The sequence below is a fragment of the Ornithodoros turicata genome, chromosome 1 (genome assembly GCF_037126465.1).
Source record: "Ornithodoros turicata isolate Travis chromosome 1, ASM3712646v1, whole genome shotgun sequence".
In the NCBI taxonomy this organism is placed as follows: Eukaryota; Metazoa; Arthropoda; class Arachnida; order Ixodida; family Argasidae; genus Ornithodoros; species Ornithodoros turicata.
The window spans coordinates 123,254,294-123,326,382 of record NC_088201.1 but is presented as its reverse complement, the minus strand read 5'-3'; the positions used below and the strand labels follow the sequence as shown (position 1 = coordinate 123,326,382).

The window sequence follows — 72,089 nt, the reverse complement described above, 5'->3', positions numbered from 1 at the left end:
GCGTGTAGTTGGGTTGATGGAACCATATCACCAAGTAGTCAGTCAGCTCAGGACGCTTTGCTCTGTTCCCAGCTCGACGTAGACGAAATTGCTAAAAACGCGCACACCAGCCTTTTAAAGTGCACACTGCGTGTAGTTGGGTTGATGGAACCATATCACCAAGTAATCAGTCAGCTCAGGACGCTTTGCTCTGTTCCCAGCTCGACATAGACGAAATTGCTAAAAACGGGCCATTTAAATTTCACACCGCGTGTAGCTGGTTCGCTGGAACCATATCACCAAGTAATCAGTCAGCTGAGGACGCTTTGCGCTGTTCCCAGCGCGACATAGACGAAATTGCTAAAAACGGGCACACCAGCCCTTTAAAGTGCACGCTGCGTGTAGGTGGGTTCACGGAACCATATCACCAAGTAATCAGTCAGCTCAGGACGCTTTGCTCTGTTCCCAGCGCGACGTCGACGAAATTACTAAAAACGGGCCCTTTAAAGTTCACACTGCGTGTAGTTGGGTTGATGCAACCATATCACCAAGTAATCAGTCAGCTCAGGACGCTTTCCTCTGTTCCCAGCTCGACGTAGACGAAATTGCTAAAAACGGGCCCTTTAAAGTGCACCCTGCGTGTAGTTGGGTTGATGGAACTAGAGTCACTAAATAGGGAGCAGACTAGCGACACTGAGCCACGCCTGCGAGAGAGCCCGCCATCTTGGGTCCGCGCTGCTGCGTTGCCTAGCAATGGGACGGCAACCGCCCCCTTCTCCGCCGGTGAACAGCGCGCAGGCGAGCCAGCTCGCAAGAGAGGAAACCGGTTTTGGATGGAGGGGACTCAACATGACGAGGCGTTCTTGGAAGGAGAAACCACGTGACACGATCAGCCCAATCGCGGACACCGAACGGCGGCTTCCGCGCGGAAAAGGAATGCCATACTCTGTCCCCTATTTAGTCACTCTAGATGGAACCATATCACCAAGTAATCAGTCAGCTGTGGACGCTTTGCTCTGTTCCCAGCGCGACGTAGACGAAATTAGTAAAAACGGGCACACCAGCCCTTTAAAGTGCACACTGCGTGTAGGTGGGTTGATGGAACGATAGCACCAATTAATCAGTCAGCTGTGGACGCTTTGCTTTGTTCCCAGCTCGACGTAAACGAAATTGCTAAAAACGGGCACACCAGCCCTTTAAAGTGCACAGTGCGTGTAGTTGGGTTGATGGAACCATATCACCAAGTCATCAGTCAGCTCAGGGCGCTTTGCTCTGTTCCCACCTCGACGTAGACGAAACGGGCCCTTTAAAGTGCACACTGCATGTAGTTCGGTCGCTGGAACCATATCACCAAGTAATCAGTACTGAGGACGCTTTGCTCTGTTCCCAGCGCGACATAGACGAAATTCCTAAAAGCGGGCACACCAGCCCTTTAAAGTGCACACTGCGTGTAGGTGGGTTCATGGAACCATATCACCAAGTAATCAGTCAGCTCAGGACGCTTTGCTCTGTTCCCAGCGCGACGTCGACGAAATTCCTAAAAACGGGACCTTTAAAGTTCACACTGCCTGTAGTTGGGTCGCTGGAACCATATCACCAAGTAATCAGTCAAGTGAGGACGCTTTGGTCTGTTCCCAGCGCGACATAGACGAAATTGCTAAAACGGGCGCACTAGCCCTTTTAAGTGCACACTGCGTGTAGTTGGGCTGATGGAACCATATCACCAAGTAATCAGTCAGCTCAGGGCGCTTTGCTCTGTTTCCAGCTCGACATAGATGAAACTACTAAAAACGGGCACACCAGCCCTTTAAAGTGCACAATGCGTGTAGCTTAGTCGCTGGAACCATACCACCAAATAATCAGTCAGCTGAGGACGCTTTGCTCTGTTTCCAGCGCGACATACACGAAATTGCTAAAAACGGGCACATCAGCCCTTTAAAGTGCACACTGCGTGTAGATGGGTTGAATGAACCATATCACCAAGTAATCAGTCAGCTCAGGACGCTTTGCTCTGTTCCCAGCTCGACATAGACGAAATTGCTAAAAACGGGCCCTTTAAGTGCACACTGCATGTAGTTGGGTTGATGGAACTAGAGTCACTAAATAGGGAGCAGACTAGCGACACTGAGCCACGCCTGCGAGAGAGCCCGCCATCTTGGGTCCGCGCTGCTGCGTTGCCTAGCAATGGGACGGCAACCGCCCCCTTCTCCGCCGGTGAACAGCGCGCAGGCGAGCCAGCTCGCAAGAGAGGAAACCGGTTTTGGATGGAGGGGACTCAACATGACGAGGCGTTCTTGGAAGGAGAAACCACGTGGCACGATCAGCCCAATCGCGGACACCGAACGGCGGCTTCCGCGCGGGAAAGGAATGCCATACTCTGTCCCCTATTTAGTCACTCTAGATGGAACCATATCACCAAGTCATCAGTCAGCTGTGGACGCTTTGCCCTGTTCCCAGCGCGACGCAGACGAAATTACTAAAAACGGGCACACCAGCCCTTTAAAGTGCACACTGCGTGTAGGTGGGTTGATGGAACCATAGCACCAATTAATCAGTCAGCTGTGGACGCTTTGCTCTGTTCCCAGCGCGACAGAGACGAAATTGCTAAAAACGGGCGCACCAGCCCTTTAAAGTGCACACTGCCTGTAGTTGGGTCGATGGAACCATATCACCAAGTAATCAGTCAGCTCAGGACGCTTTGCTCTGTTCCCTGCTGGACACAGACGAAATTGCTAAAAACGGTCCTTTAAAGTGCACACTGCGTGTAGTTGGGTTGATGGTACCATATCACCAAGTAATCAGTCAGCTCAGAACGCTTTGCTCTGTTCCCAGCGCGACGTAGACGAAATTGCTAAAAACGGGCACACCAGCCCTTTAAAGTGCACATTGCGTGTAGTTGGGTTGATGGAACCATATCACCAAGTAATCAGTCAGCTCAGAACGCTTTGCTCTGTTCCCAGCGCGACGTAGACGAAATTGCTAAAAACGGGCACACCAGCCCTTTAAAGTGCACAGTGCGTGTAGTTGGGTTGATGGAACCATATCACCAAGTCATCAGTCAGCTCAGGGCACTTTGCTCTGTTCCCACCTCGACGTAGACGAAACGGGCCCTTTAAAGTGCACACTGCATGTAGTTCGGTCGATGGAACCATATCACCAAGTAGTCAGTACTGAGGACGCTTTGCTCTGTTCCCAGCGCGACATAGACGAAATTGCTAAAAACGGGCACACCAGCCCTTTAAAGTGCACGCTGCGTGTAGGTGGGTTCACGGAACCATATCACCAAGTAATCAGTCAGCTCAGGACGCTTTGCTCTGTTCCCAGCACGACATAGACGACATTGCTAAAAACGGGCGCACTAGCCCTTTTAAGTGCACACTGCGTGTAGTTGGGCTGATGGAACAATATCACCAAGTAATCAGTCAGCTCAGGGCGCTTTGCTCTGTTTCCAGCTCGACATAGATGAAACTGCTAAAAACGGGCACACCAGCCCTTTAAAGTGCACAATGCGCGTAGTTTGGTCGCTGGAACCATACCACCAAATAATCAGTCAGCTGAGGACGCTTTGCTCTGTTCCCAGCTCGACATAGATGAAACTGCTAAAAACGGGCACACCAGCCCTTTGAAGTGCGCACTGCGTGTAGTGTGGTCGCTGGAACCATATCACCAAGTAATCTGCCAGCTCAGGACGCTTTGCTCTGTTCCCAGCGCCACATAGAAGGAATTGCTCAAAACGGGCCCACCAGCCCTTTAAAGTGCACACTGCGTGTAGTTGGGTTGATGGATCCATATCACCAAGTAATCAGTCAGCTCAGGACGCTTTGCTCTGTTCCCAGCTCGACATAGACGAAATTGCTAAAAACGGGCGATTTAAATTTCACACCGCGTGTAGCTGGTTCGCTGGAACCATATCACCAAGTAATCAGTCAGCTGAGGACGCTTTGCGCTGTTCCCAGCGCGACATAGACGAAATTGCTAAAAACGGGCACACCAGCCCTTTAAAGTGCACGCTGCGTGTAGGTGGGTTCACGGAACCATATCACCAAGTAATCAGTCAGCTCAGGACGCTTTGCTCTGTTCCCAGCGCGACGTCGACGAAATTACTAAAAACGGGCCCTTTAAAGTTCACACTGCGTGTAGTTGGGTTGATGCAACCATATCACCAAGTAATCAGTCAGCTCAGGACGCTTTCCTCTGTTCCCAGCTCGACGTAGACGAAATTGCTAAAAACGGGCCCTTTAAAGTGCACCCTGCGTGTAGTTGGGTTGATGGAACTAGAGTCACTAAATAGGGAGCAGACTAGCGACACTGAGCCACGCCTGCGAGAGAGCCCGCCATCTTGGGTCCGCGCTGCTGCGTTGCCTAGCAATCGGACGGCAACCGCCCCCTTCTCCGCCGGTGAACAGCGCGCAGGCGAGCCAGCTCGCAAGAGAGGAAACCGGTTTTGGATGGAGGGGACTCAACATGACGAGGCGTTCTTGGAAGGAGAAACCACGTGACACGATCAGCCCAATCGCGGACACCGAACGGCGGCTTCCGCGCGGAAAAGGAATGCCATACTCTGTCCCCTATTTAGTCACTCTAGATGGAACCATATCACCAAGTAATCAGTCAGCTGTGGACGCTTTGCTCTGTTCCCAGCGCGACGTAGACGAAATTAGTAAAAACGGGCACACCAGCCCTTTAAAGTGCACACTGCGTGTAGGTGGGTTGATGGAACGATAGCACCAATTAATCAGTCAGCTGTGGACGCTTTGCTTTGTTCCCAGCTCGACGTAAACGAAATTGCTAAAAACGGGCACACCAGCCCTTTAAAGTGCACAGTGCGTGTAGTTGGGTTGATGGAACCATATCACCAAGTCATCAGTCAGCTCAGGGCGCTTTGCTCTGTTCCCACCTCGACGTAGACGAAACGGGCCCTTTAAAGTGCACACTGCATGTAGTTCGGTCGCTGGAACCATATCACCAAGTAATCAGTACTGAGGACGCTTTGCTCTGTTCCCAGCGCGACATAGACGAAATTCCTAAAAGCGGGCACACCAGCCCTTTAAAGTGCACGCTGCGTGTAGGTGGGTTCATGGAACCATATCACCAAGTAATCAGTCAGCTCAGGACGCTTTGCTCTGTTCCCAGCGCGACGTCGACGAAATTCCTAAAAACGGGACCTTTAAAGTTCACACTGCCTGTAGTTGGGTCGCTGGAACCATATCACCAAGTAATCAGTCAAGTGAGGACGCTTTGGTCTGTTCCCAGCGCGACATAGACGAAATTGCTAAAACGGGCGCACTAGCCCTTTTAAGTGCACACTGCGTGTAGTTGGGCTGATGGAACCATATCACCAAGTAATCAGTCAGCTCAGGGCGCTTTGCTCTGTTTCCAGCTCGACATAGATGAAACTACTAAAAACGGGCACACCAGCCCTTTAAAGTGCACAATGCGTGTAGCTTAGTCGCTGGAACCATACCACCAAATAATCAGTCAGCTGAGGACGCTTTGCTCTGTTTCCAGCGCGACATACACGAAATTGCTAAAAACGGGCACATCAGCCCTTTAAAGTGCACACTGCGTGTAGATGGGTTGAATGAACCATATCACCAAGTAATCAGTCAGCTCAGGACGCTTTGCTCTGTTCCCAGCTCGACATAGTCGAAATTGCTAAAAACGGGCCCTTTAAGTGCACACTGCGTGTAGTTGGGTTGATGGAACTAGAGTCACTAAATAGGGAGCAGACTAGCGACACTGAGCCACGCCTGCGAGAGAGCCCGCCATCTTGGGTCCGCGCTGCTGCGTTGCCTAGCAATGGGACGGCAACCGCCCCCTTCTCCGCCGGTGAACAGCGCGCAGGCGAGCCAGCTCGCAAGAGAGGAAACCGGTTTTGGATGGAGGGGACTCAACATGACGAGGCGTTCTTGGAAGGAGAAACCACGTGGCACGATCAGCCCAATCGCGGACACCGAACGGCGGCTTCCGCGCGGAAAAGGAATGCCATACTCTGTCCCCTATTTAGTCACTCTAGATGGAACCATATCACCAAGTCATCAGTCAGCTGTGGACGCTTTGCCCTGTTCCCAGCGCGACGCAGACGAAATTACTAAAAACGGGCACACCAGCCCTTTAAAGTGCACACTGCGTGTAGGTGGGTTGATGGAACCATAGCACCAATTAATCAGTCAGCTGTGGACGCTTTGCTCTGTTCCCAGCGCGACAGAGACGAAATTGCTAAAAACGGGCGCACCAGCCCTTTAAAGTGCACACTGCCTGTAGTTGGGTCGATGGAACCATATCACCAAGTAATCAGTCAGCTCAGGACGCTTTGCTCTGTTCCCTGCTGGACACAGACGAAATTGCTAAAAACGGTCCTTTAAAGTGCACACTGCGTGTAGTTGGGTTGATGGTACCATATCACCAAGTAATCAGTCAGCTCAGAACGCTTTGCTCTGTTCCCAGCGCGACGTAGACGAAATTGCTAAAAACGGGCACACCAGCCCTTTAAAGTGCACATTGCGTGTAGTTGGGTTGATGGAACCATATCACCAAGTAATCAGTCAGCTCAGAACGCTTTGCTCTGTTCCCAGCGCGACGTAGACGAAATTGCTAAAAACGGGCACACCAGCCCTTTAAAGTGCACAGTGCGTGTAGTTGGGTTGATGGAACCATATCACCAAGTCATCAGTCAGCTCAGGGCGCTTTGCTCTGTTCCCACCTCGACGTAGACGAAACGGGCCCTTTAAAGTGCACACTGCATGTAGTTCGGTCGATGGAACCATATCACCAAGTAGTCAGTACTGAGGACGCTTTGCTCTGTTCCCAGCGCGACATAGACGAAATTGCTAAAAACGGGCACACCAGCCCTTTAAAGTGCACGCTGCGTGTAGGTGGGTTCACGGAACCATATCACCAAGTAATCAGTCAGCTCAGGACGCTTTGCTCTGTTCCCAGCACGACATAGACGAAATTGCTAAAAACGGGCGCACTAGCCCTTTTAAGTGCACACTGCGTGTAGTTGGGCTGATGGAACAATATCACCAAGTAATCAGTCAGCTCAGGGCGCTTTGCTCTGTTTCCAGCTCGACATAGATGAAACTGCTAAAAACGGGCACACCAGCCCTTTAAAGTGCACAATGCGCGTAGTTTGGTCGCTGGAACCATACCACCAAATAATCAGTCAGCTGAGGACGCTTTGCTCTGTTTCCAGCGCGACATACACGAAATTGCTAAAAACGGGCACATCAGCCCTTTAAAGTGCACACTGCATGTAGATGGGTTGAATGAACCATATCACCAAGTAATCAGTCAGCTCAGGACGCTTTGCTCTGTTCCCAGCTCGACATAGACGAAATTGCTAAAAATGGGCCCTTTAAAGTGTACACTGCGTGTAGTTGGGTTGATGGAACCATATCACCAAGTAGTCAGTCTGCTCAGGACGCTTCTTTCTGTTCCCAGCGCGACAGAGACGAAATTGCTAAAAACGGGCGCACCAGCCCTTTAAAGTTCACACTGCCTGTAGTTGGGTCGCGGGAACCATATCACCAAGTAATCTGTCAGCTCAGGACGCTTTTCTCTGTTCCCAGCGCGACATAGACGGAATTGCTAAAAAAGGGCACACCAGCCTTTTAAAGTGCACACTGCGTGTAGTTGGGTCGCTGGAACCATATCACTAACTAATCCGTCAGCTCAGGATGCTTGGCTGTGTCCCCAGCGCGACGCAGATGAAATTGCTAAAAAAGGGCACACCAGCCCTTTAAAGTGCACACTGCGTGTAGTTGGGTCGCTGGAACCACATCAGCAACTAATACGTCAGCTCAGGATGCTTTGCTGTTTTTCCAGCACGACGTAGACGAAATTGCTAAAAGCGGGCACACCAGCCCTTTAAAGTGCACACTGCGTGTAGTTGGGTCGCTGGAACCACATCACCAACTAATACGTCAACTCAGGATGCTTTGCTGTGTCCCAAGAGCGACGTAGACGAAATTGCTAAAAACGGGCACAGCAGCCCTTTAAAGTGCACACTGGATGCAGTTGGGTCGCTGGACCATATCACGAACTAATACGTCAGGTGAGGACGCTTGGCTGTGTCCCAGCGCGACATAGACGAAATTGCTAAAAGCGGGCACAGCAGCCCTTTAAAGTGCACACCACATGTAGTTGGGTCGCTGGAACGATATCACCAACTAATAGGTCATCTCAGGATGCTTGGCTCTGTTCCCAGCTCGACGTAGATGAAACTGCTAAAAACGGGCCCTTTAAAGTGCACACTGCGTGTAGTTTGGTTGATGGAACCATATCACTAAGTAATCTGTCAGATCAGGACGCTTTGCTCTGTTCCCAGCGTGACATAGACGGAATTTCTAAAAACGGGCACACCAGCCCTTTAAAGTGCACACTGCGTGTAGTTGAGGTGATGGAACCATATCACCAAGTAATCAGTCAGCTGAGGACGCTTTGATCTGTCCCCAGCTCGACATAGACGAAATTGCTGAAAACGGGCCCTTTAAAGTGCACACTGGGTGTAGTTGGTTCGCTGGCACCATATCACCAAGTAATCAGTCAGCTGAGGACGCTTTGCTCTGTTCCCAGCGCCACATAGACGAAATTGCTAAAAACGGGCACACCAGCCCTTTAAAGTGCACACTGCGTGTGGATGGGAGTAGTAAGTACTGGAATCTCACAGTGCACAACGCTCAACTGTCCTTAACACGCAATTAGAGCTAATTGGGACCCCCCACATTAATCAGCACCCTCCAGGGAGCCACCACACTGACCAGACCAGACCAGCTGAGCGTTGTGCACTACGAGAGTCCATAAAAAATAAAAAAATAGATAGAGATAGAGTGGAGAGAAGGAGTTTAATTGAAGATCAACGACGCCATCTTGAAGATAGCGGTCCGAAACGGCCGCTGACCGTCGCTGGGCGACGGAGCACAGAGGCAGGTTGCAAAGCATCACAGCTACGACCACCAGTTCCGGACATCCTGTGACGTCAGCTGTGACGTCATCATGGCACGTCTGGGCAAGTTAGGACAGCTCTGGACATGCAAGGAGAAAAACACTCGTAACACAGAGGCTGGGAAAGCAAGAGTATGCAATGCATTTTTTTCTCCTGTATAAAGCCCCACAGCCGCACCCCCTAGCGGTTACTTTCTCAACTAATCTCACAACAAAATTACTAAGAATCACGCCAGCGCTACTCCCGTTCCCAAGGCAGAAGAAGATAGAAAATGGCGGGGATGCCCGGAGAACAGCAACCAGCACCCGACGTGCACTGCCACGAAAATCGCAAACAAAGCGGGAAGAAAGTTGGCGAAAGCATTAGTTAGACAACAAATCAGCTCACCACAGCAGGAGCGCAGACCGATGCGACTGGAACGCCGCTCCGCGGCCGCTACGTATGCGCGCTCCTATGGCCCTCTGGGGCGACCACCTCCGAGAGGCTAAGAGAGAAGAGCATTCCTGCGCTCCCTGCTGGCCGTTCTCATTGGTCGTGAGGCTAAGAAAGAAGAGCATTCCTGCGCCCCCTGCTAGCCGTTCTCATTGGTCGTGAGGCTAAGAGAGAAGAGCATTCCTGCGCCCCCTGCTGGCTGTTCTCATTGGTCGTGGCATCATCCTATTGTCTCAGGGCTACCCTGTTTTTTTTCACTAATGCTCCTCTAGACAAGGTCAATCTGCAGTGAAGCCACGGTATGACGTCATCATGCACCTGCGTGGCTCAAGGACGCGTGTGCTCTAGACAGGGGACATATTATTTATTGAATCACTATCCCAAGATTATTTCCTTTATTCTTCTATAACGATTGAATAGGAAACCATTGCAGAAGAGCACCATGCATGAAAGTTGATCGTAGGAATTCCAGTCTTACTAAATGAGACTTGCAAAAGAACAAAATATCCTAACACGTAACTCTATCAACGGCAAATAGCAGGACTAGGCACTCAACAAATCAACACAGAGTATGGGTAACCAGGAACGCAGAACTCAGGGCAGCACTATCGTAAAGACGACAATGTTCCGTGTCAAAAAAGAACAAATACAAAGCGTCAACAAAGGAAAGCATGCGTATCGTGGCATGTCAGAACACGTCAGGACAAATTGCACGACTGCTGGGCAACAGAGGAAAACAAACACTTGAACAGAGTGAAAAGACACTCACCATCATTTTTCACGTTCACAGCATTCCCTCATTGTAAATCCGCTCTTTACAAAATCCACCTGCATCGTCGAACACCATTCACCAGTGACGAACCACACATCCGCACCCCATCAGGGCCAGACAGAACCCCAGCGAAGCTACGCTCTTCCACTGACGGCCAACGCAATTACCAGGAGCAGAATTTGCGCGTCCAGACCCGTCAGTGTCCAAGAGAGAAGTGAATCCTTGCGCCCCCTGCAGGCCGTTCTCATTGGTGTTGACGTCATCCTATTGTCTCAGGGCTACACTGTTTTTTTTCACTAATGCTCCTCTAGACAAGGTCAACCTGAAACAATAGTCTCGCGGTATGACGTCATCATGCACCTGCGTGGCTCAAGGACGCTTACGCTGTAGACAGGGGACCTGTTATTTATTGAATCACTATCCCTAGATTATTTCCTTTATTCTACTATAATGATTGAATAGGAAACCATTGCAGAAGAGCACCATGGATGAAAGTTGATCGTAGGAATTCCAAAGTCTTACTAAATGAGACTTGCAAAAGAACAAAATATCCTAACACGTAACTCCATCAACGGCAAATAAGAGGACTACGCACTCAACAAATCAACACAGAGTACGGGTAACCAGGAACGCAGAACTCAGGGCAGCACTATCGTCAAGACGACAATGTTCCGTGTAAAAAAAGAAAAAATACAAAGCGTCAACAAAGGAAAGCATGCGTATCGGGGCATGTCAGAACACGTCAGGACAAATTGCACGACTGCTGGGCAACAGAGGAAAACAAACACTTGAACAGAGTGAAAAGACACTCACCATCATTTTTCACGTTCACAGCATTCCCTCATCGTAAATCCGCTCGTCACAAAATCCACCTGCATCGTCGAACACCATTCACCAGTGATGAACCACACATCCGCACCCCATCAGGGGCAGACAGAACCTCAGCGAAGCTACGCTCTTCCACTGACGGCCAACGCAATTACCAGGAGCAGAATTTGCGTGTCCAGACCCGTCAGTGCCCAAGAGAGAAGTGAATCCTTGCGCCCCCTGCAGGCCGTTCTCATTGGTCGTGACGTCATCCTATTGTCTCAGGGCTACACTGTTTTTTCCACTAATGCTCCTCTAGACAAGGTAAACCTGAAACAATAGTCTCACGGTATGACGTCATCATGCAGGTGCGTGGCTCAAGGACGCTTACGCTGTAGACAGGGGACCTGTTATTTGCCATGCAGCACAAACCCTCGGGAAAAGAATGGGACCGCAATGGGGGCTTCGGCTCCTGAACGGGCGATAGTGCCCGACTGGTTCCCAGTAGTGTGGGAACTGAGGAGGTAGAACATAAGAGAAGATAAGGTAGTCCCCCGACGGTGCCCTGATGATTTCCCGCTCTGGTCTCCTTTTGGTCATGTAAACAATAATATAGGATCGCTCCCCGATGCTGCTCTGACCATTTCCCGGTCTGAACTGACCTTATTCATGTGACCAAAATATAGGATCGCTCCCCGATGCTGATCTGATCACTTCACGATAATCAGTCACATGACCGGGGTGCAGCAACGGATTTCTCTTCCCAGACTGTCAGGCGCCGAGTGATGCAATCACGTAACCGACAGTTTCGAATCTGGCCAATGATGTTCCCTGATCATCCAGCCGTGTTTGCACTCTCGGAGTCCCCGTCGCTCTCGCTGCGAGAAACGAATGTATCCGGCTGTGCTCCCGAAACTTTCGAGGAATTCCAACATTTTTAAGCGATTCATCGAGTGGTAAGTGCTATTTCATTTTGTGGTATTCCTCGCATTGATAAACGTTACTCATAGATGCTTTTCAACGTGAGTGACACCGTTCTAGAAGGCTTCTCTCGAAACTTAGCAGCGCAGCATCGCATAGTTTCGATTTCAGCGATCCATTGTGGTTGATGCGTTGCTTTTAGTATAATGAACTCCTGTTTGGTGAAAATATGGTTCAGTAAAGTGTGGAATCGTATGTATTGTGTATTTGACATTAAACGAAATATAATCATTTCTCAGGACGACTGCGTGCTGCAGCTGTGCTTTCCATTTCCTGCGTGCGTACAAAACTGGAATGCTGGGGGACTTCAGCTTAAGGTTCGTTTTTGTAGTTATTCTAAATAAAAAGAAAAGAAAAAAAAGAACCTCCGAAGCGAATAAATTATTCCGCTTTAATCCGTTTTATTATTTTTATTTATTTTAACATACTGCGAGCATAGAAGCCCTAGCAGGAGGGGCTCTTTCAACAATATGTGTGATCTACAAGAGCGCACAACTACTATAGAGAACACGGAAACAAAACCGTAACAACACATAACATCAAGAAATAATTCTTTCCAGCTCTTTGACAAAGTTTGGAGACTGGAAAGCATCGGGTGGGAGAGAATTCCAGTCCTCAACTGTTCTGGGGAAGAAACTCCGTTTAAAGCAATTCGTTTTAGCAAATATTGGGGACAGTAAACGATCGCTCTGTCTATGTCGGGTCCGCCTTGCCGTCAGCGGTTTTATACAGTCTGGTAATTTCAATTTGAATTTTCCAGACAAACAATTATGTAGGAACGTTAATCGTGCTATTTTTCTTCGTGCTTGTAGGGAGGGGATGTTATTCTGTTTCATTAAGAGAGTTGGTGAGTCAGTTCTTCGATATTTGCCAAAAATATACCTCACTGCCTTCCTTTGAACTTGCTCGAGACGGTTAATATCTTTCTTGGTTCCGGGGTCCCAAACAATTGCCGCGTACTCTAACTTAGACCTGACACAAGTATTGTAAACTAAAATTTTGGTACTCGCTGGTGCGTTTTTAAGCTTCCTTCTCATAGTCCATAATTTCCTTAACGCTGAAGAACAAATATCTGCTATGTGAGATGACCAACTAAGATCACTAGTAAATGTAACCCCCAAATATTTATATTTTTCAACGCATGATACTGTACAGTTATTTAAAAAATATGAAAATATACTGGGTGACCTCTTCCTTGTTACCCGTAAGACAACCGTCTTGTTGTTATTAATTACCATTCCCCAATCTCGGCACCAGAGAGAAATTGCTTCAATAGTGTTCTGTAATAAAATATGATCGGCCGTGGTCGTAATTTCTTTGTATATTATGCAATCATCTGCAAATAATTTTACAGAAACACCTTCCGGAATTATACTAACTAGATCGTTTATGTAAATTAAAAATAATATGGGCCCCAGTACACTACCCTGCGGGACACCAGATGTCACATCACAAACATCTGAACGACCGTTTTTGACTTCCACAAACTGCCGTCGGTCATTCAAGTAGGCGGCAATCCAGCGAACAATACAGTATGGGATCCCTATACTTTCCAGCTTACGCAATAATTTTATATGAGGGACTTTGTCAAAGGCTTTACAAAGGTCAAAAAATAAAACATCAGTTTGTCCGGTACTGTCCAGAACATTAAATAAGTCATGTGCAACAGACACCAATTGGGTTACAGTAGACAGAGATCCCCTGAAACCGTGTTGGTGAACAGTAATGAACCCCTTATCATTTAAAATATTTCGCACATGGCTTGATATTGCATGCTCTAACATTTTACAACAAGTATTAGTAATGGACACCGGGCGATAATTGCTGACTAACAATGCATCCCCTTTCTTATAAATTGGGACAACACGACCTACACGCCAATCCTCTGGGATCTCACCCGTCTTAATTGACGTATTAAAAAGTTCCGTCAGAAAATCAACAATTTGCACAGAATACCTTTTTAAAAATTCATTCGGGATACCATCTGGTCCCATGGATTTTTTTGTATTGATATTAAGCAGCATGTTCAATACACCTTCCCTAGACACTGAGAATTCCATTCGAGGATCTGCTACCGATATTTGGAAGTAACCCTCACGATCGGCGAAAACACTATGAAAATAATCGTTAAAATTTTCAGCAATGGAACGTGGGTCAGTAACAATCTCGTTATCAACTTTTATTTTTTGAACATCTTGTTTCGTTCGATTCAAATAACGCCAAAACTTTTGCGGGTCTTTCTTTACAAACTCCTGCAATCTATGACCAAAGAAGTTCTCTCTCGCTTTTTTTATCTTTGTATTTAAACTATATTTGAGCATACCGAACTCCGGCAATGACGTTTTACGTTGTTTTCTTAATTTTTTAATTTTTCGCTTAATGTGGATAATTTCTCGACTCATCCAAGGGTACGGTTTATTCTTGTGCACCTTTCTAGCCGGCACAAAATCATCAATACAACACTTTACAGTGTCACAAAAGTGCCTCCAAGAGGCCTCTACACTGGTGTGTACTAAATCAAGTCGCTCGTTTAGAAAGTCTATTATAGCAACATCATTCGCTTTCGCAAAGTCCTTCACCACAGTTACTCCTTGGGAACATAAATCCACACGTTCTCTAAGAATAGGGGTATAAACTATCAACTGATGGTCAGAAATACCACGCTCCACAGCCACGGGTCCAGAAGTGAATTTTTCGCTCACCAACAAAAGATCCAGAATGGAATTCCCACGAGTATTACAATTAACTAACTGTGTCAGGTTTAGGGACAGCATCATATCCAAGAGGACATCGCTAGACGAGGATATTCCATAACTTAAATTACTCCAGTCAATAGAAGGTAAATTAAAATCTCCCGTAATTATTATATTTTTACCGGACAACGGCAACATGTAATCGTACAATCTACACATAAAAGCATCGTTCACATCAGGAGCACGATAAATGGCACCAAGGTAAAACGAAACTCCCCAGACAGATACTTTCAGGAACAAACTTTCATGGGAGGTAATCTGATCCACAATAACAGAATCAACTGTATGTTTTGTTATAACGGCTACTCCTCCACCACGGGACCTCCTATCACGTCTATACATCCGATAACCCGGGGGTACAATTTCGTCATCACCAACACCCTCATGCAGCCACGTTTCCGTGATAACACAAATATGTGGGTCATACGACAACAAAAGATACTCAAGTTCATTTATTTTATTAACAATGCTTCTTGCGTTCAGTGATAATAACCGGAGCTGGTGAGTCTTTAATCGCTAGGACTGCATAAGCGACGAATCACCTCTAGTGATCAGTCGCCTACAACCCGCCGCATCGTCCCACATGTACATATCATTATCAATACGCAGTAATATCATACGTTTGCGTAATGTGATCGACGCATGATATGTTAATTTGTTTGAAACTGTGAGTGAATGAAAGCTATCCTGATCTTTCATTCAGAATGTCAGAATGAATGCCTTGATGAAGGTATCACCGAAGTGCCCACCACCAGATCTCTGCCTCAGAGCCAGTGATGATGATCAAGATTTTTCTAGCGGATCTTGTCATGTCATGCTGAAAACTGTAAGTTTAGCTATTTGGTCTGTATTCAATAACGTGTGCATCTTGTGGTGCACACTTGTGTGTGTGGTGTGGTGTACTTTTCTCAGTGTAACCCTGACCTCAAGCGATCTTCCACTTTCAGAATCCACCCCGCACTTCGGTTACAACACTATGAACCTATCGCGCTGTGATGCTTGCTTGAAAGGAATACAATGTGGTATGATGTGTTGTTTTTCTTTTAAAAGGACTTCAGGTATCCGTAATAAGAGGCCTTCGTAGCAAGAAAGACATAAGAAAAGGCATCTTCTTGATACATTAATATTTCTCCTAAGGACAAGGGTACGAGTCACACTACGTGTGCCATACTGCACTCTCAGAAAAAAGGGTGGAGCAATTAGACCTTTTAGGAGGTAATAGTTGTCGCATATGTTGTGCCTAAAAGGTTGCAAAGTTCTACCTGCTACCTCACTCTCTGACACGAATAATAGGGTTACCGCTCCTGATTCGGTGAGCGAGGGGGGCGTACACCTTTTTGTTGTAATTTGGCTGGATGATAATTTCTTTTACCACCTTTTTAAACCCCTTATCAGACGCTATGTTGGCTTAGGAGGTAACTAAGGAAGTTACTACCATCTCGCACCTTTTTCTTAGATTGTGGTTCCCAAATTGTGTGTATGTTGCCCTCGTATTAGCCCTCGTATTAGCTCTATTTTCTTAAAGAAGGTATAGAACGGTCACAACACATGTAGTACGGATTCTCAAGTTGTTCCTGTGTTCTATGTTGTTGGGCGTAACTCGTTACGAGTAACTCGATATTGTAACTAGGCTACTCGGCTTAGCTATTTTCAGTAACTTTTTGCATAGCTCTTTGCTTTTGAGCTCCAGTAACAGCTTAGGGAGCTTGTTCCTTTCCCTTTTTCTTTTGCTTCGGGGGTAGGGGGTTAAGTTTGTCAAAGTAACTTGAAGAAAGTTTAAAGTTCCTTTTGTTCGAGTCTGGTCTACAAACATCGCAGGCTGAGTCCTCCCCCCATGACTTGAGATGAAAGAGGGCACGTGCACGGCGCGAGTAACTCCCGTTGTTACACGGTGAATGTTACAAATTATGTTTGAGCCGAGCATTAGGAAGCTCAGGTATCGCGCATCTTAACGATAAGCAGTGTATTGATAATGATAGAGGGCATTGAGTAGCAGGATTAAAACTTGGCACGGTTCTAGAATATGAATGTAGGGGACAACTCGTAGAGCATATAAACTTGCTTTGTGCTCCTTTTTCATGTGCCTTATGACGAGATCAAAATCATCAAATCCCTCCATAAAGAAGGCTATAAATGTTGGCTTGTTTTGTCGTAGCAGATATTGATATCATTTTTGTATATCAAAACTGTTTTGAAACGTCTTGAATCGCCCATTGTGACAGCAAGGTCTGAATTAACCACATAGACAGGTCAGGAGCTGAAAAGGATATATATTAAGTAGAAAATAACTTGAAGGGAACCTATTACATTTCTAAAGCAGCTTAGGAACATCACGTCAGTTTTCATTACGTTTTATTACGTGTAACTGCGTTGGAAATTTAGTTACGGGCTGGTTTCACGTCAGTTCAGGCAGGGAGGTCCCTTCGACCTCCTGGGTCTTGAGTATTTTTTATATTTATAAGCTCATCGTATATTATGATCAACATTTTTGCCGAATAGCTTTCGTGCAAAAAATTCGATAAAATCCGGCCCTGAATTCGGATGTTTCAGTTTTGCCGTATTTGCACGCGTATACCTCCCGAGTGTTGAGAGATATTGTTGGGAAATTTTTTGATGCTGCTTTATTATGCCTACAGGCCAGCTGTCAGAGAGCCAATTTTAGCGCGCAGGTGCAATGCTGTGTGCTATAAAAAATGGCGAACATGCCCTCTCGCGCACTTTTGTCCTAATTTCGACGCCTGATATATCTGGCTATCGATGTCCCTTTTCGCAATGCTTGGTATCAGCTCACTCAGCTTTTAATGCTCTTTCATCTGATATATCTATCCTGCATATACTCCATAGCGGCATTTGCTGAAATAGGCAAATGTTTAGGCATACAAATAAACATGGATTTTGCGCGTGTATTTCTCAAAAAGGTCCCACTTGATTTCGTATATATTTTGCAAGGATATGGCCCGATGTTAGGGCTTTCATCTAACGCAAAACCTTCTTCTCCAAAGGCGTATACTGCTGATTAGCGCGTTAAAACGCGGCCCCACTGCGTACGAACGTGTCGGAGATATCTACAGCCAGAGCAAAAAGTGTCGACGTTTGAACAAAACTGCGCGACAGAGCATGTTCGCCGCTTTTTATACGATACAGTGTTGCACCTGTGCGCCTAAATTTGCACTCGGGGTGCTGACAGGTAGGTATACTAAAGCACAAAAAAATTGCACTACGATATCTTTTAAAACTCAGGATGTATACACGTGCAAACACGGCAAGATTGCAACAATCGAATTCAGGGCTGGATTTCTCGATTTTTTGCACGGAAAGTATTCGAATGATTAATTTTACCAATGTTGATCATCATCTGCGATGAGCGCCTAAATATATATAAAAAATTATAAAAATTCAGGAGGTCCATGGGACCTCCCTGTCTGAGCTAGAACCGGCCAACAATTATGTTCTGGCTAACCTTTTCAGTGACTTCCATCTTTCAACAGTCTAACTTAACCGGCAACGAGTTTCAACTTCTATCTCTGTTCCATATAACCTGTGTTAAGTGAATATTTGTGAAGTAAATAGTACATATGCGGGACTGGTGGTTAGATACTTGCAATGTAACACTTTTTTTTTCATTGCTGGTGAAGTGATGCATTAAAGAACCCATGTATCTTGTGACTATGATGCAATAAAGAGTTTTCTACAATGACATATTGATTTTGTTCTTAAAAATCACGCAAATTAACTCTTGTTTGGGGGGTAGGAGGTACCCGTAAGTGTGGATTGGCTGCACCTCGGGAAATCGTTGGGGTACGATACAGGTTGCCGATAACGGACCATTAACATCCCCGTGTTGCAAACCGTATGCCGGACCATGGTCGGGAGCCAACCTGGTCGCGTATTTCGAAACCCTGACCGATACAGAAGAGCGGCGGCGGCGGCAGCAGAAAACCCCGAAAACCCGATGCGTTTGCTGTACGGACGCCGACGGTGGCTATTGTACTGGAGAACAAGGTTAGGTTGGAACACGCACGTAATTTTGAAGTTCTTTACTATGTGTTTGGATTACAAGCAAGGGTGGGTCAAATTTGACTACCCCTTGGACTGTAGATGAGACGGAACGTTACGAAGTTGTAGTTGAAACCGACAGATATTCGGAGAATGTGTTACGCCATATGAAGCAAGAGGGCAACAACTGTTAATTTGAACGTTCGGAAACTGTCACACAAGGAACAGTATGTCCTGTCGCACTGTTAATGTCAATGTCATTCTTTCCCTGTCTGATTTAGTATGTGCCTCGACCCACATTCGAAGCACATCAAAACAGTCTCTTGCGTCAAAACAGTTGTCATTTAGGAGCCTCCACTGATAATTCATATGCTGTGAGTAAACAGGGTGCGTAGAATTGATCCACTGTACTGAACTGTCAATACGATGTGTCATGCTATGTGTTGCTTTAGAGTGCGTAATGCTAAGGCTGAGACATACACTGAAGGCAGGAACACAAACAGGCTATCTGTATTTCAATGCAAAAGTGAAGACCTTGTTGTACTTATTATATCTCCATACAGATAATAAGTACTTACAAATGTCAGCACACACTAGTAGACAGGTCCCAATAGTTATTATACTCTAGGGAATTTTTGTAAATTTTGTTATATTTTGCAACATCAACAACCGCAACAAACTTGCAGGCGAGTCAATCGAATGACAGATGTGGCGTGACTTGTATTGAAGGAAAATGATATTGTGTCAAATAAAGAATAATGTAATGATTGGATATTTGTAAAGAGACAGAAATTGTAATCGAGCAGCATCGCTTTGGGTGAGACTGACTTTGAGGGCTGGCTGTCGCTGCATCGAGCTCTCCTTCGGAGTGGGCATATAGGACCTACAGTCAGGAAACAAGTGTGTGTTGTTCACACTTGACATATGTATTTCAATCGAAACTACTTGAAATCTCGTGAGGCGGCCTCACAGCTCATGACACCCCATATATAAACTCATTATTAAACGTTCAAATATTCTGTATTTTCATCTCTCATCTCGCTGTGTGCGCAAGCATGAGTTTGTGGGCGTACCCAGGATCAGCGGAGGAGGGGGGATTTTTTTTTTTAATGTATCGAGCCCCCTCTACCTTGGAGGTCTGGCTACGCCACTGGAGAAGACGAATGAAAAGCGAAGTGTATCTTCCATGGGACCCTTAATTTCCGCCCCCTATGTGTGAACCACGCGGATGAACACACAACTGACAGCAGCCAAAGAGCACATTTGTACAATGCTTCACGCAAGAAATATGTAAACAGAATCCAACTAATAACTTGAAAAAGTCACTTAGTGTCAATGCAGTTCGTTCTCAGAATATTTTTTGCTGGAGGTACTGGCCCACTTGCACGAAACTTCTGCTAGGATGCTAACCTTGAGGCATTTCCTTTGACACAGCTCTGGCAGTGCATTTCGCTTATAGGAAAGTTTATGTCAGTAGCATGTGACACAAGCACTAGCAAGCCTGTGCCAAAGGGAATTCCTCAAGGTTAGGACCCTAGCAGAAGTCTAGTGCAAGCAGGCCCAGGTACTTACCCAAAAGTGTTCAAAGTAAAATTCAAAAGTTATGATATTTATTTAATTAGTGAGCATATGCAAATAAGCTACTCACTGCACAACTCATCTTTAGCGATAAGAAAGCTCTCCAATAGCACCAACTGTTTATGAATTCAGTTGTTGTTTATGAACTCAGGCTGCGGCCTCATACTCCCACATTTCATCAGTGTACGAGCAATGTGTCAGTAAATAAAAAAAAATACTCAGACTGGGGACCTTCACGAAAGAAGTCCAAAAGAAATGGGACGTGGACAACAAAAAGAGTAACAATTAAATGGGGTGTTTACACTTTGGCAGTTTATTCCATGTAGCAGCTGCAGTTTTTGAAATCTAATCTGCAATATTGTAAATTGTGGTAAGCAGACTTCTGGTAGGACTCACAGGATGTGAGGCCATATTTAGGTATGTTTGGTATCAGAGGGGTAGTGATTCTATTAGTAAATATATTGATGACACATAACAGAACCTTCTCGTTTAATAGATGCTACCTGTATTAATCAAAATGCATGTAAATCCTGTAAAAATATGCCTTATGAAAGAATATAAGGGGCCCTGTCTAATGCTTATGTACGAAAAGGGGGGCCATTCCCCCAAAGCCCTGAGATCAAGAGGAAAGTCTTCTCCTGCACCCACCTTCCAACACCTGCATACATACAGACATACATTATATCAATGTAAACAAAGGGGTTGTGTTGATAGGCCTGGTGGTTATGATGTTTTCGTTGTCATCATGCATGCTTGTGATTGAACAAAAGTTGACTGCATTGAAAAGACAGAGCTTTTGTTAAAAACCTTACACCACTTGTTTTTCTTTGGTTTGTCTTTCCCTTTTCTTTCTTTCCTGGGAATAGGAAGCCGCCATAGCAGAGGCTAACCTTTCCCTACTATTTTTTAATATAATAAACATACCCCCCCCACACACACACACACCACTATCCCTTGCTTTTACAAAAAGTGTGCTTTGTAGCCTGTATGATGGATGAGACCTGCGCTGGGTAATTGCAACCACGTATAAGACTATGCAGTATAATAATAAAACATAATAGTATATAATTAGTTATATTATTAATATTAGTTTAACAATAATAGTATAATAATAAACAACAAATACAACAGAGCATGTGTGGGCTTGATCATTTCACTCAACAAAATGGTTGCTGTGGCTGCAAGACATGAGCTTTATTAAACACAATTGTGTTACAACATTGTGTTTCTTCATCTGTCTTTCAGATAGTATAGCAAAGACAAGTGCTATCTGGTCTTAGAAGCAGGAAGCATGACCATAACAAACAAACAATAATGTATTTTTATGTATTTGTCCTTTCTATGTGTTCCAGCCTCAGAACATTAATTCTCTCATGTTCAACAGTTGCCACTTGTGTCGATACCGTCGTATGAATGTGTGTATGAGTGAGCAAAAATGTAAGAGTGAAAGAAGGATGAGTGAGAGAGAGAAGTTAATGTGTCCCTTCAGATGACGCACCCTTGGAAGTCGCTGGGGAGGTGTGTTAGCTTAGCTCAATTGGTAGAGCCCTGGACCGGTAATCCAGAAGATGTGGGTTCGAGTCCTACAGCTCACTAGCCTTTTCAGTGACTTCCATCAATAATGTGGTTGCATGACAATAACTTGACCTACAATCACTGATAGAACAGCATAAATGCAGGCAAGCTGGTGGACAAACTGCATGGCAAACAACCCTGCGCAATGGGCAAATGTTGAAGACAACACGAAAAGACTGCATCCTGTCATGTTGTTTTCAGAGTACGTTTTTTGCGGGTTTCAAAAAATGATGCAGTACAAAAGCAATTGCCAAAGTTCATCAAGCATCACATTGCTCTGCCCTGAAGGCATAAATAAACAAATCAGAAGGAAGCAGCATAACGAAGCAAAACGAATGGACTGGCCCTGCATGCAACTTTTTCATATGGGCATAATTGCAAGACGTTGTGTGGAACACCAAATTACAGTAGACTCATTAATTCAAACCCCAGGTCATTACATATTTTTGTTCAAATTGTCATAAATTACTCCAAATATATGATGCAGCTCACATTTTTTAGCCTTTCCTCTAAAGAAGCACTATTACGAGTGGGGACACAAGAAAGGAGGCATAAGTTAATAACTGCAGAGATATTCAAAAGAAGCATGTCGATGGTTACTAGCTTAACACGTCAGTCCTCAAAACTAAATGTCTGATGTCAGCTAAAGCCCAAGCAGTAAGGGTGCCTTCTTTAGGAGACAGGCATCTGGAGGTGAGCATTATGTTCAAAGGAGGGTGTCTCAAGAGGTGGCGTCAGCAACATGCGGAAGCCATCTTCTGCCAGTAGGAGGGTTTCACAAGGGAATGAAAAATGTTGATTAGGCAAAAATGCCGTTCAGTTAATAAGCTTTTCAATACACTGAAAACTGTGAGCTAAACATGGAGATGACATGAAGTATGCAAAAGTATGAATTATCGTAGCTCGAGGTAATGAGAGAACACCTACATTAAAATGTAGCAGGTACCAGACAAGTTTTTGTCGGTTGTTTGAGGTCTATCTTATTAACTGCCGTGAACTTGCCTGGGCTATGCTTGTATGGCATTAGCACCATACATCATAAAACGCAATATATTTACCCTTTCTTGTGCAACGACGGCCCGCTTAAAGACACGTCCTGAAGCTCACTAACACAACTGAAAGAGACAACTTTATGTTACGTTGGTCAGACCTAAGTTGGAATATGCGTCGTCTATTTGGGACCCCCACCAGGCTAACCTCGACTACAAGCTAGAAGCTCTACAAAACCGGGCTGCTCGTTTCATCTTCTCTGATTACTCTCGTTTCACCAGCGTCACCTCACTTAAACTAAACGGATCTCTCCCGCCTTTATCTCTACGTCGTAAATTCTCTCGTCTCTCATTATTTCATAAGCTCTATTATAATAACGTCCTCCCTAGGTACTCACTGCTATCCCCTCCTCATCATATGTCCAATTACTTGGATCATTCTGAAAAAGTTCTCGTACCGTTCAGCCGCACAAACCATTTTTACAACTCATTCCTTCCTAAGACAGCACTCGAATGGAACAGCCTTCCTGCCTCGCTGGTCGTCGTCCAGGATGCTACACGTTTCCGAAAGCTCCTTGAAGACATGTTCACTGCCCCCACTCCCCTCTGTAATTCCTCTGAGACCTGAGGGTAAATAAAGAAAGAAAGAAAGAAACTGTTACCTGATAGCCATACACATGCCAGTACTGTACATGTTCATCGCATTGCCCTTCGTGGTTTGTTTTTCTTTTTGTTTGCCTTTCTTTGCTGGGAATAGCAACCCGCCATGGTGCAAGCTAACCTTTCCCTCCTATTTTTTTACATAATAAAGATACCTCCCCCCCCCCCCCCGGTGACCTTTTACGACTAACCAATAGATGTTTTTGTGTTGTTGAGGCTGTGTGTTCTTCGAGTTTCCCCCAACAACCTGAACGTTATAGCAGTGAGTGGGACCAGAATTCATCAAAACCATGCTCTTAAGCACAGAAAAATCAACACTTTTCAAAAGAAAATCTCATCGATTTAAAGCTTTCTGGCAGGTGTTTACACAGCCTATAGGAAAACCAAAAAGTTGTAACTCTAGCGATATGATGCTACCATAATTGATATGTTGTTTGTGCACAGCAAACTGAAATATTAAAAGGCCAATATTCGCGGCAAAACATGGGGAATACAGTTGTAATGTTTTTGTATTACACGGAATTACGGACTTCACTGATGCCGTCCAACTGCAACGACATGCATGAAGCCCAAGCAAGTAATTTATCCTGCAACATGTGGGGGTTTCGTGGAAACGACATTGCTGTGTGACATTGCAAGTACAGTCGACCCCCGTTTATCCGGACGGTGCCGTTGCCGGCGAAATTGTCCGGATACCGGGGCATCCGGATAAATGAAACGACAGAATAGAAACGTCCTACAGAGCAAGGTTTAATTAAAACACAGAAATCGTGTCAATGACAGCTGTTACATAGTAGTGTAGGCACTCGATTCCTGCAAACTTTTGCTAATTGCGTAGAGTTGAGCCACGCTGTTGCGCTGCTCGAAGAATGTCAGTGCGGACGCAAAGTGTCAATGTCGGAGCCTTGTTTCTCACTGGCGTTATCGGCACCGTCTTGCAGCACATCATCGGAGGCAACAGCAGCAATCACACCGTCATCAGTCATAGCTGCACACGCGTCATCATCCTTATCAACGTCAACGTAGTCAGAAACCGCAGCATCATCTACGGCAGTCGCACTGAGCCTCTGCATCAGGGATCGCAGCTCAGCTAGGGGAATGTCTTCATCGGCCAACGGGCCGTAAGCAGCAGGCCCTCGGGTTGGAGTTTTCCCCTCTAAAACCCGACAGTTGCTCGAGATATTTCCAAATGACTCGACTGGTCAACGTGACCCAACGCACACAAATAGAAAAGGGGGTCATCGTGCACGGTTGTCTCCCCTATGGAGGAATGTAGGTCCCTGACGTGTGACGGGAATAACCCCAACACAGCGAAAAGGGTGACGAAGCGGGGTCAGCGTCTCCTCTTACTCACGGTAGTCCGGATATCTGAAGCTGGATTACAAGAATTTTCGACTTTCGTTCCCTGGAATTCTTGTCCGAGTCCAGAAGCTGAAGTCCGGATAAACGAGAACAAAATACATGGAGGAAAATCCGTTCCCGTGCCTTTTGTCCGGATACCGCGGGATCCGGATAAATGAAGTCCGGATAAACGGGATACGTCCGGATATTCATAGTGACATGAATAAATAATCCCTTTTGTTTGCTTGTAATGAAAAAAAGAGGAGAAAGTGAACTTGTCTCCAGACTTGTTCTGCTGCTCCTAACATAAATTCTCATCCCCCCCACTCCCTAAAAATACTGCTCATGTGCTCTGCTCGCACGTTTGCTATTCACTATGCACATGGTCGCTGTTCAGAAGTCCACTAGGCATACGTTCACTAGCAGTCCACTATTCACAATTATCCCAGGATCATGCACAGAGAATCCTAAAAGGTTGTATCCATCCCACAGCTCTGAACACAAGTGCCTCCAAGGCAGCATCCCTAGTGTTCGGTGCCCAAAGTCCCAACACCTTCACTATATTGAAGACACTGCTGTCTAGTCGAGCCCTTCTTGTTTCATAACCTGGGAGTGCGTGTTACTGTTTTACAGAGCTGCAGTGCCTTTGCATTTGTGAGCAACATGTTGTACTTAAAGCTTAATTTATGTGCATACATACGTACAGCATGTGATGGTGTGGGTATGATCAAGATTGGGTCAAGTGCGTGCAAACACTGGCACTGTATTTTTTTTAGTTAACCCACTCCCTTACCTTGATCAGTAAACATATGAACCTAGACACCTTCCCATTCCCATCCCGGTTTGATAAGTTAACGAATTTCTAAGTTTGCTAGATACCCCCTTGTAGAAACCATTGTATGACAGCTTTCCTAAATAATAAAAACAAGAGCAATATGTTATGTGTTAGTTGCCAAAACAGAGGGCTCCCAGTAATACCCAGCCAGCAGTGGCCCCAGCCAAACATGAAAAGCAAGTTGTAAGCATCTCATGACCATGTCGAATACATCTTCCCAAGCAGCACACAATATTGGACCCATATTGGCTGGTCATTGGCGATACGGGTCCAATATGGGACCCGTTTCGCCAAGATTTTCCCCATATTGGCTGAAAATGGGCAATATGGGCCCCATATTGCCCAGTTTCAGCCAATATGGGGAAAATCCTGGCAATATGGGCCCCATATTGCCCACTTTGAGTCAATATTGGGAAAATCTTGGGAATATGGGCCCCATATTGCACGCGTACACCCCATATTGACTGAACAGGGTACGTAGCCGTGTTGCACAAATGCCCAAGCAGCACGGCAAGATTGAACGTTGAAGCGTGTGAAATACCCTATTCACTACATCGTTGCATTCAACAACTTCCCGCAGATGATACACATTGTTCGAAACAGTCAACGTACTTGGCATTCCCAACGTAAAGTTCGCTAGAGTTCGACACCTCAACATTCCACGTCTTGAAAGTCGCCGCCATCTTCCTTCGCGATGCCAATGCCAATCGGTCGAGCCGACTGTGAGCGAGCGAGTTGTTTGAGCGTAATCACGCGTCCTACAACTAATGCGCATGCGCGACAGCCCGAACGGACGTTTCATAGGGCTAAAATGTCGCTGGGGGCTGTAATGGTAACGAAATTGCGGCAGGTCAAGTAAAAAACACAATGTTTGATAAGAAGGGATGGCTATTCTGTAAAGTTAGGTGATTTCAAGTTGCTGCAAGTAGTGTAAATTGCTCTGGCGTGTGTCCGTCACCACCACGAAAGTGTTTCGCTGCTTTGCATTCTCGGAGCGGGTGTGGAAATTGTTAGTCTACAGAATATTGCGATCCCAATGAAGGCTTCTGAGGGATCTTTGGTATTCGGGCCGCCGGGGCAGTACCGCTTGCGGTGCTGTTCCGGGAAGATCTTTCCCTGATCTTTGGTATTGGCAGTTCTGTGGGACAGCTTGTGATCTTCAGCGCGGGCGTAGTACCTGTTCTTCGTTTTTTTTTGTGTTTGTTCAATGCCGTGTTTCTTTCCTTTTTTTTCGTTCTTTTTTTTTTGCAGTGATGTGAACGTGGATCAATTAGATCCGCAGAAATAAAAAAGCAAAAATCATACAAAAGTAGTGAATATTATACAGCATAATGCTTTATTATTACACGGGCTCCCCGTAGGTGTTATCACAGAAACATTGGCAATATTGGCGCAAAATGGGCTTGCCAATATGGGCAGCCCATATTGGTCCAATATGGAGCCTGGTTGCACTCCCCATATTGGTCCAATATTGGCAGCCCATATTGGGCCAATATTGGCAATCTTGGCAGCCCATATGGGTCCAATATTGGACCAATATTGGCGTGCTGCTTGGGTTGTCACTATTCCTAACCAAATTCACTTAGACATGTTTTTCTGGAGCTACAATTCTAGTTATGACTGGTAATGGTCAATGGTGGTCTCCAATGAACAATTCCGTGGTGAATCTGGTATGTGAATGAGGTATTGCATAAACAGGTGACGGGTGAAACTGATGATCTTTCGTCCTGAAGTGATAACCACTTTTGTCTCTTTGTCCATTACCATCACAGTCATGAGCAGAGATGAGAGTTGACCATGAGACACAGAGACTACCATAGCCATGGGATACAGAGTAAAAAATGAAATCAGATAATATAATTTACACCACAAATGGCGATTTCAATATTCCTCATGGAACGTGCAATTGCTAAGTCACAAAGTTACCAAAGTAATGTCTTGTTGAGCTGCAACATGCTGCTGAACATTTCAGGAATAAATTTGTGATAAAATTGGTCAGTTCTGGTTGGGTGATATCAAGTTAGACACAAGTAGCTATACCTAAATGCTCCAACTCGAAGCATCCTTTCTCTCTCCAGAAAACAAACAATGCGAATGCCATTCCTCATCATAAGATGACCAATGCAGTGATACTGACATCATTATTGTTTTTGCTTTTACTGGTAGCTTTTGTAGAAGTATGCTTTTCATTCATTTTAGTCTTGCTATTTTGGCGCACTTGCCTCTTTAGGTATGCATGTGTATATTATGCATAATGTTTTCTCAAGTTCAGGTCACAGTTCCCTGTTAGCAGTCAGAAACACTGAATAAAGGACAAAATATAGCAATATAAAAACCTGTGTACATTCTTTGTCATGCTGTGTACATTTATCCACAACATTTAGTAATGAAAGGCAAGTGTAGTCGACTTTTTGCCGACATGTAATCACAAAAGTAAGCTGTACCAACACTATGGTCATAAAAGCTTATAAATATTGGTACAGAAAGATATATGAAGTGCACTGAAATGCACCATAAATACAGCCTGACTACGTGTTATACCCGATTCCACCCCAGAGTCTGAAGAGTTCGTGTTAAACCAAGTATCGCCCTGAATTCAATTACGTTTCAATCATGAACTAAACTGGGTGCACATTATTTGGATTTGACGCTCAAGACCACTACATGCAACTTTCTCTGCGAGAGAAAAAAAGACAAAAGGAATATAACCTGAAAACGTCAGAGTGACTCTAGTCGGAACCACACACACAGTCTTTGTGCACGCACTACGCACAGACTTCAGTACGGCGCCTTTGCTTTTGCAGATTCACTTCAAACTTCTCTACACGCCGCAAGGACCCATTTTCAGTTTCTGTCCCACTTTTACATTCGAACATTTTCAACTTCCATGCCGTGTATTAATGGCAACGACCACCCAAATAGCAGCACAACATCGCTCTCATACACTGAAAACACCGACTCTCTGCGGACTCACGCTTTCAAACACAAGGAGCATAAATGTTGGAAGAACTTGCGCGTTACTTAACGCGTAATCTCAAGGCACGTCAACCAGCAAGCCAAATCTCTCTGTTTCTTTTCGCTCAACTCATATGTCCCAACCCAACACCACAAAACGTAACACCGCCTACAGCCGCCATTATGTCAGCAGCGTCCTGCGCCAACGCGATGCATCGGCATCGGGTTTTCAGGGTTTTCTGCCGCCGCCGCCGCCGCTCTTCTGTATCGGTCAGGGTTTCGAAATACGCGACCCGGTCGGGTCGGTCGCCGCCGGCGCACCGACGTTGGGTCGTCGCGCTGTGCTGCCTGGGTTATTGAATCACTATCCCTAGATTATTTCCTTTATTCTACTATAATGATTGCATAGGGAACTATTGCAGAAAAATACCATAGACAATAAGAGATTGTAGCATTTCATTCCCAAAGTCTTACTCTACAGGAAAAAAAATCGTTCAGCAAGACATGTCCATCCCAGCCAAGAGCCATGCACCTAACTGACTAATGACGCTTTGTTCCTCCTGAATAAAGTCACACACCTGTCCCTCTCGCGGTTACTCTCTGAACTAAATGAATCGCAAAATTATTAAGAATAGCTCTAGTTCCATTCAAGGCAGCACTATCGTCATCGTCATCGTCAAGAATATTCCTTGTACAAAAAGGAAAAAACTACATGTAGAAGGAAAGCATGTCAGAACAGGCCCATGCATGTCAGCGCATGTTTGTCAGACAACAAGGGGGAAAAAAGCGAAAAGAAACAAAGAAGAAAACCAGTATCAAACTATTGCTAAGCACACGCACTCCTCTTATTCAAAAACAGTGCTCATCATAAATCCGTCCAGGGCAATACACACCATCTTTCTATTGCTACACTTTTTTCCAGTAACGGTCATTGCATTGCTACAGACTGCGTGACGTCATCACATCCTGTCTGAAGCAGAAGACAGCGGCAAAGACTCCTATTATTTATTGAATCGCAAGATTATTTCCTTTGTCCTACTGTTAATGACATTCATTCTCTCATGAAAATTCAACAAAAAAGCAACCTGCATATTAACGATTTTCACGCCAAAGGCTAATCATGGTCATTAGAATTACAGTAAACTACCACTGCTCTTTTAATATAACAAGTGAGACCACTCAACATCACCTCCAGGCTTATGTAGTACATGACCCTTTCTATGCTCATACATTCTTTGTCTGAGGCTACACCTGCGAGCAAAAAGGCGCGAAAGCCGGGTGGGCAAAGTTCCATTCGCGCATTGCGTGCAAAAAGGCGCGAAAGCCGGGAGCAAAATTCCATTCGCGCACGCCAAAGCACAAGACACAGAACGCCTTTACGGGAACATGATGGCATTCCCACGATATTAATGATTTTGCATTGCACTTTAGAAAAAACTACTACAAAACTAATTTTAGGAGCCCATTAAAATTCTACTTTCTATGGAAATTATAATTGCCCTATTACTTGGATCGCTATTAATGAAGCGCTCCAATTTTTTCTCTCTTCCCATTTCAGCCTTGTCATGCAGTGAAGCAGACTCACATCCAAAATAATTAATTTACACTGAGGGTGCCGTGCTTCAGGAATTCCTATCCTGCGCTCAGATGCAAGCATTTCTTCACGGATACCTTTAACAGCTGACTTCCTCAACATACCGAGCTCCTAACAACATCTAACAAACAATCAGAGAAACCCTCTTCTCAGCTGCATCATGCGACTTTCTTCTGCGTAAAATCGGTGATTTGAGGAAGATAGCAGCGAAAAATGGCGCGCACTTGTGCTTGACTTAAAAAACCTGAAGCATATGCTAATAAACTAAGAAAAAAGACACTCATGTCTGGTATCTGATAGTGCCACATACACAGACGCATTGCCCTTGCGTAAAGAAAGCACAGGACAGGGATACACAAATTCCTTTAAGCGAGAAGGAAAAAGGCTTAAGACCTCAGGTCACCACACTTCGCTACGCGGCTAACACAAGATAACAACAACAAGATAATAGCGGCGGGTAAAATTGCAACACTGCTAAACAAGCCCCAACATGCCATGATGACGTCGCAAACCAGGAAAAAAAAAGCACGCGCGCGCGCAGACACAGTAGCTCAGGAATGCACAAGGAGAGGTGCTTTATTGTAATTTCTCCTCCACGCTCACGTACCAGCACAAATACTTACAACTGCATACAGCTTACTCCATCATCATATCGAGTAAAGTGAATACTGACACTCAACAACATATAACAAAAAACAAACAAATTCCATTCTCATGAACTCTCCTCTGCCGAGCGGCTTTCTCCTGCTCTACCTGGATGCTGAATTTTCCCCCCTCACCTACATTGTGAGTAAAAGCAGTGAAAAAAGAAAAGGACCGCGAAAAATTACACGCATTTGTGTCACAGGACAGGGATACACAAATTTCCTTAAGTGAGCAGGGAAAAGGCTTAAGTCGAACCGCTCAGGAATAATCGGAGAATCACCGCTTATCGCTATACGCGGCTAGCACAACATGACAGCAACAAGATATTAGCGAATGGTAAAATTTGCAAGACACTACTGAACAAGTCCAGACATGCGACATCGCATACAAATACTGCTCATCGGGAAAAAGGCCTAAGCCTGCGGCAGATCATCATAGAGCATACACAACTTCATTTTTTCTATTTTGCGTAAACTAAACGCGGTTTGCTTGGAAAACGACGTACAAATTTTCTTAGGGAGCAGAGAAATATAGAAATTTCTACTCCGTGCTCAGATACCAGCATTTCTGCTCAAAAACCTGCAAAATTAAGCACTGCTTACTTCGTCAAGATATCGAACACCCAACAAAATCAAACAAACAACCCACTTCCACTGATAGAACACTATTCAGCTTTTACGCAGGAGGCTTTCTTCTACATAGAAGTAGAGAAAATAAGAAAAGAGCAACGAAAAATTACACGCACTTTTGCTCGCATAGCTATAAGAGAAAAAATAAAATAACGAGGCACACGCTAATAAACTGTGACAAAGACACCCATTTCTGTTATCAGTTAATTATTGCATAATGCTAAATGCTCATTTGCATTGTCCCTGCGTGAAGGAAGCACAGGAAAGGGATTCACAATTTGTCTTAAGTGAGCAGGGAAAGTCACTTCTACTCGAACAGCTTAATACCATAAAGTCTGAATTTTTGCAAAGCAAATAAAGCTTGAACAGCGCTACGAACGTGACAGACACATACTAACAAACAAACAACAGCAGGACCGGCTCTCATAAAATACCCTGCCCAAAACGAAGACTTCACCAGGTTCGCGAGGTAATTCCATTAAAAACGCTCGTCCTATCCTACAGATAGCAATGCAAACGCGACTGCCCTTATTTTTTAAACCACTATTTCACGCAATAGCACATAAATGTGTCACTCGTGTTACACGAAAAGGCAAACACTTACTTGTCAAGTGGGGTCCCAGCACGTGCGCGCGCGCACACACAGACACACACACACACTCACATTTTCACACTCACAAACACAAAGTCTATTTTCACAACCACATAAATCCATATTATTCCTCAGGTCAATAATTATCCTACCATCGCCAAAAGACGCCACAGACCAAACCAAACCACTTAACATGTGTTCATAGGTCTTCACTAAATAGGTGAGCCGATAATGACTTTAAATAGAATCAAATAAAATAATCATTCCAGCATCGCTGGCTGCAAGCTTGCGTACCCAACAGAGCAGCGCGCTTCCATCAACACGCCTTGGGCTGACTTTACACACCCAAAGCCTTCTCTGAATCCATTCTGCTGTCGCCGGAATAAAAGCTTTATCGCCAGTGTACAACAGTGTCAGCTCTGCTTCCGTTTAAGTGATAAAACAGTGCATCGCTGGCTGCAAGCTTGCGTACCCAACAGAGCAGCGCGCTTCCATCAACACGCCTTGGGCTGACTTTACACACCCAAAGCCTTCTCTGAATACATTCTGCTGTCGCCGGAATAAAAGATTTATCGCCAGGGTACAACAATGTCAGCTCTGCTTCCGTTTAAGTTGTACCCTGGCGATAAATCTTTTATTCCGGCGACAGCAGAATGGATTCAGAGAAGGCTTTGGGTGTGTAAAGTCAGCCCAAGGCGTGTTGATGGAGGCGCGCTGCTCTGTTGGGTACGCAAGCTTGCAGCCAGCGATGCTGGAATGATTATTTTATTTGATTTTATTTAGAGTCATTATCGGCTCACCTATTTAGTGAAGACCTATGAACACATGTTAAGTGGTTTGGTTTAAAAATGATGAGAGCTACAGTGTGTAGCGAATGATGTTCACATTTACGCGTCTGTATAATGATCGCTGCGTAGAAGCACGGCACCGTTTTCTTCGTAGCGAACATGCATTCCTTTCTTTCTTTATTGGTTCGCGCCGGCCGAGTGGCGATATCCTATTACATCCGGAACGAGGACCGATTGTCTTGCGTAAGCATACATGTCTGTGCCGTCTTTTGGCGATGGTAGGATAATTATTGACCTGAGGAATAATATGGATTTATGTGGTTGTGAAAATAGACTTTGTGTTTGTGAGTGTGAAAATGTGAGTGTGTGTGTGTCTGTGTGTGCGCGCGCGCACGTGCTGGGACCCCACTTGACAAGTAAGTGTTTGCCTTTTCGTGTAACACGAGTGACACATTTATGTACTATTGCGTGAAATAGTGGTTTAAAAAATAAGGGCAGTCGCGTTTGCATTGCTATCTGTAGGATAGGACGAGCGTTTTTAATGGAATTACCTCGCGAACCTGGTGAAGTCTTCGTTTTGGGCAGGGTATTTTATGAGAGCCGGTCCTGCTGTTGTTTGTTTGTTAGTATGTGTCTGTCACGTTCGTAGCGCTGTTCAAGCTTTATTTGCTTTGCAAAAATTCAGACTTTATGGTATTAAGCTGTTCGAGTAGAAGTGACTTTCCCTGCTCGCTTAAGACAAATTGTGTATCCCTGTCCTGTGCTTCCTTCACGCAGGGAGAATGCAAATGAGTATTTAGCATTATGCAATAATTATCTGATAACAGAAATGGGTGTCTTTGTCACAGTTTATTAGCGTGTGCCTCGTTATTTTATTTCTTCTCTTATAGCTATGCGAGCAAAAGTGCGTGTAATTTTTCGTTGCCTTTTTCTTATTTTCTCTACTTTTATGTAGAAGAAAGCCTCCTGCGTAAAAGCTTAATAGTGTTCTATCAGTGGAAGTGGGTTGTTTGTTTGATTTTGTTGGGTGTTCGATATCTTGACGAAGTAAGCAGTGCTTAATTTTGCAGGTTCTTGAGCAGAAATGCTGGTATCTGAGCACGGAGTAGAAATTTCTATATTTCTCTGCTCCCTAAGAAAATTTGTACGTCGTTTTCCAAGCAAACCGCGTTTAGTTTACGCAAAATAGAAAAAATGAAGTTGTGTATGCTCTATGATGATCTGCCGCAGGCTTAGGCCTTTTTCCCAATGAGCAGTATTTTGTATGCGATGTCGCATGTCTGGACTTGTTCAGTAGTGTCTTCCAAATTTTACCATTCGCTAATATCTTGTTGCTGTCACGTTGTGCTAGCCGCGTATAGCGATAAGCGGTGATTCTCCGATTATTCCAGAGCGGTTCGACTTAAGCCTTTTCCCTGCTCACTTAAGGAAATTTGTGTATCCCTGTCCTGTGACACAAATGCGTGTAATTTTTCGCGGTCCTTTTCTTCTTTCACTGCTTTTACTCACAATGTAGGTGAGGGGGGGAAAAGTCAGCATCCAGGTAGAGCAGGAGAAAGCCGCTCGGCAGAGGAGAGTTCATGAGAATGGAATTTGTTTGTTTTTTGTTATATGTTGTTGAGTGTCAGTATTCACTTTACTCGATATGATGATGGAGTAAGCTGTATGCAGTTATAAGTATTTGTGCTGGTACGTGAGCGTGGAGGAGAAATTACAATAAAGCACCTCTCCTTGTGCATTCCTGAGCTACTGTGTCTGCGCGCGCGCGTGCTTTTTTTTTTCAGGTTTGCGACGTCATCATGGCATGTTGGGGCTTGTTTAGCAGTGTTGCAATTTTACCCGCCGCTATTATCTTGTTGTTGTTATCTTGTGTTAGCGCGTAGCGAAGTGTGGTGACCTGAGGTCTTAAGCCTTTTTCCTTCTCGGTTAAAGGAATTTGTGTATCCCTGTCCTGTGCTTTCTTTACGCAAGGGCAATGCGTCTGTGTATGTGGCACTATCAGATACCAGACATGAGTGTCTTTTTCTTAGTTTATTAGCATATGCTTCAGGTTTTTTAAGTCAAGCACAAGTGCGCGCCATTTTTCGCTGCTATCTTCCTCAAATCACCGATTTTACGCAGATGAAAGTCGCATGGTGCAGCTGAGAAGAGGGTTTCTCTGATTGTTTGTTAGATGTTGTTAGGAGCTCGGTATGTTGAGGAAGTCAGCTGTTAAAGGTATCCGTGAAGAAATGCTTGCATCTGAGCGCAGGATAGGAATTCCTGAAGCACGGCACCCTCAGTGTAAATGAATTATTTTGGATGTGAGTCTGCTTCACTGCATGACAAGCCTGAAATGGGAAGAGAGAAAAAATTGGAGCGCTTCATTAATAGCGATCCAAGTAATAGGGCAATTATAGTTTCCATAGAAAGTAGAATTTTAATGGGCTCCTAAAATTATAGTTTTGTAGTAGTTTTTTCTAAAGTGCAATGCAAGGTAGAAAATCATTAATATCGTGGGAATGCCATCATGTTCCCGTAAAGGCGTTCTGTGTCTTGTGCTTTGGCGTGCGCGAATGGAACTTTGCTCCCGGCTTTCGCGCCTTTTTGCACGCAATGCGCGAATGGAACTTTGCCCACCCGGCTTTCGCGCCTTTTTGCTCGCAGATGTAGCCTCAGACGAAGAATGTATGAGCATAGAAAGGGTCATGTATTACATAAGCCTGGAGGTGATGTTGAGTGGTCTCACTTATTATTTTAAAAGAGCAGTGGTAGTTTACTGTAATTCTAATGACCATGATGAGCCTTTGGGGTGAAAATCGTTAATATGCAGGGTGCTTTTTTGTTGAATTTTCATGAGAGAATGAATGTCGTTAAGAGTAGGACAAAGGAAATAATCTTGCGATTCAATAAATAATAGGAGTCTTTGCCGCTGTCTTCTGCTTCAGACAGGATGTGATGACGTCACTAGGTCTGTAGCAATGCAGTGACCGTTACTGGAAAAAAAGTGTAGCAATAGAAAGATGGTGTGTATTGCCCTGGACGGATTTATGATGAGCACTGTTTTTGAATAAGAGGAGTGCGTGTGCTTAGCAATAGTTTGATACTGGTTTTCTTCTTTGTTTCTTTTCGCTTTTTCCCCCTTGTTGTCTGACAAACATGCGCTGACATGCATGGGCCTGTTCTGACATGCTTTCCTTCTACATGTAGTTTTTTCCTTTTTGTACAAGGAATATTCTTGACGATGACGATGACGATAGTGCTGCCTTGAATGGAACTAGAGCTATTCTTAATAATTTTGCGATTCATTTAGTTCAGAGAGTAACCGCGAGAGGGACAGGTGTGTGACTTTATTCAGGAGGAACAAAGCGTCATTAGTCAGTTAGGTGCATGGCTCTTGGCTGGGATGGACATGTCTTGCTGAACCATTTTTTTCCTGTAGAGTAAGACTTTGGGAATGAAATGCTACAATCTCCTCTTGTCTATGGTGTTTTTCTGCAATAGTTCCCTATGCAATCATTATAGTAGAATAAAGGAAAAATCTAGGGATAGTGATTCAATAAATAACAGGTCCCCTGTCTACAGCGTAAGCGTCCTTGAGCCACGCACCTGCATGATGACGTCATACCGCGAGACTATTGTTTCAGGTTGACCTTGTCTAGAGGAGCATTAGTGGATAAAAACAGTGTAGCCCTGAGACAATAGGATGACGTCACGACCAATGAGAACGGCCTGCAGGGGGCGCAAGGATTCACTTCTCTCTTGGACACTGACGGGTCTGGACACGCAAATTCTGCTCCTGGTAATTGCGTTGGCCATCAGTGGAAGAGCGTAGCTGCGCTGGGGTTCTGTCTGCCCCTGATGGGGTGCGGATGTGTGGTTCGTCACTGGTGAATGGTGTTCGACGATGCAGGTGGATTTTGTGACGAGCGGATTTACAATGAGGGAATGCTGTGAACGTGAAAAATGATGGTGAGTGTCTTTTCACTCTGTTCAAGTGTTTGTTTTCCTCTGTTGCCCAGCAGTCGTGCAATTTGTCCTGACGTGTTCTGACATGCCCCGATACGCATGCTTTCCTTTGTTGACGCTTTGTATTTTTTCTTTTTTGACACGGAACATTGTCGTCTTTACGATAGTGCTGCCCTGAGTTCTGCGTTCCTGGTTACCCGTACTCTGTGTTGATTTGTTGAGGATTTGCCGTTGATGGAGTTACATGTTAGGATATTTTGTTCTTTTGCAAGTCTCATTTAGTAAGACTTTGGAATTCCTACGATCAACTTTCATGCATGGTGCTCTTCTGCAATGGTTTCCTATTCAATCGTTATAGAAGAATAAAGGAAATAATCTTGGGATAGTGATTCAATAAATAATAGGTCCCCTGTCTAGAGCACACGCGTCCTTGAGCCACGCAGGTGCATGATGACGTCATACCGTGGCTTCACTGCAGATTGACCTTGTCTAGAGGAGCATTAGTGGAAAAAAACAGGGTAGCCCTGAGACAATAGGATGATGTCACGACCAATGAGAACAGCCAGCAGGGGGCGCAGGAATGCTCTTCTCTCTTAGCCTCACGACCAATGAGAACAGCCAGCAGGGGGCGCAGGAATGCTCTTCTCTCTTAGCCTCACGACCAATGAGAATGGCCAGCAAGGGGCGCAGGAACGCTCTTCTCTCTTACCCTCTCGGAGGTGGTCGCCCCAGAGGGCGCTAGGAGCGCGCATGCGTAGCGGCCGCGGAGCGGCGTTCCAGTCAGTTTCTCGCTGGCTGTCGCAGAGAGCAGTCGCATCGGTCTGCGCTCCTGCTGTGGTGAGCTGATTTGTTGTGTAACTAATTCTTTTGCCAACTTTCTTCCCGCTTTGTTTGCGATTTTCGTGCCAGTGCACGTCGGGTGCTGCTTGCTGTTGTCCGGGCATCCCCGCCATTTTCTATCTTCTTCTGCCTTGGGAATGGGAGTAGCGCTGGCGTGATTCTTAATAATTTTGTTGTGAGATTAGTTGAGAAAGTAACCGCTAGGGGGTGCAGCTGTGGGGCTTTACACAGGAGAAAAAAACCATTACGAGTCAGTTCTCTGCCTGGCTGTCGGATAGAGCAGTCGCATCGTTCTGCGCTCCTGTTGTGGTGGGATCATTTGTTGTGTAACTAATTCTATTTTCTTGTTAGCTACTGATGGTTTGCATACTCTTGCTTTCAGAGCCTCTGTGTTACGAGTGTTTTTCTCTTTGCATGTCCAGAGCTGTCCTAACTTGCCCAGACATGCCATGATGACGTCACAGCTGACGTCACAGGATGTCTGGAACTGGTGGTCATAGCTGCGATGCTTTGCACCTGCCTCTGTGCTCCGTCGCCCAGCGACGGTCAGCAGCCGTTCCGGACCGCTATCTTCAAGGTGGCGTCGTTGATCTTCAATTAAACTCCTTCTCTCCACTCTATCTCTATCTATTTTTTCATTTTTTATGGACTCTCGTAGTGCACAACGCTCAGCTGCTCTGGACACGAGTTAGACGTTCCCCAATTAGTGTGGTGGCTCCCTGGAGGGTGCTGATTAATGTGGGGGGTCCCAATTAGCTCTAATTGCTAATTAAATCGTGTTCAGGACAGTTGAGCGTTGTGCACTGTGAGAGTCCAGTACTTACTACTGATGGGTTGAATGAACCATATCACCAAGTAATCAGTCAGCTCAGGACGCTTTGCTCAGTTCCCTGCTGGACACAGACGAAATTGCTAAAAACGGGCTCTTTAAAGTGCACACTACGTGAAGTTGGGTTGATGGAACCATATCACCAAGTAATCAGTCAGCTCAGGACGCTTTGCTCTGTTCCGAAGAAAACAGCCACGCATCTGAAACAGTGCGTGCTTCCCCTGCATTTCTGTCTCCCAATGTGAGTGTCGACTCATACATTGTAATATTACTTGTATATGACATGCATGTAAATTGTCACAAAGTAGTGCAAATAACATGTGATTCTACGTGATACATGGTCTCCAGAGAGAAATCAGGTTCAACCCCAATTACTCCCTACCTGATCCGGGAAGGAATAATCCGGCTTACCCTGGAGATGTCATACCATAATGTACAGTGCTCAAACCTTCCAACCAATCTCCTATTACCATCCATGACCTAGCTCCAATACTGGCACCAGCACCCAACTAGCGGAGAACACTGCATTCAGTACCGGGTCTGACCCATGTTCTTTCGAGGAGTGGCAGGATGTTAACATGCTGTAGCTTGTTGCATTGTGTGTGGAAATGATCTCAACAGAAAATAAAATCTGGGGCAAGCTTCGGGACACCCTTGCTGAATCTGTTTGCCGAGACTGCCTCCACCTGTCTTGACAACAAGCAACACCATGTCAATACCCAGCCTCGAAAGAACAGTGTCAGACCCGATACAGTCTGTGATGTTCATCGCCAGTCGGGTCTTATCGGAGTGAGATCATGGTAATGGAAGACTGGTTGGAAGTTGCGAGCAATGTAGATTAGCATGGTCTCTGCCATTTTGTTTCTTCAGCATTTCTTCCATGCAGCTCGACTCGACCCTTCCAAACACCCTGGAGTGCATGAACTGTGGGTGCAAGCAGCTCAAAAGCACACGTTCAACCGAAGAGAAAGGCACACAGTATTCTCCACCGAAAGAGTCAAAATTGACCCAAACAGTACCTATGAAGACTAGGACAACCGGTATGAGCAACATAACGACATAAGTGTAACATGTGGCTCATAGGATTTTGTACCTCTAGGCACACAAGCAAATCGTAATGTTGTGGCGCTGCAGACATCATGTACTCGGACAAGTGAAGAGCTTTGTCGAACTCAGCTACAGGACAGTGGACTTCCTTGGCAGTCGATGCAAACATCGTGCAACCGGACAAGATATGAGCTCCATCAAGCTAACCAGCAAGACACCGCGGTGCAATGGGAACCAAAGCATTGTTCCACGCCAGTTATGGACGTGACAGAGAGCAGTATCGGTGATATCGAAAACCCAGCAGACACTACATATGTACCGATTAACGACAATGTTCTCAGGTAATTACAGTTGTACTTCAATATCTTGGGTTTTTCTCTGGGTATATTTATATATCTTACATGCAAACTTGTTGCAGTGACTCCCATCAATACCAAAGGTGTTGTCTTGGCATGTCTCCAAAGGTAAGTGCTTCAGGGTACTGGTGTACTGAAATGGTGCTGAGAGATCAGTTCATTTTCTGTTAGTTTTGAAATATAGGCATCCGCAAGAAGCTCATGAGTGCGAGGAAGACAAATGGGTGTGAAGCACTCGAGCTGTGGACAAAGCCTGTTGTCAACCACCTTTACTTCTGTGTCACTCACTGTGAAGGGGACACAGAGCAAGATCTCTCAGTGTGGAAGAGCCTCAACAACCATGTTTGCAATGTCCATGAGGGTCACCAGGGTTCTGATACGCGCTGTTTGCACCCCCTCCTCCACGACACGAAACGACCATGGCTCATTCCTGGTGAGTATTTTGCTATCAAATTATTAGTGGGACCTTCAGTGGATACCATTTAGAGAAACATCTGTCATCAAAGCGGGTCATTTGTTTCAGTAATTAATTGGTTTCGGCTTACATATTTTTGTCGCGGCTGGTCGCGGTAAAGCGCAAAAGGACGCTCTTCCACTCCCATGTCCACCAATGAATTACGTCCTTACATCAATGAATTACACCAATGAATTACGTCATTTTGCACTTCGCCGTGACTAGCCGCGACAAAAATATGTAAACCGAAACCAATTAATTACTGAAACAAATGACCCGCTTTGGTGACAGATGTTTCTGTAAAAGGTATCCACTGAAGGTCCCAAAAGGGGTAGTACCCATTTTAATGCCGACGGCGCCCTGCTTTAGAAGTTATGTTTTTTCACGAAACTCATTTGAATTTTTACTTAAATAATGAGCGCCTCCCACTCATTCACACGGTGCGCAGGGTGTAGGCGGTATCGGACAGATACTTGTAAAAAAGAAAGTTCCTCGATTGGTGCACCGGTTCGCGAATTATTTGGCCCGAGATTTAACTGAGACACCCTGTATATACCTCTCTGCAGCAGCCGTAATGTAGTGCATGCTCTTTTGAAGGATCACAGCCGCAGAAAAACCTAGCCAGTATAACATTAGTAGTATTCAGTCGTGTCGTACTCTAGGGGTGTCCAGTTAGCAACCTGGACCCCTGGGCCCTGCCCTGAGTCCTTCGCGTATTTTTTCCCGCACGGCGCGTGTGCGGAGGGTTGTCCGCGAGGTTATAACATGCATAGGCATGCAAAAAGTACAAGTTGAAATATATTTATTAAAGCCAATAGTGCTGGGAATTGTGCCAATTGTAATGCTAATAGTGCTGCCAATCAGGTGAAGGAAAAAAACCCAGCCAAAGAACCTTCACCACCTGTAACAGAAGAAATAAAAACATAAGACAGTACATGTAAAGAATATACATAATTTATTAACTATATCCAGTTCTTAGATTCTGAAAGGAAACATCAACATTCACCAAGTTGCTTACCAATTGCTCAATTACAGAGCCCCCAGCACCAACGACCGGAAAGATGACTTATTATTATATGAAACTACATTCGCATTCAATAATACATTCAATACTGCGGCCACACCAGATAATCTGAAAAAGACACATTTTAATATCAACAACCATACTTGAATCCATGGAAGACCATGGGACACGAATGACAAGAACGACACGAGCACAAGAGGAAATAAAATCTATACCACTACAAAGAAGATATTCTTGATCAATACGATTACAATCAAAATTACAAGTTCTATTATAAAAAGTCGAATATTCCTATACGGGACCACCATAGTGGAGCTTTAATTACAAGTGCCGATAGATGTATGCAGTTAATTGTGGACAGCAGAGAACCTGGAAGACCATGGGACACGAACGACAAGAACGGCACGAACACAATAGGCAATAAAATCTATAACACCACATTTAACCAAAGAAGATATTCCTAATGAAAACAATGGAGGAGGAGAATAATCTATCATTTTAACCATCATAAAATCATCCTCGTGACACAATCTAATCGAACACTTTACAATCTTCATTCTAAGAGACACTACAAACCTTACTTTGTTTTATGAATGCAGCACAGAAAATAGATATGTTGAAAATGAACTTCACCACACAGCACGCTCCTAGCGAGCAAACAGCTCTAATGATATCTACCCTGATTTGTTGAAGACGGGTGAGGATAGATGTATGTAATTAATTCTGAACAGCAGAGACCCTGGAAGATCACGGAACACAAACGATAAGAACGACACGAACACAAGAGGAAATAAAATATATACCACTACAAAGAAGATATTCTTAATCAATATGATTACAATCAAAATTACAAGTTGTATTATGAAAAGTCTAATATTCCTATACGTGAGAACCATCATTGCAATAGCGGGAAGTTCCGATAGTTTTATGTAATTAATTGTGAACGGCAGAGACCCTGGAAGACCATGGGACACGAACGACAAGAACGACACGAACACAAGAAGAAATAATATCCATAACACCACCTTTAATCAAAGAAGATATTCTTAATCAAAACAACAAAGAAAGAGAATAATCTATCATTTAACTATCATAAAATCATCCTCGTGACTTAACCTAGTCAACACCACACAATTTTCATTCTAAGAGACACTACAAACCTTACTTTGATTTATGAATCCAACACAGAAAATAGATATATTAATAAATTAACTTCACTGCATAGCACGCTCCTAGCGAACAACCAGCTCTAATAATATCTGCCCTGACTTGTTGAAGACGGGAGGCATACGTCTGTTTTGTGACAGTTATGAACATTTCGAGTCTGGTAGGGAATCTAAGTTACATATTCCAACATTACACAACTTTTAATTAACAAATTTCTTATTAAGTGAACAACATAGACATAAGGGAATAATGGGAAACAACACAATCAACAGCTACAATTAATAGAGAGCCAAACCTGCGCACCATCCAACGCATAGGGAAATAATAGCTAATCAATCTATCAAAAGGAGAAATATTTCAAATTTTACACTATAGCACAGACTTAACACTGAAGAACAGAGGAACATTCTAAGCGACGCCACGTAAACAACAACATAGGAAAATAATATATCATGGAACTATCATAAAATCGTCTTCGTGACTTAATCTAATCGAACAATATACAATTTTCATTCTAACAAACACTACAAACCTCGATGGAGGTATCCAAGACATAAAAAATATGCAGTGTTTTCATCTCGGTTTTCACTCTTTTCCTGAAGGCCGGGAGACTGTATGTCTCTATCTATACGACCAAAGCACTGGGCATGCTTTATCACTCAAAGGGTTGGGGCTATATTCCTTCTTCCAGCAAAGAGGCGCTCTCGAGGTCAGATAACATAGTACAAAGGCGATATATTTATTGCACATCGCAAATAGATGTCGGCATTATTCGCAGGGATCACGATCACTACCGTTTCGTATCCTTTCCTTGAAACGCAAGTCTTTGGTTAAAGTGGATCACAAGTCGGCTAAGCTTCTACATAGGCGATGTTTTATTGAACATGTAGAGAAAGTCCAAAGTATTCAACGATGGAAACAATACTCATTCAAAAAACGAGAAAAAATTAAATGACATCATTTTTGTGATAGCTTGAAAGTTCTATATAGAGAAACCACTCAGAAATATCAAATGTAAAATACAACTCAGAAACACGAGGCATTCCCATCTCAGAGATTATTTTTACTGATGTCAATCGAGTCAACAATTGAAACAAATACGACACAATTAATACATCATGCATACATAATGCCCAACTCATAGAATATCAATCAAGTGAACACCTGAAACAAAGACAAAACAATAATTAATTCAGACGAATCATTTCTAAGAAAGCAGCGTCAATACACCACAGAATCCGTACAGAAACTATCATTTTCAATGAATAAACATGATTAACTAGTGGATTCAAACGATAAAGTGTGATGACAGCCGGCGACGCCCAACATCAAGTTATGGAAGGGAGGGTTCTAGCATGGTCTTATATATAGAATCATTGAAAGCACACATTTTTTCTTACTCATCACATCTTTTTGTAAGTCAATATCCATAATTCTCATGGCAGGTGGATAATAATAGCGTTCTATACCAGATAACAAATTTTTAATCAATAAAATGAGCATAGATATGCTTTTAATTAAGTGTAGAGGCACACGTGAAAACAGAACAGACAATTGCTATACATTGAAGAGATGGACGGATTTTGTACTCGATACCATAAGTTATGGGAAGATGTGATAAAAAACTGCTTCGAAAAGGAAGAGCCGCGAAACGATTCCATTATCACTGCATTTCAGTACGTCCTAGACATGGTCGTATTCGGAGATATGGTCCGAATTATGGAATTGAAGGTGCAAGAACTTGTATGCCAAATCTACAATATTTATAATAATATCTGCACATCAACGTCGGAAGGGCCACTGGGATTGATGGCGGAGTTTTTGAGGTTTGCTAACGAAGAATTGAAATTCACTAGGGTCATTCTCCTCTACTTCACTGGCTTCACGCATGTGGGATTCGGGAACAGACGCTGCTGCTGCACGGTCATAGTCTGTTGGAGGGTCTGTGTTGACTTCTGTTGTGCCAGCTCCGGTGTCTTCTTCCAGTAGAGTCTGATGCCCGTGTGCAACATGATTTCGATACGCATAATATCATGAAAAAGATTTCATACAGTGGTTTAATCCACACACCCAATTTCCTTCGTGCCCATGGCTTGCGCCGAAGTGTCGAAGAAGATACTTTAGAGTGAACGTCTTCCACTGGCACCTTGGACAGCACAAGTACCGTACACCAGGCATGTAGGGAATTCATAAAGCCAGTTATGCAGAGATGCCACAAATTAAACTTTTCTTGTTCTTTTTATGTAATTGTTGTTCTCAAAGCTTACTATGAATATAAAATATGTTGAGCTTATGTGTTCATATACAAAAGTTAAGATCAGTTCTGAGTCAGATCTCGATTACAAGGTCCACAAAAACAATTCGGCAAGTTAGCAGCCTGTCGGCTGTGACAATGAATCATTGGGAGGGATTTTTGATAACACGTTTGCAGTAACTCATTTGATATTTCATTCAGAATACTGCAATCGTTTGCTGTATTTCACCTGCAGCAACACTTCCAGATAGTGACCTATTTTTAGGTGATTCCACGTTATACTAAATATCTATGACACAATCAGAATAAATTATTTCCTCAAAATCTATGCAACCAATATCTGACAGTTAAATATCAGCTATGCCGATATCCCAATGTTGTTGTTGGCGATGTTGTGACTGGAATTCGTCGTTTGTGTTTTGTGAGCACGTACAATTTGTATTAAGTCGCGTCTGCGTTAACCCCTTTACAGCACTTGCCCATTGTAGAGACTGACGTTTCGACAGCCGTGTTAGCAAGAAAATGCCGACAGCGTTTTGTTCCTGCAGGAAAAAATTGTGCTATGTATTTAAGAAACCGCATACTGCTATGGGACAAGTTTTACGTACGATTTATCAATGTGCAACAGCGTCGACGATGGTATGTAACGACGAGAGACGTAAAACGAAATACAAATCACATTTTAAACTTTTTGTGAGATTCTCTGCATTTTCCAGAAGCTTTCTTTGCATCACACACTCCCATGTCACACTGCGTTGTGTGGCACGCTACAAGCTACTGCATTTTATGTCTAACATCTGGATATTGTTTGTAATGAGCACCGTCGGACAAAAACATGCACACGAAAGCTCCAGTAGCCATGTGGTTGCACACTATGCAGACGCAAAAGAAGTACCAGAGCACATATTGCCACTTAGAAATGGTGTTTTTAGAAATGTGGTGTCTGAAGAGTTAGGGCATAGCATAGATCCTAGAAATCAGGTGCACCTTATCCTTCTGTAGAGTGCTCTTTCAATTCACAACTCAGCCCATGGGGTGTAAAAGTGTTAGAGGCAATTGTGTGACTTGTCGTCCTGGATGACATCACTGGCCAAGCCTCGCCAGCCTCGGAATTAATTCCGTCCTCAGGAATTATTGTACAAATCACTTTGTATGTAGGACATGATAAGCAATATGTAAGTTGCAACCTTGTCTGCAGCATTCTCGATTGCCTCTTACCTTTACAGTTAGAGACACGTTACCAAACCATTTGCAAAGGACACTGTTACAGGGGCCGTGTAACTTGAGTTTTTAATTTATAAAATTTATAAAAATATAAGTATACAATATGTAATATGAAATTTATATAAAATAAAAAATAACATTTATAAAAAGAATTTATAAAAAATAAATAAAAAGACTTCATGGAAGCAATCCGTTAGCATACCCATTGCACATGAAGCACAATTATATATGCTTGGACATCATCTAATTAATCTTCTGAACCATATGTGTGGCTGCATACGAAATTTTTTATGCGCATGTTCTACCTTCCTATTCCTACATGTGCACACGAATAACAGTGAATATATGTGAAGTGGCAAAATGCAACGCTAGACTCTACCATCATTGTGCCCCTTTAACTTTGCCACATTTATGTCTGGTGAACAGGGAATATCTCACTAGAAAAGAAGACATTTGTGCATTGTTTGGCAAGCAAATAAATATATTTATTTACATTTTCTATCAACCAACAATGTTGTGACCTGGTGCAAATATTAATGTCAACAAGGAAAGTACTTACAAATTATTCCTATGTGCTCAAATGCAGATATGACAATTATCTTTTTGTACCTCAGCACAGTACAGTTTCAAAATTAACAAACTGCACAGCATCAGCAATCTTAAAGAATCTCAAGAGGGGAATCAAATAAAGCTCCTGCGCAAACAAAGCTCCAAAAAACAAAGTACTTCAATAAAAATCTGAATAATCGGTTGCCGTTGTGATATGTACTACTATGCACAGTTCATGAATGGAACATGTTACCTCATTGCATTGCCTCCATGTGAGCACTAGAACAGGCAGCTTTTTAGGTCGCTCTTTTCGTGTTTTTCTATTGTCTTTTTTTTTCTGTTTTTGCAATAGGAAGCATGGCCATAGTGAAACACAAGCAGCCAAGGACAGGATGAGACATCTACAATGCGACTGCTAGCTCTGAACTGATATATTTATTAGCAGACTCTGGAATATACACATATATGCTGCTAAGCAAATGGCAATTTAACCAATAGAATAACAGACAAGGAAAAAGGGTTATATCTTCCCCTTTCCATTCTATTTCACAGGCAGCCCTAGTATCATTCTGATCGTGTCCGTGCGTTCCCTTTGAGATAACGTATCTCGGACAGAAGCAAATCCAAGAGCGGACTGCTTACACATGCAACTGTCTTGGATTTGTCGTGACGACGATGCCGACGCAACGCGGCCAGCCTCATCAACATCGCTACCGCGCGCCACGCTCGGCAATCAGTTCCGTTGAGCGCACAGTCCAGACCAGCCGGTCGCGCTGATCCCGAAATAAAAACCCCTCTCCTCTTACGTCGGCCAGGCCTCATTCTTTTCCCTCAATTGGTGACCCGGATTTCGAACATCTCGCACAGCCGCTACCACCTCGTCATGGAAAACACCAGTTCAGGTGACTCTTCTGCATCTCGTCTCAGCGCAGTTTCCATGAAGCTTCCCCCATACTGGCCCGCTGACCCTGCTCTGTGGTTTGCCCACATTGAGTCACAATTTGCAACCCGTGGAATCGTCAGCCAGCTCACCAAATTCCATTACGTCGTGTCAGCTTTGTCCCCCAATGAGGCCGCAGAAGTTCGCGACATTATTATGACCCCTCCCACGTCAGGCCCGTACGACAGACTCAAAGAGGAGCTTATCCGCAGGACAACAGCCTCTGAACAACGACGCCTTCAGCAACTGATTACTTCGGGAGAATTAGGCGATCGAAAACCGTCGCAGCTCCTCAGGCGCATGCAACAACTTCTGGGCGATAGCGCGCCATCTCTCGATGCTTCCATCGTGCGCGAGCTTTTCTTGCAACGACTCCCATCCAACGTTCGATTGATACTGACCATTACTGACTGAAGGCATTACCCTAGAAGCCTTGGCACAGTTGGCCGACAAAATTATGGACAACATGTCCTTGCCCATGTCAGCTCCGGCATTGTCGTCTATATCCAGCGAGCAGTCCGAGCTGGCAAAGTTGCGTGCGGATCTCGAAAAGCTCACCGATCTTGTCACAACCAGCCTTCGAAATCCCCGCTCCCGCAGTCCAAGTCCTGCACGCACACGCAATAGAGGCTATGCAAAATAGTGCAACCCATCGCTATCGCCATTACGCTGCGCCATTATGCGGACAACCCCTTGACTTCCATAGTCGAGCCGAATCGAGCCACCGTAAGCCGAGTCTGGCCCGTCCGCGCCATCCATGCGAAACATGTCGCGGCCGCAAATGGGCATTCCTGGCGGCGATGAGAATTGGACCAAGGATTTGTCATCGGTTCCTTTGATAACTGAAACGACGATCAAAGATTATTAGGCTGTACTTTTGCATCGATCCCAAAGCGCACGGATGGATGTAGGTTTAGCAGGAGTACGCTACGGTCATTGTTGCCAGACGATACGTGTGAATACGGAGATTCAATGCAATATCTTCTTTTCAAATTGAAAGGTAGAGCAGGGTTATTAGAATAGTTAGAGCTCCTAGGGCCAACTGTGATGTAAAACAGAAAACTGCATGCGTGCTTTGTTTGTAGATGTCTGGAATACAGCATTTAATATTGAAATGTATTGAATATAATATTGAAATTTATTATTGAACGTTATTAGCAGCATTTAATATTGAAATGTATTGAAAGTTTAATATTGAAAGTTATTAGCAGAGGCACAAATGAATCAGAGGAAATGGGTGTGGCTGAGGTTAGGTTAGGTCTGGTGAACACGTATTCCATGTGTCGAGAGGGCCCATGTAGACTGTGATCCGGCGTGACTGAGGTTAGGTTAGGTCTGGTGAACACGTATTCCATGTGTCGAGAGGGCCCATGTAGACTGCGATCCGGCGTGACTGAGGTTAGGTTAGGTCTGGTGAACACGTATTCCATGTGTCGAGAGGGCCCATGTAGACTGCGATCCGGCGTGACTGAGGTTAGGTTAGGTCTGGTGAACACGTATTCCATGTGTCGAGAGGGCCCATGTAGAATGCGATCCGGCGTGACTGAGGTTAGGTTAGGTCCGGTGAACACGTATTCCATGTGTCGAGAGGGCCCATGTAGACTGCGATCCGGCGTGACTGAGGTTAAGTTAGGTCCGGTGAACACGTATTCCATGTGTCGAGAGGGCCCATGTAGACTGCGATCCGGCGTGACTGAGGTTAGGTTAGGTCCGGTGAACACGTATTCCATGTGTCGAGAGGGCCCATGTAGACTGCGATCCGGCGTGACTGAGGTTAGGTTAGGTCCGGTGAACACGTATTCCATGTGTCGAGAGGGCCCATGTAGACTGCGAACCGGCGTGACTGAGGTTAGGTTAGGTCTGGTGAACACGTATTCCATGTGTCGAGAGGGCCCATGTAGACTGCGATCCGGCGTGACTGAGGTTAGGTTAGGTCTGGTGAACACGTATTCCATGTGTCGAGAGCGCCAATCGAATGTTCTCAAACCAGGTCCCGATAGTGGTGGACTGGCAAAATTCCGGGTGGTTGCGGCGGCACCGAAAGCGACCGAAAGTGCGCTGGCACGGCTTTGACACTCGCTGGTGGCCACAACGGGGGCACATCATGGTGGTAGGGACCAATCCTTTGTCGTGAATCCATGTCACTGTTTTTTCAGTGTCCGTAAGTATTCGTCCGAGAGTGAAGAGGTTCATGGCGGACATTTGCGGAGCTTCTCGAGATGTGTCGTCTGCTTTACTGTCGCTATGGTTAGAAATGTTATAAAAGTGTGATTTTCTGTGAAATATTGCTGTTGTTTTGTGTAATATATGTTGATTTAGTGGTTACGATGTAAAATACGTCCCCAAAATACGAAGTTTTTAGATAATAAACTCGAAAATTTGTATACTTTTCCTTTTTTCCCCGATAGTGGCGCTCAAGTAGTGAGGAAGGGGTGAGAAATAGATGCCTGGATTACTGTTGTTTGGTCTGCAAGGTCTGCAACGTTGAAGGTTAATTTCGTAGAATAAATTTTAAAAATCCACTTTTTAAAAGTAATTTGGCTGTACTTTTGCATCGATCCCAAAGCGCACGGATGGATGTAGGTTTAGCAGGAGTACTCTACGGTCATTGTTGCCAGACGATACGTGTGAATACGGAGATTCAATGCAATATCTTCTTTTCAAATTGAAAGGTAGAGCAGGGTTATTAGAATAGTTAGAGCTCCTAGGGCCAACTGTGATGTAAAACAGAAAACTGCATGCGTGCTTTGTTTGTAGATGTCTGGAATACAGCATTTAATATTGAAATGTATTGAATATAATATTGAAATTTATTATTGAACGTTATTAGCAGCATTTAATATTGAAATGTATTGAAAGTTTAATATTGAAAGTTATTAGCAGAGGCACAAATGAATCAGAGGAAATGGGTGTGGCTGAGGTTAGGTTAGGTCTGGTGAACACGTATTCCATGTGTCGAGAGGGCCCATGTAGACTGTGATCCGGCGTGACTGAGGTTAGGTTAGGTCTGGTGAACACGTATTCCATGTGTCGAGAGGGCTCATGTAGACTGCGATCCGGCGTGACTGAGGTTAGGTTAGGTCTGGTGAACACGTATTCCATGTGTCGAGAGGGCCCATGTAGACTGCGATCCGGCGTGACTGAGGTTAGGTTAGGTCTGGTGAACACGTATTCCATGTGTCGAGAGGGCCCATGTAGACTGCGATCCGGCGTGACTGAGGTTAGGTTAGGTCTGGTGAACACGTATTCCATGTGTCGAGAGGGCCCATGTAGACTGCGATCCGGCGTGACTGAGGTTAGGTTAGGTCTGGTGAACACGTATTCCATGTGTCGAGAGGGCCCATGTAGACTGCGATCCGGCGTGACTGAGGTTAGGTTAGGTCTGGTGAACACGTATTCCATGTGTCGAGAGGGCCCATGTAGACTGCGATCCGGCGTGACTGAGGTTAGGTTAGGTCTGGTGAACACGTATTCCATGTGTCGAGAGGGCCCATGTAGACTGCGATCCGGCGTGACTGAGGTTAGGTTAGGTCTGGTGAACACGTATTCCATGTGTCGAGAGGGCCCATGTAGACTGCGATCCGGCGTGACTGAGGTTAGGTTAGGTCTGGTGAACACGTATTCCATGTGTCGAGAGGGCCCATGTAGACTGCGATCCGGCGTGACTGAGGTTAGGTTAGGTCCGGTGAACACGTATTCCATGTGTCGAGAGGGCCCATGTAGACTGCGATCCGGCGTGACTGAGGTTAGGTTAGGTCCGGTGAACACGTATTCCATGTGTCGAGAGGGCCCATGTAGACTGCGATCCGGCGTGACTGAGGTTAGGTTAGGTCCGGTGAACACGTATTCCATGTGTCGAGAGGGCCCATGTAGACTGCGATCCGGCGTGACTGAGGTTAGGTTAGGTCCGGTGAACACGTATTCCATGTGTCGAGAGGGCCCATGTAGACTGCGAACCGGCGTGACTGAGGTTAGGTTAGGTCCGGTGAACACGTATTCCATGTGTCGAGAGGGCCCATGTAGACTGCGATCCGGCGTGACTGAGGTTAGGTTAGGTGTGGTGAACACGTATTCCATGTGTCGAGAGCGCCAATCGAATGTTCTCAAACCAGGTCCCGATAGTGGTGGACTGGCAAAATTCCGGGTGGTTGCGGCGGCACCGAAAGCGACCGAAAGTGCGCTGGCACGGCTTTGACACTCGCTGGTGGCCACAACGGGGGCACATCATGGTGGTAGGGACCAATCCTTTGTCGTGAATCCATGTCACTGTTTTTTCAGTGTCCGTAAGTATTCGTCCGAGAGTGAAGAGGTTCATGGCGGACATTTGCGGAGCTTCTCGAGATGTGTCGTCTGCTTTACTGTCGCTATGGTTAGAAATGTTATAAAAGTGTGATTTTCTGTGAAATATTGCTGTTGTTTTGTGTAATATATGTTGATTTAGTGGTTACGATGTAAAATACGTCCCCAAAATACGAAGTTTTTAGATAATAAACTCGAAAATTTGTATACTTTTCCTTTTTTCCCCGATAGTGGCGCTCAAGTAGTGAGGAAGGGGTGAGAAATAGATGCCTGGATTACTGTTGTTTGGTCTGCAAGGTCTGCAACGTTGAAGGTTAATTTCGTAGAATAAATTTTAAAAATCCACTTTTTAAAAGTAATTTTGCCTTGAAAAATATAAGGATTTTACCATCAGCCTCCACGCATGGTGTTTTTGTGGTTTTGTTGCTATTTTTTCTCTCTAGAAGCCGTGGTATCGATGCAAAAGCTTTTCCCTGCTCCGTGTAGTGTCCTTGCTACGAATCAAGGGTTTTGACGAGGCTCCCCCTGAAATTTCCTGTACAGACCTTCCACAGTGTTGGCGTCGTCCAAGGAAAGCTGCAATGAGACCACTGAGTGTGCAAGAGGTGGAGTGGAGGAAGCCTCGAGAAGGAGGGAGGCCAACACCAACATCTGTTCGGCTATTTGACCCACGAGCTGAGGACGAGAGTGGGGAGGCTGTCAAGAATGCATTGAAAGGCTTTGCCGAACGTCTGGCGAGTAAAGGGCATCATTTTGGTTTCATACTTCAAGAAGGAGCAAAGGTACCGTTGACAGAAACAACGTTTGGTCCAGCTCCGCTGGGTTCGCCAGTGGTGTACCAGCAGTCCGACAAGCCAGCACGTCGAGAAGTGTGGCGGTCACAGAACATTAGAGCAGCAACAGCTGGAAGTGCCGTGCCAACAGAGGTCACATTGTTTGCGGACACTGTTACCCCATACAGAGTGCCAGCACTTCTAGACAAGTACCAGGCAGATATATTGAAGGTAATGAAATGGCACATGCTTTTGCTTATGCGCTCTATGTACTGTATTAATGAAATGTATCAGCCACTATGCCCAAGATACAGTAAAATTCAAATAACTCTGGAAAACGTTGTTGATGCCAGCGACGCTACCAGTTGCACCACCACAGCATCTTTCTCCTGAGTTATTTGAAATTCATATATATTCCAAACTGTCGATATGTTTACACAGAAATGTGGTCTGCATCATACAGTTCGTTGCTTCAGTTCATTCCTTCATCTTTTTGCTGCTTTGCTGGTTATCTAAAGCTTCTACTTTTCCCTCTTTCAAGGACATCATTGTCACAAAGGAAGAGGCTACATGTCTCGAAAGAAACACCCGTCAGCAGGCTAACAGTCACGCCTGGCATTCTGCAAGACGGTGGCGCCTTACTGCATCAAAACTTGGCCAGGTTTTACACCGTAGCGCGTGGACAGAGAAGGGCTTGACTAACTTAACTGCGCAACGTGATCTCTGCAAGGTGCGGGCTGTGGCGTATGGAAGGAAAAATGAGGACATTGCAGCACAGTCTTATGCGGATCTCATGAGACGGGTTGGGCATGATATAGTGCTGTCTCCAGCAGGCATCATTGTTGACCCAGGCTGTCCTTGGCTTGGAGCCTCACCGGACAGATTTGTGTACGACCCAACTGAGCACACACCACATGGTGTGCTTGAAATCAAGTGCCCCTATTCACTTCGAGACAGTGAGCCTTCTTTGGCCAAGGACAAGGTACCATACTTGTGCTTCGATGAGCATGGGCACCCAAAGCTAAAAAGGGATCACGAGTACTATTTAGAAATACTGGGACAAATGGGTTTGACTGGTTGTGAGTGGGGAGATTTTGTTGTTTGCTCGGAAAGGTGGGTAGCGGTCGAGAGAATCTACTTTGATTTGGGACGCTGGAAAGTTGTTAAGGAATCCCTAGGGACCTTCTACTTCAATGTTATGCTTCCTCACTTGGCATCACAAGCACAAAGAAAAGAACAGGCCACACAGTCTGTTTAATGTTTGTATTTTGTTCTACGTACTGAATATATTGTATATGCTGGAGGAGGTTTGCCAGTGATAGGTCTACAACAACAAAGTCGATAGATTTCGTGCAATTTTTGATAGATGGCTACAGCTAAAATGTTTGCACCGTGATATTTTTTGGTAGTACTTTTAGTTGTTTATTATTTATTTATTTAGTGTGTCCTCTGTGTAATTTTAAATGTTCTTCTTCTGTCAGTTTCTTTGGTGATATTTTAAATGTTTGTTGCATGGATCAGTTCATCTCCTCGTCTTTGATGGTGTTTTCAGAGATGTAACAGCTAATTTGATACCTGTTCTCTACATTAATATCATTTAGAATATATCTTGCAATATTTCCAGCTGTGACAGCTGTTTCCTAACGAAAAAAAAAAACCAGCATAATAGAGCTGGGTGATTATTTATTAGGGATTTCCTACTTCCTTGTTAATCGTGCGTCATCAGTGTGTCATTCGAGCACAATATCTTGTGATATCTTGTACAGTATGGGACACATGTTCATGTTGTCTGTGATATATTACCATGGTCTTATGTCATAAATACAGTTCAGATTTACATGCAGCTCAAAAAAGGAAAACATCAGGTCAGGGGCCTTCGATATTTCGAAGAGATACTGTTCTTCAACTGTGAACTGCCCTCATCATTGTCACTGTATTTAAAGTATTGGGAGATTATGTGCTAAGAAAGTGTTAACATGGAGTCCCCCAACCCTTTAAATACAATGTCAATGATAGGAACAGCACCCATTAGAAGAAGAGTATCTGTTCGGAATATAGTCAGCTCCCAACCCGAGGCTTTTGCTCCAATCTAGTTGGCTGCATTGCTGGAATGAAGGAATATCCTATAAAATGCACATATGTGCAATGTTGTGTCAGTAAAATACCTTTATTTCTGCCTGACTTTTTGTATTTCTCTTCATGCAAGTTTTATACATGGTTCTAGACATGCACAATGTGTTTCCTCTATGCAGATGGTGTTGGGTCTGTCTGGTGTTGGGTATCACTCATTGAGGTCAACACAAAAGTGTGTAAAATGCAAATATCTCAGTTTATTTATCACAGAAATACGCTGATGAAAATTTAATGCACTGTCAATCATGTCCAAATCCTGTATAGCAAGTACATAAAAATTGGTGGCTTTACGTCGCAACACAACTATGATCATGAGCGAAAGAAATGGTTGTCGTCTTGATTTCAAAAAGGCCATTGAATAATAATAATTCGTGGCTTTACGTCACAACACAACTATGATCATGAGTGAAAGAAATGGTTGTCGTCTTGATTTCAAAAAGGCCATTGAATAATAATAAATCGTGGCTTTACGTCACAACACAACTATGATCATGAGCGAAAGAAATGGTTGTCGTCTTGATTTCAAAAAGGCCATTGAATAATAATAATTCGTGGCTTTACGTCACAACACAACTATGATCATGAGCGAAAGAAATGGTTGTCGTCTTGATTTCAAAAAGGCCATTGAATAATAATAATTCGTGGCTTTACGTCGCAACACAACTATGATCATGAGCGAAAGAAATGGTTGTCGTCTTGATTTCAAAAAGGCCATTGAATAATAATAATTTGTGGCTTTACGTCACAACACAACTATGATCATGAGCGAAAGAAATGGTTGTCGTCTTGATTTCAAAAAGGTCATTGAATAATAATAATTCGTGGCTTTACGTCACAACACAACTATGATCATGAGCGAAAGAAGTGGTTGTCGTCTTGATTTAAAAAAGGCCATTGAATAATAATAATTCGTGGCTTTACGTCACAACACAACTATGATCATGAGCGAAAGAAATGGTTGTCGTCTTGATTTCAAAACGGCCATTGAATAATAATAATTCGTGGCTTTACGACACAACACAACTGTGATCATGAGCGAAAGAAATGGTTGTCGTCTTGATTTCAAAAAGGCCATTGAATAATAATAATTCGTGGCTTTACGTCACAACACAACTATGATCATGAGCGAAAGAAATGGTTGTCGTCTTGATTTCAAAAAGGCCATTGAATAATAATAATTCGTGGCTTTACGTCACAACACAACTATGATCATGAGCGAAAGAAGTGGTTGTCGTCTTGATTTCAAAAAGGCCATTGAATAATAATAATTCGTGGCTTTACGTCACAACACAACTATGATCATGAGCGAAAGAAATGGTTGTCGTCTTGATTTCAAAACGGCCATTGAATAATAATAATTCGTGGCTTTACGACACAACACAACTGTGATCATGAGCGAAAGAAATGGTTGTCGTCTTGATTTCAAAAAGGCCATTGAATAATAATAATTCGTGGCTTTACGTCACAACACAACTATGATCATGAGCGAAAGAAATGGTTGTCGTCTTGATTTCAAAAAGGCCATCGAATAATAATAAATCGTGGCTTTACGTCACAACACAACTATGATCATGAGCGAAAGAAATGGTTGTCGTCTTGATTTCAAAAAGGCCATTGAATAATAATAATTCGTGGCTTTACGTCACAACACAACTATGATCATGAGCGAAAGAAATGGTTGTCGTATTGATTTCAAAAAGGCCATTGAATAATAATAATTCGTGGCTTTACGTCGCAACACAACTATGATCATGAGCGAAAGAAATGGTTGTCGTCTTGATTTCAAAAAGGCCATTGAAAAATAATAATTCGTGGCTTTACGTCACAACACAACTATGATCATGAGCGAAAGAAATGGTTGTCGTCTTGATTTCAAAAAGGCCATTGAATAATAATAATTCGTGGCTTTACGTCACAACACAACTATGATCATGAGCGAAAGAAATGGTTGTCGTCTTGATTTCAAAAATGCCATTGAATAATAATAATTCGTGGCTTTACGTCGCAACACAACTATGATCATGAGCGAAAGAAATGGTTGTCGTCTTGATTTCAAAAAGGTCATTGAATAATAATAATTCGTGGCTTTACGTCACAACACAACTATGATCATGAGCGAAAGAAGTGGTTGTCGTCTTGATTTAAAAAAGGCCATTGAATAATAATAATTCGTGGCTTTACGTCACAACACAACTATGATCATGAGCGAAAGAAATGGTTGTCGTCTTGATTTCAAAACGGCCATTGAATAATAATAATTCGTGGCTTTACGACACAACACAACTGTGATCATGAGCGAAAGAAATGGTTGTCGTCTTGATTTCAAAAAGGCCATTGAATAATAATAATTCGTGGCTTTACGTCACAACACAACTATGATCATGAGTGAAAGAAATGGTTGTCGTCTTGATTTCAAAAAGGCCATTGAATAATAATAATTCGTGGCTTTACGTCACAACACAACTATGATCATGAGCGAAAGAAGTGGTTGTCGTCTTGATTTCAAAAAGGCCATTGAATAATAATAATTCGTGGCTTTACGTCACAACACAACTATGATCATGAGCGAAAGAAATGGTTGTCGTCTTGATTTCAAAACGGCCATTGAATAATAATAATTCGTGGCTTTACGACACAACACAACTGTGATCATGAGCGAAAGAAATGGTTGTCGTCTTGATTTCAAAAAGGCCATTGAATAATAATAATTCGTGCCTTTACGACACAACACAACTGTGATCATGAGCGAAAGAAATGGTTGTCGTCTTGATTTCAAAAAGGCCATTGAATAATAATAATTCGTGGCTTTACGTCACAACACAACTATGATCATGAGCGAAAGAAATGGTTGTCGTCTTGATTTCAAAAAGGCCATTGAATAATAATAATTCGTGGCTTTACGTCACAACACAACTATGATCATGAGCGAAAGAAGTGGTTGTCGTCTTGATTTCAAAAAGGCCATTGAATAATAATAATTCGTGGCTTGACGTCACAACACAACTATGATCATGAGCGAAAGAAATGGTTGTCGTGTTGATTTCAAAACGGCCATTGAATAATAATAATTCGTGGCTTTACGACACAACACAACTGTGATCATGAGCGAAAGAAATGGTTGTCGTCTTGATTTCAAAAAGGCCATTGAATAATAATAATTCGTGGCTTTACGACACAACACAACTATGATCATGAGCGAAAGAAATGGTTGTCGTCTTGATTTCAAAAAGGCCATTGAATAATAATAAATCGTGGCTTTACGTCACAACACAACTATGATCATGAGCGAAAGAAATGGTTGTCGTCTTGATTTCAAAAAGGCCATTGAATAATAATAATTCGTGGCTTTACGTCACAACACAACTATGATCATGAGCGAAAGAAATGGTTGTCGTCTTGATTTCAAAAAGGCCATTGAATAATAATAATTCGTGGCTTTACGTCACAACACAACTATGATCATGAGCGAAAGAAGTGGTTGTCGTCTTGATTTCAAAAAGGCCATTGAATAATAATAATTCGTGGCTTTACGTCACAACACAACTATGATCATGAGCGAAAGAAATGGTTGTCGTCTTGATTTCAAAACGGCCATTGAATAATAATAATTCGTGGCTTTACGTCACAACACAACTATGATCATGAGCGAAAGAAGTGGTTGTCGTCTTGATTTCAAAAAGGCCATTGAATAATAATAATTCGTGGCTTTACGTCACAACACAACTATGATCATGAGCGAAAGAAATGGTTGTCGTCTTGATTTCAAAACGGCCATTGAATAATAATAATTCGTGGCTTTACGACACAACACAACTGTGATCATGAGCGAAAGAAATGGTTGTCGTCTTGATTTCAAAACGGCCATTGAATAATAATAATTCGTGGCTTTACGACACAACACAACTGTGATCATGAGCGAAAGAAATGGTTGTCGTCTTGATTTCAAAAAGGCCATTGAATAATAATAATTCGTGGCTTTACGTCACAACACAACTATGATCATGAGCGAAAGAAATGGTTGTCGTCTTGATTTCAAAAAGGCCATTGAATAATAATAAATCGTGGCTTTACGTCACAACACAACTATGATCATGAGCGAAAGAAATGGTTGTCGTCTTGATTTCAAAAAGGCCATTGAATAATAATAATTCGTGGCATTACATCACAACACAACTATGATCATGAGCGAAAGAAATGGTTGTCGTATTGATTTCAAAAAGGCCATCGAATAATAATAAATCGTGGCTTTACGTCACAAAACAACTATGATCATGAGCGAAAGAAATGGTTGTCGTCTTGATTTCAAAAAGGCCATTGAATAATAATAATTCGTGGCTTTACGTCACAACACAACTATGATCATGAGCGAAAGAAATGGTTGTCGTCTTGATTTCAAAAAGGCCATCGAATAATAATAATTCGTGGCTTTACGTCACAACACAACTATGATCATGAGCGAAAGAAATGGTTGTCGTATTGATTTCAAAAAGGCCATGGAATAATAATAATTCGTGGCTTTACGTCACAACACAACTATGATCATGAGCGAAAGAAATGGTTGTCGTCTTGATTTCAAAAAGGCCATTGAATAATAATAATTCGTGGCTTTACGTCACAACACAACTATGATCATGAGCGAAAGAAATGGTTGTCGTCTTGATTTCAAAAATGCCATTGAATAATAATAATTCGTGGCTTTACGTCGCAACACAACTATGATCATGAGCGAAAGAAATGGTTGTCGTCTTGATTTCAAAAAGGTCATTGAATAATAATAATTCGTGGCTTTACGTCACAACACAACTATGATCATGAGCGAAAGAAGTGGTTGTCGTCTTGATTTAAAAAAGGCCATTGAATAATAATAATTCGTGGCTTTATGTCACAACACAACTATGATCATGAGTGAAAGAAATGGTTGTCGTCTTGATTTCAAAAAGGCCATTGAATAATAATAATTCGTGGCTTTACGTCACAACACAACTATGATCATGAGCGAAAGAAGTGGTTGTCGTCTTGATTTCAAAAAGGCCATTGAATAATAATAATTCGTGGCTTTACGTCACAACACAACTATGATCATGAGCGAAAGAAATGGTTGTCGTCTTGATTTCAAAACGGCCATTGAATAATAATAATTCGTGGCTTTACGACACAACACAACTGTGATCATGAGCGAAAGAAATGGTTGTCGTCTTGATTTCAAAAAGGCCATTGAATAATAATAATTCGTGGCTTTACGACACAACACAACTGTGATCATGAGCGAAAGAAATGGTTGTCGTCTTGATTTCAAAAAGGCCATTGAATAATAATAATTCGTGGCTTTACGTCACAACACAACTATGATCATGAGCGAAAGAAATGGTTGTCGTCTTGATTTCAAAAAGGCCATTGAATAATAATAATTCGTGGCTTTACGTCACAACACAACTATGATCATGAGCGAAAGAAGTGGTTGTCGTCTTGATTTCAAAAAGGCCATTGAATAATAATAATTCGTGGCTTGACGTCACAACACAACTATGATCATGAGCGAAAGAAATGGTTGTCGTCTTGATTTCAAAACGGCCATTGAATAATAATAATTCGTGGCTTTACGACACAACACAACTGTGATCATGAGCGAAAGAAATGGTTGTCGTCTTGATTTCAAAAAGGCCATTGAATAATAATAATTCGTGGCTTTACGACACAACACAACTGTGATCATGAGCGAAAGAAATGGTTGTCGTCTTGATTTCAAAAAGGCCATTGAATAATAATAAATCGTGGCTTTACGTCACAACACAACTATGATCATGAGCGAAAGAAATGGTTGTCGTCTTGATTTCAAAAAGGCCATTGAATAATAATAATTCGTGGCTTTACGTCACAACACAACTATGATCATGAGCGAAAGAAATGGTTGTCGTCTTGATTTCAAAAAGGCCATTGAATAATAATAATTCGTGGCTTTACGTCACAACACAACTATGATCATGAGCGAAAGAAATGGTTGTCGTCTTGATTTCAAAAAGGCCATTGAATAATAATAATTCGTGGCTTTACGTCACAACACAACTATGATCATGAGCGAAAGAAGTGGTTGTCGTCTTGATTTCAAAAAGGCCATTGAATAATAATAATTCGTGGCTTTACGTCACAACACAACTATGATCATGAGCGAAAGAAATGGTTGTCGTCTTGATTTCAAAACGGCCATTGAATAATAATAATTCGTGGCTTTACGTCACAACACAACTATGATCATGAGCGAAAGAAGTGGTTGTCGTCTTGATTTCAAAAAGGCCATTGAATAATAATAATTCGTGGCTTTACGTCACAACACAACTATGATCATGAGCGAAAGAAATGGTTGTCGTCTTGATTTCAAAACGGCCATTGAATAATAATAATTCGTGGCTTTACGACACAACACAACTGTGATCATGAGCGAAAGAAATGGTTGTCGTCTTGATTTCAAAACGGCCATTGAATAATAATAATTCGTGGCTTTACGACACAACACAACTGTGATCATGAGCGAAAGAAATGATCTTGTGTGGTCTCAATGTACACTATTTTGTGGCTCTTGCCTAATAAGCTTAGTTGCTATCTTCACTGAGCAAAGGACCCTGAAAGTTAGTCAAAATAACAGCAACTGTCCACATTTGGTTCAACACAGGCCCAAGGCTTAGTGGCACAACTCTGTCGAAAATATGGAAGGTCTTTATGCGCTGGATTCGTCGTTCAACATGGATACGCAAGGAAGGTATATCTTTCGTTTCATGCACTTGCGCTGCAGAGAATTGTTCATTACGAAGAAACGGGGGAATGTTTAAGTGCACATTCTTTCTCTGTAGAATATCAGCAATTGTAAAACCCTTATCTGCCATGACAGAGTCGCCATCTTCGAAGGGCAGATCAAGGAATCCACTCCTTATGACACACTCTCTGTCAGACGTGCACCCTGTAAAAAGTTCCGACACAAAGCTCACAAGCCCATTTGGTGCTATTCCAACAAGTCCTTTGAAAGTGTTTGCACTTTTATACGTTGAATGGGTGCTCGACTGGAGACCTAATGAACTTAATTGCTACTTCACTCCGAATCTCGGTCGCGTCCAGAATGACCCTTGTGGTTGGATACTTCTCCAGAAAGACCTTGGGCAGCGTTTGGTGCACCACAGAGCGAGACTGCCAGAGTGGCAACTTTCCTAGCTTCACATACATGAAGTTTAACCACGATGTGCAGATGCGAGACACTGTCGACTGGGAGATTCCAAAGCGCTCTGCAAGATCCTGCTCGAACAGCCCAAGGCGTAGCCTAACCAGAACAAGAAATAGCTCACTCCTTCTTGAGAGTTTTCTCATCCTACCACATGCTATCTGTGGTGGTGTCTGCCCTTGCTTTTTCTGCCTCAAGATGTTGCAGCCATTTTCTCCTGGGTCGAGAAACTCGTGCAGCGCATCAAATATATCTAAGCTTGGCAGTCCAGTGTAAAACTGAGTCCTTTCATCTGAGGTGCAGAGCGAATCTACGTCGTATCTTTTGGGACAGCCATCGTGTTCTTTCTCCAGCTTCATGAGTTCTAACTCGAGCTTCTGCTTCTCCTCAAGTGTCCGCCGAGCGTGTTCCTTCGCCAGAAACAACTCACGTCGTAAATTTTGAATTTCTGCGTCTTTATCCGCAAGCTCTCTTAGCGAGTCCACAATGCTACCTTTGTTGCAGCTGCAGTTCTGATTTCTAGATTCTTCGGATTCCATCTGTTCCGGTTCTTCGAAAAGTGCTTCCCGTCCGGGACTGTTTGTGGCACTGCACACCTGTACATCAACATCCTCAACATTTGAAGCACTGCTGCAATCGCCGTTGCTCTCCTGCATTGTTGCAACTGCCGCTGGAATAGGGATGGCATGCGCTGTGTAGTTGAATACAGACAGGCACGGCACTTTCTTTGAGACGAAGGAATCCGTTTGCGACATCCCAGACAACCACGACAAAATTTATATGTCCAAACAATATCCAGAGATTGCCGAAGCCGGCATTCCATGTGAAGGCCCGCAAAGATATATCCAAAGAATGTTCGAAGATTGCCGAAGACGGCATTTCCGGTAGCATCCACAAAGATATGTCCAAAAAATGCACCGTGAACGCCGCGGTCGGGCCTTTCATTCCTGTGGGGGAAGGAAATGTCGAGGGGCAAGTGGTGGGGTTCGCGCCAGGCCCCCGCAGCTCCCCCTCTTCGCGGCTCTAAAAAAAATGTTTGCACGTCATAAACACGTGGTATTACTCCGTCAGGCATCATAGTTGATACCCATTGGCCGAAGGACATTGCGCGCTCCGCTATTGGTTGGCAACGTTTCAAAAGAGCATTCTTTCGCGGGCTGCCTGTCTGGCGGGCAGTTACGAGAAGAGAAGGGAGAGAAGTGGCACCGGCGTCTCGCATCTCGACGATGTCAGTTGACACCACGGTATGATGGCATTGTTCAAAGAGAAGTCCCAGATTTATTTGTTTGTCAAAGTGACTCAGCGCGTGTTGTGATGTTTCCCCGACACAAGTATCCTACGTACGAACAGTCTCTCGAGTTCAGAACTGGAATGCAGTGGTGAGCTGACGCCTGAGGAACACTTGTGAGCGCCGTCGCATTTTCAAATGCAGTCACACTCACAACGGAGACAGGATTCGGCGGATTCGGTGTCCGTGCGACAAGCATTGCCCGCTTCGTTGAAACCTTCGCACTGCAACCAACGAAAGGAGATGCTCACCGTGAAATCGTGTGAGCGTCGCTCACTTCTGGGACTAGAGTGTGTGTGTGTTTTTCGAGTTCGAACTTGGTCAACGATTTGGACTCTGTAGCCACGGTGAATATTTGTGTCAAACTATTGAATCAGTACGATGTTTCAAATAAATGTGTATTTTGTCAAAAAATTTGCCTAGTTGTTCTGGAATACGGAATAACAATCGTCGGGCATGAAAACCAGTAAAAGTAAAAGCCGATGGTAGCCAGTACTGGCCAGTACCGGGCCGAAAGGCGAGCCAAACTGAGAGACTCCTGATTGGCCGAAAGGTAGGCATCATAGTTCATTTTCATTGGTTGCATGTCCAATGTTGCCTGAATTATCTCAAACTATGGGCTCTATGGGGAGCTGTGGGAGCCTGGTTCGCGCTGGAGGTAGTCACATGACAATTTTCGAGCCGGAAGACGAACGGCGGTTGCCTGTTCGGCGACGAAGCCAAGTCAAGACGCAGTTCAGTCAGTTGAAAGCTGGTTGATGTGAAACGCGGGAGTGGACGCGGCTGTTGGACTGCTTGCTTTATTACGACGCAAAGGCAGAGGTTTCGTCTTTCGTGAAAGTAAGTATTCCATACTATATCGTATACATGACGCACAGATACAGAGCCTTAGAAAGCAAATGCAGTGTTTGTTTACACAAAGGCGTAACCACATTGTTCAGAGTGTCAATTTTCAAACAATCTTCTGCCGCTATAGGAATGCTAGCGAAGAAATACTGTGTCCTTATGAGGTAGAGTCAGTGCGGGTTTACTGCTGGGTAATAACGTAGTAACTAACACAGTGATATTGCGTTCCGCAATTCAAGGCAATGGGTGTGAATTGGAGACGCACTATGAACGCAAACGCGGTTTCGTCTAGAGGTACACACGACGCTTGCTGTTGTGTTGTTTGTGTGGCTACAACAGCAAATTAATTCTCAAATATACATCTCTTGTAGGCGTTTCTGGGTGCGGTCCCTTATGCGATTGAATGCGATAGGTGTGAAATGGAGACGCACTATGAACGCACACACTATATATGCATATAGTGTGTGCCCAGCCCGCAAGCGCTGTTTCGTTTTCAGATCTCCAGTACACACTGACGCTTGTTGTGGCTTGTGTGGCTACAACAGGAAGTGAATTCTCAAATATACCTCTCTTGTAGGCGTTTCTGGGTGCGGTCCTTACTGGAACAAGTGACGGCTGGCGTTAATAAGCGTAAGCATTGCCGTCTGTGCTTCCCATATGAACTTTTTCACAAATACCGAAATGCTTCATAGTTAGATATGCTCTTATATCGACTGTGCAGCCTCATTCGTTACGGCGTCTCTTGCTGACCTCCTATGAAGCCAGTAGTGGTGGCATTGCATTGTCAGTAATATTTCTTACTGTTTTATTGTTATTGTTTGTTGGTATCATTTTCGCTTTAAGAACTTCCTGCTCCTTTCCGTCAGGATGTTTGAAAGCTAAGCAATAGCACGATTGTGCTAAATATTCAAAGTAGGTTGCATTCTCTTTTACACAATAATATCGAATCTGTATGAAACAGGTACGAAAACTGCACAGGCATGGTTTTTGTAGTCGGTCTGTATAACAGTTTCGAGTACGGGCGCGAATTATTGCGTTACAGCGTATGATCGTTCTAGGCAGTTCTCCCTGCACTCAACACAGGTTGTTTTGCCTTTAGGTTTGCCTCAGTTTGACGTAATTTGGCAGGTGCCGTATTTCATGTGTGAAGAAACTGCAAGAAATGGTACCTGTGCAGCTTTCAGCACCTATGTGTTTAAAAATCGGATAAAAACGACAACCCACATGTATACGTATGTACAGACATGCTTTTTTCTCTCTCTCTTTTCATATCTCAGATGCGGTGAGGGAAACAGAAGGCTCCGAGAAGTAAACGCTTTCGAGGTAGAGAGTGTCATCCAGTCATACCTCCGGCACGCAAACTGAGTGTAATTGAAAGTTGGACGTAGTAAATAAAATTTGCCAGACCACTACACACTGACTCGATTCGGCTGGCACTTTTTTATTACACTCATCATTTGTCCTCATGTGTGTGCTAGTCTGCGTGGCGCTCGAGAAATGCACCGAAATGTACGAAACGCCTGGGACTTGTGCACCGAGCACTGTCTGGTGGTGCGGACACATCAAATAACGGTAGGTACATTAAGGGCCATTAACATCCACGTGACACATTCGTGGGATATTGCTGGGAATGTCCAAAGGGCTACCACTGGGACATGCATATGCCAACCCACGGACATTTCTGGAATGCAGGGGGGATATTGAATATCCATAGAGGAATATCCCTGGGCCGTTTGTGGGATGACGTTTTGTTGTCTGGGATTTGAAAGGAAGTCGCATGGCAAAAAATGTTTAGAGCACACAAACGTAGATTTCTTAACCTCAAATGGCGCATCTTCTTTATACGATGTGACTGCATTCATCCAGATACTCCTCCGATTCTCATCGTTCGGGAACCGGTAGTATGACACCTGCAGAGAGCAAAAAGCGAAGTTGCATTTATCCGCAAAACTGTTGTCAGATTCTGTGACCTACCTTATTCCCGTCTGTATCTCGGTAACCTCGCTGCTTACATCCATTTACGCAACAATGCGAAGGCATTTCGTTACGTTACAGTAGCCGTTCGTGCAAATTTGCCGGTCCGTCCGTTTTGTCCGTGTAATGGCGGCGGATAGAGGAGCTTCGCGAAATGAACGATAGGTGGCGCTTTTATTTTGCATACGATCTATTGGACTCCGCAGTTCCGCCGCCGCCGCAGTCGTTCAAGGCCGTCCGATCCCAGCAGCAACTTCTGCTGGTACCACGCTACCTTTGGCAACCGCGCTCGCAAGTGCACCCCACCATGTTCGTTTGCGGGAAACGGACCGGCCAACAACTGATGGCGACCAGCTCTGTTGGCACCCCTTGTCGCCGCCCATCCCTCTTTTTCATCATGGACCGACTCACAGGCGTCCGGTATCTCGTCGATACCGGCGCCGAAGTTAGCGTCTTTCCTCCTGCACCCGGCGACGAAGCCGAAGACCCTCGAAGCCGCCAACGGCTGTCCCATCCCCACATACGGCGAGCGCTTGGGTACCCTTGACCTTGGTCTCCGTCGAAACTTTCGATGGGTGTTTCTTGTTGCCCAGGTCAAGCATCCCATCATTGGCGCCGATTTTTTGGCACATCATTGCCTTCTCGTCGACATGAGCCGACGCCGCCTTTAGGACACTCAGACGAACCTTACAGTGTATGGCATTCCGTCTTCTCCATCTATGCTAAGTCCCGTACTGGTCCGCCCAGCTCCCAAATCAAGATTTGAAGCTATCGTCCGAAGTTTTCCAAACCTCGCACCGTCCCCCAACACCGAACGCCCAGTCAAGCACGACGTCCAGCATTACATTGCCACGACAGGGCCTCCGGTATACGCACGAGCTCGCCGCCTCGCTCCTGAGAAGCTTCGCGTCGCTCGGCAGGAATTTCAACATATGCTGGACCGCAGACTGATTCGACCGTCATCCAGCACTTGGGCATCTCCACTCCACCTCGTTCCGAAAAAGACCGGAGATTGGCGCCCGTGTGGCGATTATAGAGCCCTGAACAAAGTAACCATCCCAGACCGTTACCCGCTGCCCAATCTCCGAGACTTTGCAGCCAACCTACATGGTGCAACCTGCTTCTCAAAAATCGATCTTGTGCGCGCGTATCATCAAATCCCTGTAGCTCCCGAAGACATCCCCAAAACGGCGATCATCACCCCATTTGGGCTATTTGAGTTCGTTCGCATGCCATTCGGACTCCGCAACGCTGCCCAATCATTTCAGCGTTTTGTCGACCAAGTACTCCGCGGCCTGGATTTCTGCTTCGCATATTTGGACGACATTCTCATCGCAAACACATCCGAAGCAGAGCATGAACAGCACCTCCGGTTGCTCTGCAAACGACTCGACGCTCATGGCATTGTCATTAACATGGCCAAGAGTGAATTTGCAGCCTCACAACTCGACTTTCTCGGCCACCACGTCGACAGGCACGGTATCACCCCTCTACAGTGCAAAGTGGAAGCCATCCAGAAGTTTCCCGCCCCAACCAACCTTCGGCAGCTGCGGGAATTTCTAGGGCTGGTAAATTTTTACCGCCGGTTTATTCCTGGATGTGCGCAGATTTTACAGCCATTGCACGACCTTCTCCGTCACAAAGGCGCGGCAGCCCCTACTTTCACCTGGACGGCCTCTGCCGCCGCTGCATTCGCTGAACTCAAGGACAAGCTATCTCGTGCCACGCTTCTCGTCCACCCGAAACTGGACGCTCCCACAAGCATCATGCTTGATGCGTCGAACACCGCTGTAGGCGCTGTCCTGCAACAACACCTAGAAGGTCAATGGTCCCCGCTCGAGTTCTTCTCTAAATCACTATCACCACGAGAAACCCGCTACAGTACCTTCAGCAGGGAACTCCTCGCTATCTACCTCGCCATCAAGCAGTTCAGATTCTTCGTTGAAGGCCGCCCATTTTTCGTGCTCACAGATCACAAACCGCTCACCTTCGCTCTGTCAACTAATGCAGTTGGTTACTCTCCTCGTGAACTCCGACAACTCGCCTTTATTTCCGAGTTCACTTCAGACATCCGTCACGTTCATGGACGGGACAATGCTGTCGCCGACGCTCTCTCTCGCGTCCACATCAACAGCCTCCACGTTCCTGGCCTCCTCCGAGTCGATTTCGCTGTCATGGCTACCCATCAGGAATGTCAGGAGCTCGCTGACCTACGTTCGTCATCCTCCTTACGTTTCGAAGAACGTTCTGTCCCATATTCAGACACCCGTCTCGTCTGCGACACGTCCACCGGCTCTCCACGACCATTTGTCCCGCACAATTTCCGTCGTCTCATTTTCGACGCCCTTCATTGTCTGTCTCATTCAGGAGTTCTGGCCACTCAAAAGCTCATCACCGCACGATTTGTTTGGTCCAAGATGAACGCCGACATCAGAGCCTGGACACGAGACTGCATTCACTGTCAGCAAACGAAAATTCAGCGCCACACCATCACACCTGTGTCAAGCATACCACTTACCACACGTCGTTTTGACCACATTCATCTGGACCTTGTGGGCCCCTTACCACCATGCAACGGGTTCACGTACCTCCTTACTTGCGTAGACAGGTTCACCCGTTGGCCAGAAACGTTCCCCATACAGGACATCACTGCAGCAGTCGTCGCTCAAGCTTTCGTCGCCGGTTGGATAGCGCGTTTTGGCGTCCCCACCACCATCACTACAGATCGCGGACGTCAGTTCGAGTCTCGTCTATTCGCCGACCTCATGAAGACCCTAGGAATAACTCGAGTACGCACGACTGCCTACCACCCTGCAGTCAACGGGATGGCGGAACGTTTTCACCGTCAGTTGAAAACCTCTCTCCGCGCACACCACTCAACTAGTTGGACCGAGACCTTGCCAATGGTCCTCCTTGGTATTCGGTCCGCCTTGAAGACCGACCTCCAATGCTCGTCAGCCGAATTAGTGTACGGTGACACCCTACGTTTACCCGGCGAATTCTTCCAAAGCTCTTCATCGCGACTCTGCACCGGCCTTCCCTACCCGCTGCAGTACGCCGAGGCCCTCCGTGACACCATGGCCAAACTACGCCCTGGTCCCCCCCCCCTCCGGACACCACCTGCCAACCACGTTTTCGTCAGTCAAGACCTGAAGACGTGCACCCACGTCTTTGTGCGCCGCGATGCCCTCCGGAAGCCCCTCGATCCTCGCTACGATGGCCCTTACCTCGTCGTCAAGCGTAACATCAAGACATACGTCGTCGACGTCGGACGACGTCATCGCTATCGACAGGCTGAAGCCAGCTTACATCGCTGACCCACCACCTCTGGCTACTGTGACCTCGTCAGCCCCTCTGCACCACCCGGTTCCCCCTGCCGCTCCCACCCTGCCATGCAAATCCAGGCGACCTCACGTGCACTGGTCGACCCACGTGGTGACCAGCCACTTTTATCCCAAGGACTCCGTCCAGTCAGAGGGGGGGGGGGGGGGAGCCATGTCGTGACGACGATGGCGACGCGACGACGCAACGCGGCCAGCCTCATCAACATCGCTACCGCGCGCCACGCTCGGCAATCAGTTCCGTTGAGCGCACAGTCCAGACCAGCCGGTCGCGCTGATGCCGAAATAAAAACCCCTCTTCTCTTACGTCGGCCAGGCCTCATTCTTTTCCCTCAGATTTCTCTAACCACTTGGTATTTAACCGCTGCTTTCAGCTGTGTGTTCTGGAAATTTAGGCAGCATCTAGAGTCCCTGCAATGTGTTGCCATGTTTCTCAAAGGACATTAAAAGTCTGTCCTTGGCTGCCTGTGTTTCACTATGGCTCTCAGATACAAACTACCCCATTTCAACACAGTAGAAAACACAGATTTGTAAATAGCATCTGTTGATTGCACTGTACATACCCCCCATATAAAGGATCATAGTGGATACTACATCTTGGGCGATAATGTCAGGAACACAAAAAAGCTAGATTTGAAGCCACTCTTGCGTCGTAGCAGTAGTATTTGTGTGAAGCTACGCAATTCCTGTCCTGCAAATAATTTAAACCATATGTTTCATCTGCCAGCGTGATGATCTCCTGAAAAGCAATTCACACTTGGCCGGAACTACCGGTTCTGAAACCTATCCCTGACATGTGTAGCCATCAGGGAGGAAACCCAAGGGCTGCGGTGGAAAAGACAAACACACACGGGCATGTTCTCACTGTGTATCAGCTGCTCTGTCTACTAAGAAGAACATGTTCCAAATTAATATAACATGGCTTGACATGATACGTCGGCGAACGCTAAGCAATAAAATTAGTAGTTAAATGTACAATTCGTAAACACTTGCCATAACATGACAGTTTCCTTCCTGCATTCATGCGCTACCATTCAACCCACATAAACAGTGTACTGAATTTTTTTATAGCATTACACGTCGTTTGACAGAACTTGAACAAGATTATATAGCACACGATAAAAGTAGAGTGAACATAATGTGCAGAAAAAATGGCTAGTAAGCAAGCGAGCTGGTGAAGATGATGAATATGTAAAACCCCGAGACTAGGGAACACAAAGGGACGTGTTTGTGTCTGTCCCTTCGTGTTCCCCAGTCTTGGGGTTTTACATTGTAGCAGCACTAGTGCCATCGGATGATGGCAGCTCAGTTTGAACGTGAGTGCGCAGAGCGCGATTAAACCAGTTGTTCTCCACCAGTCACCGGGTACGGTTGGCAGTCGTTTCCTGCGCCACATTTGGTGAATGTGCAGCTTTCCATTCACGCTTAATGGCCATAGCAGTAATGCATGAAGGCCACTGCTAAGTTGTGTTGAGAAACACCACTTTATGTTTGCCATGTCTAAATGAAACGTACCTGACCTGATCCAAATTAACCGTTCTGAGTCTGGAACACACAAAGAGAAAAACGCAACACACGCCACAACATTAACAGATAGGCAAATGAGCTGTGGCAAGCTCCACCTTGGGACAAAGTCAACAAGTAATTCACTAAAAGTAAATAAGCGCCTTAAATGTAACATCTCTGACTGGTAGCACGACGGTCCACGTTCAATACCTGGTGCTAGCACTGACTGGCTTTTTCATGAATTATTTGTTGAAGTTTCGATGTGCTTGAGAACCATTCGTCAACCATTGTATCCTCATGAGGTGATGAGGGTTTGTCATCCCAAAGGGACTCCCTTTCTGGCATGTGTCCTTATGGATGCTCATCACTGCAGAAAAAAAAAAGAAAAAAAGAAAAAGTATTTAATGACAAGAAATGGATAGTCGTATTTACTGTATAATGATTGTGCACAACAGAAAGAAGACTTTCGCACAGAAGGCTGTACTTCTTGAGGTCTAACATCAAGTTACAAAATTCCAGAATATATAAGACATGTAAGGTAGAGAACAAGTAGAGTTATTGAGTTGTCGAGTTAAGTTGAGGGGGAAGTTGTACCCCTTTTTATTTTATTATATATGATTGTATAATTATTTTTATGTCTGTACCAACCCTCGCTCTCTACATTACAACATGTTTTATATATTCTGGGATTTTGTAACTTCATGTTAGACATTAACAAGAGCAGCCTTGTGCACGAAAGTCTCGTCTCATTAAAATGTAGATGCTGTCAACAGTATTCTTTTTGTTGTGAATCTCTATCGCAGCATACCTGCACATTGCTGTTCTACGTACTGCGACTTTGCAGTAAGAGTATGGACTTTGGGTAAAAACACTACACAGCACTGCTCAGGTATTTTTGTCTATCGAACAGTATGTATGTATGCAGTATGCACACAGTATTTGTGTACCGGACCCACTAAAAATGTAATGAATGTGGCATTGCCCACGGTAATGCACCAAGCTCAACACAATTATTGTAGAATCCAGGTATTTTAGCTTACATATCAATCCCATTCATTATCATTAACATATTTGTTGTTGTTGTTGTTGTCAATCCAGTACCACATCCAGTGTGAAGTTGTGACAAATAAATAGTTTCCATTTTTCTTAGCTCTCAGAACAAGGTCATTCCACGGGGAATAGTCCAAGGTTGTCGATCGACCATCACCAATATTTTTTTTAAAAAATAGGGTGTGTGGGGGA

The 72,089-nt window shown here is 44.4% G+C and overlaps 1 protein-coding gene and 1 long non-coding RNA gene across 2 annotated transcripts; both read left to right on the top strand.

Annotated features, from left to right (window-relative positions):
* The first annotated feature begins 47,423 nt into the window (after positions 1–47,423).
* LOC135384763 (uncharacterized) lies at positions 47,424–47,894 on the top strand. Its single transcript, XM_064613950.1, has one exon. The coding sequence runs from the start codon at positions 47,424–47,426 to the stop codon at positions 47,892–47,894; it is 471 nt and encodes a 156-aa protein (XP_064470020.1).
* Positions 47,895–63,919: 16,025 nt separating this feature from the next.
* Positions 63,920–65,425, top strand: LOC135368619 (uncharacterized). Its single transcript, XR_010414831.1, has 3 exons — positions 63,920–64,020; positions 64,604–64,656; positions 65,304–65,425. It is a non-coding gene; the product is annotated as an uncharacterized LOC135368619 (long non-coding RNA).
* Positions 65,426–72,089: the final 6,664 nt, after the last annotated feature.

What these genes read in the sequence shown, in the direction of transcription:
- LOC135384763 (XM_064613950.1), top strand. Translation starts at nt 47,424, where the DNA reads ATGGAAAACACCAGTTCAGGTGACTCTTCTGCATCTCGTCTCAGCGCA.